General features: G+C 43.7%; 2 protein-coding genes across 4 annotated transcripts; both read right to left on the bottom strand.

Annotated features, from left to right (window-relative positions):
• Positions 1 to 48,317: 48,317 nt before the first annotated feature.
• Positions 48,318 to 51,667, bottom strand: LOC123123188 (tetraspanin-10). 3 transcript variants are annotated; one of them, XM_044543668.1, is made up of 11 exons: positions 51,276 to 51,667; positions 50,817 to 50,984; positions 50,664 to 50,718; positions 50,475 to 50,530; positions 50,208 to 50,255; positions 49,596 to 49,644; positions 49,413 to 49,496; positions 49,271 to 49,338; positions 49,052 to 49,177; positions 48,884 to 48,959; positions 48,318 to 48,626 (listed from the first exon to the last, which is right to left on the bottom strand). In XM_044543668.1, the coding sequence occupies exons 2-11, from the start codon at positions 50,957 to 50,959 to the stop codon at positions 48,552 to 48,554; spliced, it is 780 nt and encodes a 259-aa protein (XP_044399603.1). In that variant the 5' UTR covers positions 50,960 to 50,984; positions 51,276 to 51,667; the 3' UTR covers positions 48,318 to 48,551. The 3 variants fall into 3 exon arrangements, with proteins under 3 accessions (XP_044399603.1, XP_044399598.1, XP_044399593.1); XM_044543663.1 differs by having other exon boundaries at positions 50,817 to 50,976; XM_044543658.1 differs by having other exon boundaries at positions 50,817 to 50,929; positions 51,276 to 51,666.
• A 2,144-nt stretch (positions 51,668 to 53,811) lies between these two features.
• LOC123123178 (DEAD-box ATP-dependent RNA helicase 12) lies at positions 53,812 to 60,106 on the bottom strand. The gene is made up of 10 exons (XM_044543646.1): positions 59,588 to 60,106; positions 59,012 to 59,072; positions 58,685 to 58,919; positions 57,844 to 58,082; positions 56,974 to 57,225; positions 56,705 to 56,885; positions 55,164 to 55,252; positions 54,568 to 54,641; positions 54,299 to 54,458; positions 53,812 to 54,204 (listed from the first exon to the last, which is right to left on the bottom strand). The coding sequence occupies exons 1-9, from the start codon at positions 59,953 to 59,955 to the stop codon at positions 54,380 to 54,382; spliced, it is 1,578 nt and encodes a 525-aa protein (XP_044399581.1). The 5' UTR covers positions 59,956 to 60,106; the 3' UTR covers positions 53,812 to 54,204; positions 54,299 to 54,379.
• Positions 60,107 to 72,089: the final 11,983 nt, after the last annotated feature.

Here is a 72,089-nt window from a genome sequence, read left to right as displayed (position 1 = left end):
CACATCGCTATGTGATTAACACCCAAAGAGTACTAAGGTATGATCATGTTTTGCTCGTGAGAGAAGTTTAGTCAACGGGTCTGTCACATTCAGAGCCGTATGTATTTTGCAAATATTCTATGTCTACAATGCTCTGCACGGAGCTACTCTAGCTAATTGCTCCCACTTTCAATATGTATCCAGATTGAGACTTAGAGTCATCTGGATCGGTGTAAAAGCTTGCACAGATGTAACTCTTTACGACGATCTCTTTTATCACCTCCATAATCGAGAAATATTTCCTTAGTTCTCACTAAGGATAATTTTGACCAATGTCCAGTGATCTACTCCTAGATCACTATTGTACTCCCTTGCCAAACCAGGGCAGAGTATACAATAGGTCTGGTCCATAGCATGGCATACTTTGTAGAACCTATGACTGAGGCATAGGGAATGACTTTCATTCTCTTTTCTATTTTCTGCCTTGGTCGGGATTCGAGTCTTACTCAATTTCACTCCTTTGCAACACAGGCAAGAACTCTTTCTTTGGCTGTTCCATTTTGAACTATTTAAAAATCTTGTCAAGGTATGTACTTATTGAAAAAGTTATCAAGCATCTTGATCTATCTCAATAGATCTTGATGCTCAATATGTAAGTAGCTTTACTGAAGTCTTTCTTTTAAAGAACTCCTTTCAAACACTCCTTTATGCTTTGCAGAATAATTCTACATTATTTCTGATCAACAATATGTCATTCACATATACTTATCAGAAATTCTATAGTGCTCCCACTCACTTTCTTGTAAATACAGGCTTCACCGTAAGTCTGTACAAAACTATATGCTTTGATCAACTTATCAAAGCGTATATTCCAACTCTGAGATGCTTGCACCAATCCATAGATGGATCGCTGGAGCTTGCACATTTTGTTAGCACCTTTAGGATTGACAAAACCTTCTGGTTGCATCATATACAACTCTTCTTTAATAATCCATTAAGGAATGCAGTTTTGACATCCTTTTGCCAGATTTCATAAAATGTGGCAATTGCTAACATGATTCGGACAGACTTAAGCATCGATATGAGTGAGAAAATCTCATCGTATTCAACACCTTGAACTTGTCGAAAACCTTTCGCAACAAGTCGAGCTTAGTAGATAGTAATACTACTATCAGTGTCTGTCTTCCTCTTGAAGATCCATTTATTTAACATGGCTTGTTGATCATCGAGCAAGTCAATCAAAGTCCATACTTTGTTCTCATAGATGGATCTCATCTCAGATTTTTTGGCCTCAAGCCATTTCGTGGAATCTGGGCTCATCATCGCTTCCTCATAGTTCGTAGGTTCATCATGGTCTAGTAACATGACTTCCAGAACAGGATTACGGTACCATTCTGGTGCGGATCGTACTCTGGAAGACCTATGAGGTTTTGTTGTAACTTGATCTGAAGTTTCATGATCATCATCATTAGCTTCCTCACTACTTGGTGTAGGAATCACTGGAACTGATAGGTGCGTGGGTCTTTTGAGGAGCCTCCTACTGGATTGATACCTTGGTTCTCAAAACTGAGGGAAATACTTACGCTACACTTTGCTGCATCACCCTCTCCTCTTCGAGGAAACCCAACACAAGCTCAAGACGTAGCAACAGACTTACAGTGAAACCTGTATTTACAAGTGAGTGGGAGCTCTGCAGCATTTCTGATATTATCTATGGATGACATATTGTTGATTGGAAATGATATAGAATTTCTGGATAGCATAAAAGGATACTTGAATAAGAATTTTTCAATAAAAGACCTCGGTGTAGCTACTTACATATTGAGCATCAAGATCTATGGGGATAGATCGCGACGCTTAATAGGACTTTCACAAAGCACATAGCCTTGTAAAGTTTTTGAAGAAGTCCCAAATAGACCATTCAAAGAAAGGATTCTTGCCTGTGTTGCAAGGTGTTAAGTTGAGTAAGACTCAACTCTTATCCCGACCATGGCAGAAGATAGAGAGAGAATGAAAGTCATTCCCTATGCCTCAGCCATAGGTTCTATAAAGTATTACATGCTGTGTACCAGATCTATTCTGTACCTTGCCATGACTTTGGCAAGGGGGTACATTAGTGATCCAGGAGTAGATCACTAGACATCGGTCAAAATTATCCTTAGTTACCTAAGAGGTCTAAGGAAATATTTCTCAGTTATGGAGGTGATATAGAATTCGTCGTAAAGGGTTACGTCGATGCAAGCTTTGACACCAATTCAGATGACTCTGAGTCTCAATCTGGATACATATTGAAAGTGGGAGCAATTAGCTAGAGTAGCTCCATGCAGAGCATTGTAGACATAGAAACTTGCAAAATACATACGGATCTGAAAGTGGCAGACCCATTGACTAAACCTCTGTCACAAGCAAAACATGATCATACCTTAGAACTCTTTCGGTGTTAACCACATGGCGATGTGAACTAGATTATTGACTCTAGTAAACTCTTTGGGTGTTAATCACATGGTGATGTGAACTACGGGTGTTAATCACATGGTGATGTGAACTAGCTTATTGACTCTAGTGCAAGTGGGAGACTGATGGAAATATGCCCTAGAGGCAATAATAAAATGGTTATTATTATATTTCCTTAATCATGATAAAGATTTATTATTCATGCTAGAATTGTATTGACTGGAAACCTAAATACATGTGTGAATACATAAACAAATACCATGTCCCTAGTGAGCCTCTATTAGACTAGCTCGTTGATCAGATATGGTTAAGGTTTCCTAACCATGGACATGTGTTGTCATTTGATAACGGGATCACGGATGTGATGGACAAGACCCATCGTTAGCTTAGCATATTGATCGTTCAGTTTATTGCTATTGCTTTCTTCATGTAAAATACATATTTCTTCAACTATGAGATTATGCAACTCCTGGATAACGGAGGAATACCTTGTGTGCTATCAAACGCCGCAACGTAACTGGGTGATCATAAAGATGCTCCACAGGTATCTCTGAAGGTGTTTGTTGAGTTGGCATAGATCAATTAGGATTTGTCACTCCGAGTATCGGAGAGGTATCTCTGGGCCCTCTCGGTAATACACATCATAAGCATGCAAGCAAATGACTAAAGAGTTAGTCAAGAGACTTGTCGGTAACGAGATTGAACTAGGTATGAAGATACCGACGATCGAATCTCAGGCAAGTAACATACCGATGGACAAAGGGAATTACGTATGTTGTCATAACGGTTCGACTGAGAAAGATCTTCGTAGAATATGTAGCAACCAATATGGGCATCCAGGTTCCACTATTGGTTATTGACCGGAGAGGTGTCTCGGTCATGTCTACATAGTTCTCGAACCCACAGAGTCTGCACGCTTAACATTCATTGATGATATAGTATTCTATGAGTTATGTGATTTGGTGACCGAATATTATTTGGAGTCCCAGATGAGAACACGGACATGACGAGGAGTCTCGAAATGGTCGAGAGATAAATATTGATATATAGGACAATAGTATTCGGACACCGGAAGTGTTTCGAAGGGTATCGGGTACTTATCAGGTCACCGGAAAGGAGTTTCGGGCACCCCCAGGAAAGATATGAGCCTTATGGGCCAAGAGAGGAAACACACTAGCCACAAGGGGCTGGTGCGCCCCCCATAACAGGCTGGCCTAAGGAGAAGGAAAGGGGGAGGGAAAGGAAAGTGTGGATTAGGATTCCTACTTCCTTCCCTCTCCCCCCCCCCCCCCTCTTTCCTTTCCCTTGGGAATACATGGCAGGGGGGCGCGGCCAGGGCAGGAGCCCTAGGGCCGGCCGGCCACCTATATGGTGCGCTAGGCTGCCTCCCCTCCCCCTGCCACCTATATATCCCCCTCCATCGTTTACACCCCAGTCATATTTTCGTAGTGCTTAGGTGAAGCCCTGCGGAGATCACTTCACCATCACCGTCACCACGCCGTCGTGTTGACAGAACTCATCTACTACCTCGATGTCTTTCTGGATCAAGAAGGTGAGGAACGTCATCGAGCTAAACGTGTGTTGAACGCGGAGGTGTCGTGCGTTCGGTACTTGATCGGTTGAAGCATGAAGAAGTTCGACTACATCACCGCAATGTGAAACGCTTCCGCTTACGGTCTATGAGGGTACGTAGACACACTCTCCCCCTCTCGATGCTATGCATCTCCATGGATAGATCTTGCGTGTGCATAGAATTTTTTTTGTTTTTCATGCAACATTTTCCAACAGTGGCATCATGAGCCAGGTCTATGCGTAGATGATATGCACGAGTAGAACACAAAGAGTTGTGGGAGGTGATAGTCATACTGCTTACCACCAACATCCTATTTTGATTCGGCGGTATTGTGGGATGAAGCGGCCCGGACCAACCTTACATGTCCATGCACATGAGACTGGTTCCACCGACTGACATGCAACTAGTTTTGCATAAAGGTGGCTGGCGGGTGTCTGTTTCTCCTACTTTAGTTGAATCAAATTTGACTTGGTCTGTCCTTGAAGAAGGTTAAAACAACAAACTTGTCGAATCACCATTGTGGTTTTTGCCATAGGTAAGAACGATTATTGCTAGAAACTCGTAGCAGCCACGTAAAGCTTGCAACAACAAAGTAGAGGACGTCTAACTTGTTTTTGCAGGGTATGTTATGATGTGATATGGTCAAGACATGATATGATATATGTTATTGTATGAGATGATCATGCTTTGTAAGATATCAAGAAACCGGCAGGAGCCTTATGGTTGTCTCTTTATTGTATGAAATGCAAACGCCATGTAATTGCTTTACTTTATCGCTATGGGTTAGCAATAGTTGTAGAAGCAATAGTTGGCGAGACGACCATGATGAAACGATGGAGATCAAGGTGTCGAGCCAGTGACAATGGAGATCATGATGATGTTTTCGAGATGGAGATCAAAAGCACAATATGATGGCCATATCATGTCACATATTTTGATTGCATGTGATGTTTATCTTTCATACATATTATTTTGCTTAGAACGGCGGTAGCAAAATAAGATGATCCCTTCACTTAATTTCAAGATAAAAGTATACTCCCTGAGTATGCACCATTTCTACTGCTCATTGTTTTGAGACACCACGTGATGATCGGGTGTGATAGACTCTATGTTCACAAACAACAGGTGTAAGCCAGATTTACACACGCGGAATACTTGGGTTAAACTTGATGAGCCTAGCATGTACAGACATGGTCTCAGAACACTGGAGACCGAAAGGTCAAAGATGAGTCATATAGTAGATATGATCAACATAGAGATGTTCAACATTGATAAATACCCCATCTCACGTGGTGATCGGACATGGTTAGTTGATTTGGATCATGTATCACTTAGATAAACTTGAGGGATGTTTATTTAAGTGGGAGTTCATTAGTAATTTGATTAATTGAACTTAATTTATCATGAACTTAGTCTTGATAGTTTTGCATATCTATGTTGTAGATCAATAGCTCGTGATATAGCTCCTATATATTTTTGATATGTTCCTAGAGAAAACTAAGTTGAAAGATGATAGTAGCAATGATGTGGAGTGGGTCTGTGATCTGAGGATTATCCTCATTGTTGCATAGAAGAATTATGTCCTTCATGCACCGCTAGGTGACAAACTTGTTGTAGGAGCAAATGCAGACGTTATGAATGTTTTGCAAGCTCGATATGATGACTACTTGATAGTATAGTGCGCCATGCTTTACGGCTTAGAACCGGGACTCCAAATAAATTTTGAACGCCATGGAACATATAAGATGTTCCAAGAGCTGAAATTGGTATTTCAAGCTCATTTTCGTGTTGAGAGGTATGAGACCTCTGACAAGTACTTTGCTTACAAGATGGAGGAGAATAGCTCAGCCAATGAGCATGTGCTCAGAATGTCTGGGTACTACAATCGATTGAATCAAGTGGGAGTTAATCTTCCAGATAAAATAGTGATTGACGGATTTCTCTAGTCACTATCACCAAGCTACCAGAACTTTGTGATGTACTATAATATGCAAGGGATGACAAAAATGATTCCCAAGCTCTCCGCGATGCTGAAATTGGTAAAGGTAGAAATCAAGAAATAGCATCAAGTGTTGATGGTTAAAAAGACCATTAGTTTCAAGAAAAAGGGCGAGGGAAAGAAAGGGAACTTCAAGAAGAATGGCAAGCAAGTTGCCACTCCCGTGAAGAAGCCCAAAGCTGGACCCAAGCCCGAAATTGAGTGCTTCTACAGCGAAGGAAATGGTCACTAGAAGTGGAACTGCCCCAAATGCTTGGCCGATAAGAAGGATGGCAAAGTGAACAAAGGTATATTTGATATACATGTTATTGATGTGTATTTTACTAGTGTTCGTAGTAACCCCTAGGTATTTGATACCGGTTCATTTGCTAAGATTAGTAACTCGAAACAAGAGTTGCAGAGACTAGTTAAAACCAAGGTGACAATGTGTGTTGGAAATGATTCCAAGGTTGATATGATCACCATCGCACACTCCCTCTACCTTCGGGATTAGTGTTGAACCTAAATAAATGTTATTTGGTGTTTGTGTTGAGCATGAATATGATTAGATCATGTTTATTGCAATACGTTTATTCATTTAAGTCAGAGAATAATTGTTGTTCTCTTTACATGAATAAAACCTTCTATGGCCATACACCCAATGTGAATGGAATCTCGATCATAGTGATACACATATTCATAATATTGATGCCAAAAGATGCAAAGTTGATAATGATAGTGCAACATACTTGTGGCATCGCCGTTTAGGTCATATTAGTGTAAAGCGCATGAAAAAACTCCATGCAGATGGACTTTTGGAATCACTTGATTATGAATCATTTGATACTTGCAAACCATGCCTCATGGGCAAGATGACTGAAACTCCGTTCTCCGGAACAATGGAGCGAGCTAATGACTTATTGGAAATAATACATACCGATGTATGCGGTCCGATGAGTGTTGAGGCACACAGCGGGTATCATTATTTTCTAACCTTCACAGATGATTTGAGTAGGTAAGGGTATATCTACTTGATGAAACACAAGTCTGAAACATTTGAAAAGTTTAAAGAATTTCAGAGTGAAGTGGAGAATCATCATAACAAGAAAATAAAGTTTCTACGAATCACAGAGGTGAATATTTGAGTTATGAGTTTGGCCTTCATTTAAAACAATGTGGAATTGTTTCACAACTCACGCCACCTGGAACACCACAACGTAATGGTGTGTCCGAATGTCGTAACCGTACTTTATTAGATATGGTGCGATCTATGATGTCTCTTACCGATTTACCACTATCGTTTTGGGGTTATGCATTAGAGACAGCCACATTCACGTTAAAAAAGGGCACCGTCTAAATCCGTTGAGACGACACCGTATGAACTATGGTTTGGCAAGAAACCCAAGTTGTCGTTTCTTAAAGTTTGGGGTTGCGACACTTATGTCAAAAAGCTCAGCCTGATAAGCTTGAACCCTAATCAGAGAAGTGTGTCTACATAGGATACCCTAAGGAAACAATTGGGTACACCTTCTACCACAGATCCGAAGGCAAGACCTTTTTTGCCAAGAATGGAACCTTTCTAGAGAAGGAGTTTCTCTCGAAAGAAGTGAGTGGGAGGAAAGTAGAACTTGATGAGGTAATTGTACCTTCTCTCGAATTAGAAAGTAGCACATCAGATAAAACCGTTCCCATGATGCCTACACCAACTAGAGAGGAAGCTATTGATAGTGATCATGAAACTTCAGATCAAGTTACTACTGGACCTCGTAGGTTGAACAGAGCATGTTCTGCACGAGAGTGGTACGTAATCATGTCCTGGAAGTCATGTTATTAGACTATGCGAGCCTACGAACTATGAAGAAGCTATGATGACCCCAGATTCCGATAAATGGCTTGAGGCCATGAAATCTGAGATAGGATCCATGTATGAGAACAAAGTGTGGACTTTGGTGAACTTGCTTGATGATCGGCAAGCCATTGAGAATAAATTGATCTTCAAGAAGAAGACAGACACTGATGGTAATGTCACCATCTAGAAAGCTCGACTTGTCGTGAAAGGTTTTTGACAAGTTCAAGGGGTTGACAACGATGAGACTTTCTCACCCGTAGTGATGCTTAAGTTAGTCCGAATCATGTTCGCAATTGACGCATTTTATAATTATGAAATCTGGCAAATGGATGTCAAAACTGCATGCCTTAGTGGATTTCTTAAAGAAGAGTTGTATATGATGCAACCAGAAGGTTTTGTCGGTCCTAAAGGTACTAACAAAATGTGCAAGCTCTAGTGATCCATCTATGGAATGGTGCAAGCATCTTGGAGTTGGAATATATGCTTTGATGAAGTGATCATAGCATATGGTTTTATAAAGACTTACAGGGAAGCCTGTATTTACAAGTGAGTGGGAGCTCTGTAGCATTTCTGATATTATCTGTGGATGACATATTGTTGATTGGAAATGATATAGAATTTTTGGATAGCATGAAAGGATACTTGAATAAGAATTTTTCAATAAAAGACCTCGGTGAAGCTACTTACATATTGAGCATCAAGATCTATGGGGATAGATCGACACGCTTAATAGGACTTTCACAAATCACATACCTTGGCAAAGTTTTTGAAGAAGTTCAAAATAGACCATTCAAAGAAAGGGTTCTTGCCTGTGTTGCAAGGTGTGAAGTTGAGTAAGACCCAAAACCCGACCACGACAGAAGATAGAGAGAGAATGAAAGTCATTCCCTATGCCTTAGCCATAGGTTATATAAAGTATGCCATGCGGTGTACCAGACCTATTGTGTACCTTGCCATGAGTTTGGCAAGGGGGTGCAATAGTGATCCAGAAGTAGATCACTGGACAGCGGTCAAAATTATCCTTAGTTACTAAGAGGACTAAGGAAATATTTCTTGGTTATGGAGGAGATAAAGAATTCATCGTAAAGGGTTACGTCGATGCAAGCTTTGACACCAATTAAGATGACACTAAGTCTCAATCTGGATGCATATTGAAAGTGGGAGCAATTAGCTAGAGTAGCTCCATGCAGAGCATTGTAGACATAGAAACTTGCAAAATACATAAGGATCTGAATGTGGCAGACCCGTTGACTAAACCTCTCTCACAAGCAAAACATGATCATACCTTAGAACTCTTTCGGTGTTAATCACATGGCGATGTGAACTAGATTATTGACTCTAGTAAACTCTTTGGGTGTTAATCATATGGTGATGTGAACTATGGGTGTTAATCACATGGCGATGTGAACTAGATTATTGACTCTAGTGCAAGTGGGAAACTAATGGAAATATGCCCTAGAGGCAATAATAAAATGGTTATTGTTATATTTCCTTAATCATGATAAAGGTTATTATTCATGCTAGAATTGTATTGACCGGAAACCTAAATAAATGTGTGAATACATAAACAAATACCGTGTCCCTAGTGAGCGTCTACTAGACTAGCTCGTTGATCAAAGATGGTTAAGGTTTCCTAAAACATGGACATGTGTTGTCATTTGATAATGGGATCACATCATTAGGAGAATGTTGTGATGGACAATACCCATCCGTTAGCTTAGCATATTGATTGTTCAGTTTATTGTTATTGCTTTCTTCATGTCAAATACATATTCCTTCGACTATGAGATTATGCAACTCCTGGATACCGAAGGAATACCTTGTGTGATATCAAATGTCACAATGTAACTGGTGATCACAAAGATACTCCACAGGTATCTCCGAAAGTGTTTGTTGAGTTGGCATAGATCGAGATTAGGATTTGTAACTCCAAGTATCGGAGAGGTATCTCTGGGCCCTCTCGGTACTACACATCATAAGCTTGCAAGAAAATAACTAAAGAGTTAGTCACAATGTGATATATTACGGAACGAGTAAAGAGACTTGTTGGTAATGAGATTGAACTAGGTATGAAGATACCGACGATCGAATCTTGGGCAAGTAACACACCGATGGACATAGGGAATTACATATGTTGTCATAACGGTTCGACCGGTAAAGATCTTTGTGGAATATGTAGGAGCCAATATGGGCATCCAGGTTCCACTAATGGTTATTGACCGGCGAGGTGTCTCGGTTATGTCTACATAGTTCTTGAACCCGTAGGGTCTGCACTCTTAACGTTTGTTGACGATATAGTATTCTATGAGTTATGTGATTTGGTGACCGAATGTTGTTCGGAGTCCCAGATGAGATCATGGACATGATGAGGTGTCTTGAAATGGTCGAGAGGTAAAGATTGATATACAAGATGATAGTATTCGGACATCGGAAGTGTTTTGGAGGGTACCGGGTACGTATCGGGTCACCGAAAAGGAGTTTCGGGCACCCCTGGCAAAGATATATTTATGGGCCAAGAGAGGAAACGCACCAGCCACAAGGGGCTGGTGCGCTCCCCATAGAAGGCCGACCTAATGAGGAGAAGGAAAGGGGTAGGGAAAGGAAAGTGTGGATTAGGATTCCTACTTCCTTCCCTCTCCCCCCATCTTTCCTTCCCCCTTGGGAATACATGGCAGGGGCGCGGGTAGGGCAGGAGCCCTAGGGCCACCCGACCACCTAGTTGGTTCTCCATGCTTCCTCCCCTCCCCCTCCCACCTATATATATGTGGGAGGGGGCGCCTAGCACACCCCAGAACAATTCTTAGCTGTGTGCGGCGCCCCCCTCCACTGTTTACATCCACGGTTATATTTTCGTAGTGCTTAGGCGAAGCCCTGTGGAGATCACTTCACCATCACCTTCACCACGTCGTCGTGGTGATGGAACTCATCTACTACCTCAACGTCTTGATGGATCAAGAAGGCGAGGAATGTCAGCAAGCTGAACGTGTGCAGAACGCGGAGGTGTCATGCGTTTGGTACTTGATCAGTTGAAGCACGAAGAAGTTTGACTACATCAACTGTGTTGTGAAACGCTTCCGCTTATGGTCTACAAGGGTATGTAGACACACTCTCCCCTCTCATTTCTATGCATCTCCATGGATAGATCTTGCGTGTGCGTAGAAAAGTTTTTGTTTTCCATGCAACATTTCCCAATGGTATGGAAGGTGATCCCTCCTCATATGAAGAAGCCATGAGAAGCCCTCGCTCATCAAAGTGGCTGGAGGCAATGGAAGACGAGATGAAATCGATGAGTTCCAAAGATGTTTGGGACTTAGAGAATATTCCTAAAGGAGCCAAAACAATAGGTTGTAAATGGGTCTACAAAACTAAGTATGACTCTAAAGGGAATGTAGAAAAGTATAAAGCACAACTTGTGGCAAAAGGATTTACACAAAGAGAAGGGATAGGTTGCAATGAGACAGCTTCCCCAGTCTCATGTAAGGATTCCTTCAGAACTGTAATGGCATTAGTTGCACATTTTGATTAGAGTTACATCAAATGGATGTAAAGACGACATTTCTGGACGGGGATTTAAAAGAAAAGGTTTACATGAAACAACTCAATGGTTTTATCATGGAAGGCAAGGAAGATATGGGATGCCGTGTGAAGTAATCTATTTATGGATTAAGGCAAGCCTCTAGACAGTGGTATCTAAAGTTTAATGAGAAGATTAAAAGATTTGGATTTAAAGAGAACGTTGAGGACTACATTTATGCAAAGTTTAAAAATGGGAGATAAATTTCCGAATCTTGTATGTGGGTGATATCTTTCTTGCTAGCAGTGATGTTAGTCTGCTACAAGAAACAAAGAAGTTCTTGTCCTCAAATTTTGATATAACAGATCTTGGTGAAGCATCATATGTTTTGGGCATAGAAATTCACCAAGATAGAGAAAATGGAGTTTTAGGACTATTGTAGAAAGCATATTTAGGAAAGGTTCTTAAAAATTATAATATGCATGTGAGTAAAGCCACACCTGCTCCTATTGTCAAGCGCGACAGTTTTGGGAAATTCCAATGTCCCAAGAACCAGTACGAGATCGATCAAATGAAAGCAGTAACATATGCTTTGGCTGTTGGAAGTTTACAGTATGCACAAGTGTGCACTCGCCCTGACTTAGCTTTTATCACTGGGGTACTTGCTAGATATCAAGACAATCTAGGCACAGAGCACTGGAAGATGGTAAAGAAAGCATTGTGTTATGTGCAAGGCACGAAGGACCTCATGCTAACATACAGGAGATCTGATTCCCTAGCTAGATATAAGTGGGTATTCAGACGCAGATTTTGCGGGAGACAGAGATGATAGAAAATCCACGTCAGGATACGTGTTCACTCTCACTGGAGGGGCTATTTTGCGGAGAAGCTCCAAACAGTCAATAGTTGCATCGTCCATGATGTATGCAGAATTTATAGCATGTTATGAGGCCACGGGGCAGGCGATATTGTTAAGGAAATTTATACCTGACTTGAAAGTGCTAGATTGTATTGACAAACCACTAAAGATGTACTGTGACAACCAGCCCACAGTATTCTATGCTCACAACAACAAGTCAAAAAATGTTACCAAAACAATAGAGATAAAGTATTATGTTGTGAAAGATAAAATCCAGGATCACACTATAAGTCTTGAGCATATCAGGACAAAGGATATGCTTGTGGATCCGCTTACGAAAGGCTTACCACCCAATGTGTTCAAGGAACACTTAGCCGGCATGGGTTTAAGGCAAATCCTATGATTCCTGGATCATGAGAGGCCCAAAAGGAACAGAATTTGTTTCAAAACAGAGAGGTATGTTGTAGCTGTCTGATTCTATCGGCAATTGAGCTGTGATGATGAAACTTGTTCTATGTATTGATCTATGATGAAACGAGTAAAGTTAAAGGGGTATATGGTTAGCAGAAAAGTTGAGATCAAGGGGGAGAATGTTAGGTTGATCTCCTCTCGTGTAGGCCCAACGGCCCACCAGGCCCTTAGATCCGCGCCCTGATCGTGGGCGCCCAACTCACTATGGTTGACGGGCCCCTGTCACCTACGCAATATAAAAGAGGTGGGGGTCGCTAGAACGCAACACAAGATTCGTCGCGAGCCGCACACCCCATCGACACACCCTACCAATCTATGTTTTGCGCAGTGCTGACGGGAAGCGCCGCCACCACTTCTCCCACACACTGCCATCACCGGCCACCCTCCACCATGGCCACTGGCTCGAGCTCTTCGAGCCAAGGAGAAGGTAAAAGTACCGTTAATCTCTAAGCCTAGCCGATCCAAAGGGTCTATCACGCTTTCTAGATGATCCTTATAGAGTAGGAGATAGAAATTCTATCTAAATCCATCTAATCTACTTACTTCGTTCCCTAATTTCTCAGGTCTTGGTCCATGGCGATCTCTCCATGGAGCAGGAGAATCACGCACATTTTTCTTTTCTCATTCTTTGTTACCATTATCTGAGTGAGTGAACCAAACAAAACCAGCAAAAGTCCCATTACAACTGCAAATGTGGGGTAACCTCATTACGTTACCATTTACGTTAACGGAGCCCCAATCCAACACATCCTAGAAGTGTTTCACCTACCAGAGGTATAAGATAGAGACCCATCCCCCCTTTTTATTATGTGCGGAAGTTTTATCGAGTTTATTGATGCATGAAGAAGAAGTTGGCGGTATTGATGGGATTAGAGTGTACATGAATGCATCATCGGTATCACACCTTCTTTTTCTGATGATTCTCTAGTTCTCATGAAGGCATGTTTATTAAATGTAGCTTCCTTGCAACAAGTACTGTGCAAATTCAGGCCGATTAGTAAGCAAAGCAAAATCAAGTATTTTCTTCAGTCATAATGCAAGTAAGGTGACTAGAACGGGTATTTGTAATGAACTACACATTGACACGGAAGCACTATTTGATCAAGGATTACATGGGTCGGGCGGATATACGTGACTATTTTAAACACTTTCTGGCTCAGATTCAAGAGACGATAAGCGGATGAAAATAAAAAGCATTCATAGATTGGAGGTAAGAAAAATTTGTTAAAAGAAGCAGCATGGGCTATTATAGTGTTTATTATTTCTGTGTTCAAGTTGTCGAATGGTTAATATAAAAAATTATGAATCTAATCATGGGATTATGTGGGTAATCATGAAGAGAATAAGAGGACGCATTAGCACGTAAGGTGGAAACTTTGTGTACCAAAATAGATTGGTAGCATGGGATTCCGTGATCCTCATAGTTTCAACTTGGCAATGTTAGCAAAACAAGTCTGATGGCTCATTGATAATCCAAATCCATCTATCCTCAAGTTTTATGTGCAAAATAGTATCCTCATGGCGATATCCTAAAGTTGGACCAAGAATGGCTCGTCCTTCACATGGCAAAGTCTAGTAGCATGCATTTAGTCCTTTAAACGAGGGCTATTTGGCATCCCTTGAAGCCCAATGAGGATGGTGATCGCCCATAGAGGGACTGAGATCCGGTGACTTGTTGTGGGCGAGTCACCAGTGAACAGTATGGTGACTTGCCCTCCTCTCTAGGCTGTTTGTTCAAAGATCAAGGATGGACCGAGCAAACAGTGAGATAGCTACAGTACATCGTGAGTAGTAAATCATGAACAGTGCCTTGTTGCTACAGTACCTGCTCTAGGTTGTCCATTTCAGATCAAACAAATGGGTGTCTACAAGTTACAGTGTGACTCGTTGTGGGCAAGTCACCTAATCCCTGTCTGCCTATAGGCCATCCCTTTATCTAAGATCAGCAAGCTCATTGATTTGTATGCTACAAGTTTCTTTCAAGTGTAGTATATGTCTTATTAGTTTAATATTTGATATGTAGAGCCCTACCCACAATGATATTAAATTTACTATCGCGGGAAGGGTTCACTACAATAGCTTGTTATTGGGACACTGAGAGTATCTAAAGTCGAGTGTCGGTGTCAAAACCGGCGGATCTTGGGTAGGGGGTCCCAAACTGTGCGTCTAAGGCTAATGGCAACGGGAGGCGGGGGACACAATGTTTACCCATGTTCGGGCCCTCTCGATGGAGGTAATACCCTACTTCCTACTTGATTGATCTTGATGATATGAGTATTACAAGAGTTGATCTACCACGAGATCGAAGAGGCTAAACCCTAGAAGCTAGCCTATGGTATGATTGCTGTTGTCCTACGGACTAAACCCTCTGGTTTATATAGATACCGGAGGGGGCTAGGGTTACACAGTCGGTTACAGAGAAAGGAATCTTCATATCCGAATCGCCAAGCTTGCCGTCCACACAAAGGAGATTCCCATCCGGACACGGGACGAAGTCTTCTATCTCTTGCATCTTCATAGTCCAATAGACCGGCATACACATATAGTCCGGCTGTCCGAGGACCCCTTAATCTAGGACTCCCTCAGTAGCCCCTGAACTAGGCTTCAATGACGATGAGTCCGGCGCGCAGATTGTCTTCGGCATTGCAAGGCGGGTTCCTTCTCCGAATACTCCAAAGTAGATCTCGAACATAAGAATCATGTTCGGCTCTGCAAAAAAAATTCCACATACCACGGAAGAGAGTATAATATCCCACGAGTCCAATCTGCTGACAACTCATAGCGTGACATCACGCCATGGCCCGGTCTTTATTCAAACCATTTTTATCCTCCCCCTCCGTATTTCGAGGCGCGGTTTTATTGGCACGTCTTGTCGAAGCAGAGATTGTGTCCCCTTATCACGGGATTCTCATCAATGTGGGCATGGGTAACCTAACCGTGCCATTAGAACAGCGCTTGGGAAACGAGCAAGTTTTAGGGCGAGCGGGGAGGCGCACGATTTTTTTTACTGCCTTTATAAAGGGATAAGGATTCCCCTCTTTCACTCACACCCTCTTCTTCCTCTTCTCATTCACTCTCGAGCTCCAGCGCCCAAGAACCCATCTCTTCCGCCCAAAAAGCACTCCAATCATGTCTGTATCCGGAGCGCAAGGCAAGTGGATGGCCTCCTCCGTCAAGGAGAAGGATATCAAGAAACTCTGGGAGGCTGGATACCTGGCCAAGAAGATCGCACACCGTCTCCCGGTGGCGGGACAGATCGTCCCTACTCCAGAACCCCACGAGAGGGTTGTATTCCTCCCTCACTTCATCCGCGGGCTAGGGTTTCCCCTCCACCCATTTGTTCGCGGCCTTATGTACTATTACAGGATAGATTTCCATGACCTATCCCCCAATTCCTTTCTCAACATCTCGACATTCATCGTCGTGTGCGAGGCCTTCCTCCGCATCCCGCCACACTTCAGATTGTGGCTAAAGATTTTCAATGTGAAGCCAAAGGTGGTCGAGCGCGAACACGCCGAGTGCGGAGGAGCCATGGTGAGCAAGATGCCCAATGTCAAATGGCCATCAAGTAAATTCAACGATTCCATCAAAGGTTGGCAACAACAGTGGTTCTATATTACCGAGCCACGCGGCGCCAAATGGGCTGCCGCCCCCAAATTCCGGTCTGGGGCGCCACTGCGGCTCATGTCCTGGCCTGAAAAGGGCCTAGACTGGCCTTCGTCCGACGGGCTGACGGCACTCCAAGCGTGTCTCAAGAGCATGGAGGACAAGAATATCAAACTTGTCGATGTGGTCCAGGTGATGCTAGTTTGCCGGATCCTTCACTGCCAACGCCGGACTTGCCATCTATGGGAGTTTGATCCGGCCAAGCACCAAACCTTGTTGGAGTTCTTCGGCATGACGCACAAAGACATCTGGAAGGTGCTATTCAAGCCCGGCAAGTCGTGGCCGGACACCGCCGAGGATCGCGGGCACAAAGTGTCCTGCCCCGCAAGTTCGGTGAGTCTTTATATGTTCTCAAGGTGTATCCTCTATTTGTATACCTTGGGGAAAACACCTAATATTTCCCGAACGATTCTTTCAGGACTGGACGAAGAAGGCAGAGCGGATATACTGTCCGGCTCTGCTACCTAAAGAACAAGCCGGCCCACTTCTGATGAAGATGCTGGTCCCGGCGCCATACAAGGCGCCAAAGAAGAAGGCCAAGAAAGAGGCCAAGGAGACCAGGGCGGGCTCCATCGCAAGGGTACTTCGGACTTGGTGTCTGAAGACACCGAGGCCCACTCCTCCACCGAAAAAGACGAGGAAGAGGAGGAGTAAGAAGAGGAAAGCCAGTCCCCCCCCCCCGCGCGCGCGAGGGGGAGAAAGAAGAGGATGGCCTCCACACGTTTGGAGGCCCAAACGTCTAAGAAGGGGAAAAGCCTCCCTTCCAGACGAATCCACCGCAGCCACCGATAGTAGCCCGGAGTGGGAACCCAGGGTCAAGCCCCTGGCCAAATCGTGAGTACAATGAAAACCCGGACACCTTCATATATCCAGTCTCACTTTCGCATAGCATTAATGTATCGAGTCACATATTCCGCAGTCCGGCCGGGTCTGACATCAAGAGATCTTCGTCAGAAGATTTGTTGGACCCAGATGCGATGGACAGCGAGACCCTTCCGATGGTCTCTTCCCCCAAAGGCATGGACAACACTGAGGTGTCGTCCCAAAGGGGCCCGGGCCATGGCGAAGCTCAGGAGACCGTCGAGGTGGCACCAGAGGGCCAAACCTCGGCAACCGGATACATGGGGGAGCAGACCCCCATGGATGCTGAAGGCGGGGGCCGTCCTGAATTCGGCCCCAGCCAGAGACAACTCCGGAGACCAATACGGCTCCAAAGTTAGGCCAGCAACCTTCTTCAACAGAAGGTGGTGCGCCTATTCCACCGGCAACCTCAGTCCACCCTGAGGCACCGGATACTTTATTGGTGGCACTGCAAAGCGCTTCCATCATTGAAGAGCACCGTACCCTTATGGTGCGATGATTGAGAAGGTTCAGTCCGCCAAGAGCGGGTTGACCGAAGCCTGCACCAGCCTTCTAACAGGCTTTGAGGTAAGTAATGAAGTTAAAAGAATGTCATAATATAGATAGTAGCCCTGATACACTGTTCGGTGTTTCGAAAAGAAAGCCGGACAGAGGATCAAATATATTTCGCAGGAGACTAACTAGGAAATACCTATATGAATGATCAGGCGTCATTATTGACTGCAACCGCTCATACTACGGAGGTCTCCGGACTGAGGCAGAGTCTGGAGCGGGCCGAAAAGGAACTCGGCCAAGTAAAGAAGAAATTGGAGGATAACCAAGGTATGGGATAACTTTGTTTGTATTTAAATACAAGTGAATAGTTATTTTGACTAAAAAATGTCGTGTTATGTAATAGGAGCAACGACCGAAATCGAGGCTCTAAAGAAGGTGGTAGCCGAGGCCGAGAAAAGGGCGGCCGAGGAGCAGGCCACTCGTGAAAACCACGAGGCCCAGGTCATTGAAGTTCAACAAGAGCTCCAGGAAGCCATAGGGAAGTGCGAGACCTTGGAGCAAAGAATAAAGGATCAAGAGTCCGAACTCACCAAGGCTCGCCAATCCACACGCGATGCCCGAGCTGAAGCCGAGGACGCCCTCCAGGAAATCCAGGAGGCCCGAAAGATCGCCGCGGGTAAGGCCTTTATTATGCAAAGAAAATACGCGAAGGAAAGATTTCGTTTACTAACCCAGATTCGGAGTTCTCCAGGGGTGCTTACGGATCTGCCCCGCAACGTGTCTGACGCCGAACAATTCTACCGAGCCGAAGAGGGGAGCTCTGCGGAGAAGCTATTCTGGTCGCAATATCTTGCGCTAGAATACCCAGTACCCTTTACCGATCAGCTGAGGCAGCTGGTCGAGCTGCATAGGATGGCTGAACTAGCCCTCAAGGATTTGATTATCCGGCTATGGCCTGCCGAACCGATTCCCAGCAACTACTTCGGACTCGTGAAGCGGCTGGTTAGTACCTGCCCTTGGCTTGACGCCATCAAGCGGTCGGTCTGCATCGAAGGTGCGCGAATGGCTTTTGCCCGCGCCAAAGTGCATTGGGCGAAGATGGATGTTGTGAAGCTGATGACCGAAGGACTGCCAGAGGGGAAAGAGCACCGCAAGCCCGAGCTGTATTATGACAGTGTCTGTTGGGGAACGTAGTAATTTCAAAAAAATTCCTACGCACACGCAAGATCATGGTCATGGCATAGCAACGAGAGGGAAGACTATTGTCCACGTACCCTCGTAGACCCTAAGCGGAAGCGTTATGACAACGCGGTTGATGCAGTCGTACGTCTTCACGATCCGACCGATCCAAGTACCGAACGTACGGCACCTCCGAGTTCAGCACACGTTCAGCTCAATGACGATCCCCGGGCTCCAATCCAGCAAAGCGTCGGGGATGAGTTCCGTCAGCACGATGGCATGGTGACGATGATGATGTTCTACCGGCGCAGGGCTTCGCCTAAACTCCGCGAAGATATGACCGAGGTGGAATATGGTGGAGGGAGGCGCCGCACACGGCTAAGGAACGATCCATAGATCAACTTGTGTGTCATGGGGTGCCCCCCTGCCCCCGTATATAAAGGAGGGAGGGGGGAGGTGCGGCCGGCCAAGGAGGGCGCGCCAAGGAGGAGTCCTACTCCCACCGGGAGTAGGATCCCCCCCCCCTTCCAAGTAGTAGGAGTAGGAGTCAAGGAAAGGGGGAAGAGAAGAGAAGGAAGGAGGGCGCGCAGCCCCTCCCCCTAGTCCAATTCGGACTAGGCCTTGGGGGGCGCCCAACCTCTCCTCTCTCTTTCCCCTAAAGCCCAATAAGGCCCATATACTCCCCGGCGAATTCCCGTAACTCTCCGGTACTCCGAAAAATATCCGAATCACTCGGAACCTTTCCAAACTCCGAATATAGTCGTCCAATATATCAATCTTTACGTCTCGACCATTTCGAGACTCCTCGTAATGTCCCTGATCTCATCCGGGACTCCGAACTCCTTCAGTACATCAAAACTCATAAACTCATAAAATAACTGTCATCGAAACCTTAAGCGTGCGGACCCTACGGGTTCGAGAACTATGTAGACATGACCTATAACTATTCTCGGTCAATAACCAATAGCGGAATCTGGATGCTCATATTGGCTCCTACATATTCTACGAAGATCTTTATCGGTCAAACTGCATAACAACATACATTGTTCCCTTTGTCATCGGTATGTTACTTGCCCGAGATTCGATCGTCGGTATCTCAATACCTAGTTCAATCTCGTTACCAACAAGTCTCTTTACTCGTTACGTAATGCATCATCCCGCAACTAACTCATTAGTCACATTGTTTGCAAGGCTTATAGTGATGTGCATTACCGAGAGGGCCCAGAGATACCTCTTCGACAATCGGAGTGACAAAACCTAATCTCGAAATACGCCAACCCAACATGTACCTTTGGAGACACCTGTAGTACTCCTTTATAATCACCCAATTACGTTGTGACATTTGGTAGCACCCAAAGTGTTCCTCCGGTAAACGGGAGTTGCATAATCTCATAATTACAGGAACATGGATAAGTCATGAAGAAAGCAATAGCAACATACTAAACGATCAAGTGCTAGGCTAACGGAATGGGTCATGTCAATCACATGATTCTCCTAATGATGTGATCCCATTCAATCAAATGACAACACATGTCCATGGTTAGGAAACAAAACCATCTTTGATTATTGACCTAGTCAAGTAGAGGCATACTAGTGACACTCTGTTTGTCTATGTATTCACACATGTATTATGTTTCCGGTTAATACAATTCTAGCATGAATAATAAACATTTATCATGATATGAGAAAAATAAATAATAACTTATTATTGCCTCTAGGGCATATTTCCTTCAGTCTCCCACTTGCACTAGAGTCAATAATCTAGTTCACATCACCATGTGATTTAACACCAATATACACATCTGTATGTGATTAATACCAATAGTTCACGTCGTCATGTGATCAACACCCAAAGGATTTTACTAGTCAATAATCTAGTTCACATCGCTATGTGATTAACACCCAAAGAGTACTAAGGTGTGATCATGTTTTGCTCGTGAGAGAAGCTTTGTCAACGGGTCTGTCATATTCAGAGCCGTATGTATTTTGCAAATATACTATGTCTACAATGCTCTGCACGGAGCTACTATAGCTAATTGCTCCCACTTTCAATATGTATCCAGATTAAGACTTAGAGTCATCCGGATCAGTGCCAAAACTTGTATCGACGTAACCCTTTACGATGAATCTTTTTGTCACCTCCATAATGGAGAAACATATCTTATTCCACAAAGGATAATTTTTACCAATGGCTAGTGATCTACTCCTAGATCACTATTGTACTCCCTTGCCAAACCAGGGCAGAGTATACAATAGGTCTGGTCCATAGCATGGCATACTTTTATAGAACCTATGACTGATGCATAGGGAATGACTTTCATTCTCTTTCTATTTTTTGCGGTGGTCGGGATTTGAGTCTTACTCAATTTCATACCTTTGCAACACAGGCAAGAACTCTTTCTTTGACTGTTCCATTTTGAACTACTTCAAAATCTTGTCAAGGTATGTACTCATTGAAAATCTAATCAAGCGTCTTGATCTATCTCAATAGATCTTGATACTCAATATGTAAGTAGCTTTACTGAGGTCTTTCTTTTAAAGAACTCCTTTCAAATACTCCTTTATGCTTTCCAGAAAAATTATACATCATTTTTGATCAACAATATGTTACTCACATATATTTATCAGAAAGGCGGTAGTGCTCCCACTCACTTTATTGTAAATACAGGCTTCACCACAAGTCTGTATGAAACTATGTGCTTTGATCAACTTATCAAAGCGTATATTCCAACTCTGAGATGCTTGCACAAGTCCATAGATGGATCGCTGGAGCTTGCACATTCTGTTAGCATCTTTAGGATTGACAAAACCTTCTGGTTGCATCATATACAACTCTTCTTTAAGAAAACCATTAAGGAATGTAGTTTTGACATCCATTTGCCAGATTTCATAAAATTTGGCAATTGCTAACATGATTCGGACAGACTTAAGCATCGCTACAGTTGAGAAAATCTCATTGTAGTCAACACCTTGAACTTTGTCAAAAAACCTTTTTGCGACAAGTTGAGCTTTGTAGATAGTAACACTACTATCAGCATCTGTCTTCCTCTTGAAGATCCATTTATACAATATGGCTTGCCGATCATCGGGCAACTCCACCAAAGTCCACACTTTGTTCTCATACATGGATCCCATCTCAGATTTCATGGCCTCAAACCATTTTGCGGAATCTGGGCTCATCATCGCTTCCTCATAGTTCGTAGGTTTATCATGGTCTAGTAACATGACTTTCAGAACAGGATTACCATACCACTCTGGTGCGGACCGTACTCTGGAAGACCTACGAGGTTCGGTAGTAACTTGATCTGAAGTTTCATGATCATTATCATTAGCTTCCTCGCTGATTGGTGTAGTTGTCACAGGAACCGGTTCTTGTGATGAACTACTTTCCAATAAGGGAGCAGGTACAATTACCTCATCAAGTTCTACTTTCCTCCCACTCACTTCTTTCGAGAGAAACTCCTTCTCTAGAAAGGATCCATTTTTAGCAATGAATGTTTTTCCTTCGGATCTGTGATAGAAGGATTACCCAACAGTTTCCTTTGGGTATTCTATGAAGACGCACTTCTCCAATTTGGGTTCGAGCTTATCAGGTTGAAAACCTTTTTCATATAAGCATCGCAACTCCAAACTTTAAGAAACGACAGCTTAGGTTTACTGCTAAACCATAGTTCATACGGTGTCCTCTCAACGGATTTAGATGGTGCCCTATTAAACGTGAATGCAGCTGTCTCTAATGCATAACCCCAAAACGATAGTGGTAAACTTATAAGGGATATCATAGATTGCACCATATCTAGTAAAGTACAATTACAACATTCAGACACACCATTACATTGTGGTGTTCCAGGTGGCGTGAGCTGTGAAACTATTCCACATTGTTTTATATGAAAACCAAACTCGTAACTCAAATATTCATCTCCGCGGTCAGATCGCAGAAACTTTATTTTCTTGTTACGATGATTTTTCCACTTCACTCTAAAATTCTTTGAACCTTTCAATTATTTCAGACTTATGTTTCATCAAGTAGATATACCCATATCTACTCAAATCATCTTGTGAAGGTCAGAAAATAACGATACTTGCCACGAGCATCAACACTCATTGGATCGCATACATCGGTATGTATTATTTCCAATAAGTCAGTAGCTTGTTCCATTGTTCCGGAGAACGGAGTTTTAGTCATCTTGCCCAAAAGGCACGGTTCACAAGCATCAAATGATTCATAACCAAGTGATTCCGAAAATCCATCTTTATGGAGTTTCTTCATGCGCTTTACACCGATATGACCTAAACGGCAGTGCCACAAATAAGTTGCACTATCATTATTAACTTTGCATCTTTTGGCATCAATATTATGAATATGTGTATCACTACGATCGAGATCCAACAAACTATTTTCATTGGGTGTATAACCATTGAAGGTTTTATTCATGTAAACAGAACAAGAATTATTCTCTGACTTTAAATGAATAACCGTATTGCAATAAACATGATCAAATCATATTCATGCACAACGCAAACGCCAAATAACATTTATTTAGGTTTAACACTAATCCCGAAAGTATAGGGAGTGTGTGATGATGATTATATCAAACTTGGAACTATTTCCAACACTCATCGTCACTTCCCCTCAACTAGTCTCTGTTTATTCTGTAACTCCTGTTTCGAGTTACTAATCTTAGCAACCGAACAAGTATCAAATACTCAGGGGCTACTATAAACACTAGTAAGGCACACATCAATAACCTGTATATCAAATATACCCTTGTTCACTTTGCCATCCTTCTTATCCACCAAATATTCAGTGTAAGCACTCAGTTTCAGGCTTTGGTCCAGCTTTGGTCTTCCTCACGGAAGTGACAACTTGTTTGCCATTCTACTTGAAGTTTCCCTTTCTTTCCCTTTTGTTGAAACTAGTGGTCTTGTAAATCATCAACGCTTGATGCTCTTTCTTGATTTCTACCTTCGTTGATTTCAACATCACAAAGAGCTCGGGAATCGATTTCGTCATCCCTTGCATACTATAGTTCATCACGAAGTTCTAGTAACTTAGTGATAGTGACTAGAGAATTCTGTCAATCACTATCTTATTTGGAAGATTAACTCCCACTTGATTCAAGCGATTGAAGTACCCAGACAATCTGAGCACCTGCTCACTAGTTGAGCGATTCTCCTCCATCTTTTAGCTATAGAACTTGTTGGAGACTTCATATCTCTCAACTCGGGTATTTGCTTGAAATATCAACTTTAATTCCTGGAACATCTCATATGGTCCATGATGTTCAAAACGTCTTTGAAGTTCCGATTCTAAGCCATTAATCATGGTGCACTAAACTATCAAGTAGTCATCATATTGAGCTAGCCAAACGTTCATAACGTCTGCATCTGCTCCTGCAATAGGTCTGTCACCTAGCGGTGCATTAAGGACATAATTCTTCTATGCAGCAATGAGGATAAACCTCAGATCATGGATCCAATCCGCATCATTGCTACTAACATCTTTCAACACAATTTTCTCTAAAAACATATGAAAGCAACAACGCAAGCTATTGATCTACAACATAATTTGCAAAATACTACCAGGACTAAGTTCATGATAAATTTAAGTTCAATTAATCATATTACTTAAGAACTCCCACTTAGATAGACATCCCTCTAATCCTCTAAGTGATTACGTGATCCATATCAACTACACCATGTCCGATCGTCACGTGAGATGGAGTAGTTTCAACGGTGAACATCAATATGTTGATCATATCTACTATATGATTCACGCTCGACCTTTCAGTCTCCGTGTTCCGAGGCCATATCTGTATATGCTAGGCTCGTCAAGTTTAACCTGAGTATTCCGCGTGTGCAACTGTCTTGCACCCATTGTATTTGAACGTAGAGCCTATCACACCCGATCATCACGTGGTGTCTCAGCACGAAGAACTTTCGCAATGGTGCATACTCAGGGAGAACACTTCTTGATAAGTGAGAGATCATCTTAAAATGCTACCATCAACCAAAGCAAGATAAGATGCATAAAGGATAAACATCACATGCAATCAATATAAGTGATATGATATGGCCATCATCATCTTGTGCTTGTGATCTCCATCTTTGAAGCACCGTCGTGATCACCATCGTCACCGGCGCGACACCTTGATCTCCATCGTAGCATCGTTGTCGTTATGCCATCTATTGCTTCTACGACTATCGCTACCGCTTAGTGATAAAGTAAAGCAATTACAGGGCGTTTGCATTTCATACAATAAAGCGACAACCATATGGCTCCTGCCAGTTGCCGATAACTTCGGTTACAAAACATGATCATCTCATACAATAAAATATAGCATCACGTCTTGACCATATCACATCACAACATGCCCTGCAAAAACAAGTTAGACGTCCTCTACTTTGTTGTTGCAAATTTTACGTGGCTGCTACGGGCTGAGCAAGAACCGTTCTTACCTACTCATCAAAACCACAACGATAGTTCGTCAAGTTAGTGCTGTTTTAACCTTCACAAGGACCGGGCGTAGCCACACTCGATTCAGCTAAAGTGAGAGAGACAGACACCCGCCAGTCACCTTTAAGCACGAGTGCTCATAACGGTGAAACCAGCCTCGTGTAAGCGTACGCGTAATGTCGGTCCGGGCCGCTTCAGCTCACAATACCGCTGAACAAAGTATGACATGCTGGTAAGCAGTATGACTTGTATCGCCCACAACTCACTTGTGTTCTACTCATGCATCTAACATCAACGCATAAAACTTAGGCTCTGATACCACTGTTGGGGAACGTAGTAATTTCAAAAAAATTCCTACGCACACGCAAGATCATGGTGATGGCATAGCAACGAGAGGGGAGAGTATTGTCCACGTACCCTCGTAGACCGTAAGCAGAAGCGATATGACAACGCGGTTGATGTAGTCGTACGTCTTCACGATCCGACCGATCCAAGTACCGAACGTACGGCACCTCCGAGTTCAGCACACGTTCAGCTCGATGACGATCCCCGGGCTCCAATCCAGCAAAGCGTCGGGGATGAGTTCCGTCAGCACGACGGCGTGGTGACGATGATGATGTTCTACCTGAAGGAAATATGCCCTAGAGGCAATAATAAAGTTATTATTTATTTCCTCATATCATGATAAATGTTTATTATTCATGCTAGAATTGTATTAACCGGAAACATGATACATGTGTGAATACATAGACAAACATATAGTCACTAGTATGCCTCTACTTGACTAGCTCATTAATCAAAGATGGTTATGTTTCCTAACCATTGACATGTGTTGTCATTTGATTAATGGGATCACATCGTTAGGAGAATGAGGTGATTGACATGACCCATCCCGTTAGCTTAGCACTTGATTGTTTAGTATTCTACTATTGCTTCCTTCATGACTTATACATGTTCCTGTAACTATGAGAATTGTGTAACTCCCGTTTACCGGAGGAACACTTTGGGTACTACCAAACGTCACAACGTAACTGGGTGATTATAAAGGAGTACTACAGGTGTCTCCGAAGGTACATGTTGAGTTAGCATAATTCAAGATTAGGTTTTGTCACTCCGATTGTCGGAGAGGTATCTCTGGGCCCTCTCGGCAATGCTCATCACCTAAGCCTTGCAAGCATGTAACTAATGAGTTAGTTATAAGATGAAGTATTACAGAACGAGTAAAGAGACTTGTCGATAACGAGATTGAACTAGGTATTGGATACCGACGATCGAATCTCGGACAAGTAACATACCGATGACAAAGGGAACAACATATGTTGTCATGCGGTTTGACCGATAAAGATCTTCGTAGAATATGTAGGAACCAATATGGGCATCCAGGTCCCGCTATTGGTTATTGACCAGATATGTGTCTCAGTCATGTCTACATCGTTCTCGAACCATAGGGTCCGCACGCTTAAGGTTTCGATGACAGTTATATTATGAGTTTATGTATTTTGATGTACCGAAGGTTGTTCGGAGTCCCGGATATGATTACGGACATGACGAGGAGTCTCGAAATGGTCGAGACATAAAGATTGATATATTGGACGGATATATTTGGACACCGGAAAGGTTCCGGAGAAGTTTGGAGCCCCGGAAGGTTACCGGAACCCCCCGGGAGGTATATGGGCCTTATTGGGCCCATGTAGGAGGAAGAGAGAAGGAGCAAGGGAAGGGGGCGCGCCCCCCCAGGCCCAATCCGAATTGGGGAGGGGGGCCGGCCCCCCCTTTCCTTTCTCCTTCCCCCTCTTCCTATTACTACTACTAGTACTACTTCCTAATACTAGTACTCTTTCCTTCCCCCCTCCAAATAAGATAAGGAAAAGAGAGGGAAACCTACTTGGAGTAGGTTTCCCCCTCCTCATGGCGCGCCCCCCTAGGGCCGGCCACCTCCTCCCTCCCTCCTTTATATACGGGGGTAGGGGGGCACCCTAGAACACACAAGTTGATCATTGATCGTTCCTTAGCCGTGTGCGGTGCCCCCCTCCATGATATTACACCTCGGTCATATTGTAGCGGTGCTTAGGCGAAGCCCTGCAACAGGAGAACATCAAGATCGTCACCACGCCGTCGTGCTGACGGAACTCCCCCTCAGCGCCTCTGCTGGATCGGAGATCGAGGGTGCGTCATCGAGCTGTACGCGTGTCAAGAACTCGGAGGTGCCGGAGTAACGGTACTTGGATCGGTTGAACTGGAGGACGTACGACTACTTCCTCTACGTTGCGTCAACGCTTCCGCTTCGGTCTACGAGGGTACGTAGACAACACTCTCCCCTCGTTGCTATATCATCACCATGATCTTGCGTGTGCGTAGGAAATTTTTTGAAATTACTACGTTCCCCAACACTACCGGCGCAGGGCTTCGCCTAAACTCTGCGACGATATGACCGAGGTGGAATATGGTGGAGGGGGGCACCGCACACGGCTAAAGAACGATCTGTAGATCAACTTGTGTGTCATGGGGTGCCCCCCTGTCCCTGTATATAAAGGAGGGAGGGGGGAGGTGCGGCCGGCCAAGGAGGGCGCGCCAAGGAGGAGTCCTACTCCCACCGGGAGTAGGATTCCCCCCTTCCAAGTAGTAGGAGTAGGAGTCAAGGAAAGGGGGAAGAGAAGAGAAGGAAGGAGGGGGCGCAGCCCCTCCCCCTAGTCCAATTAGGACTAGGCCTTGGGGGCGCCCAACCTCTCCTCTCTCTTTCCCCTAAAGCCCAATAAGGCCCATATACTCCCCGGCGAATTCCCGTAACTCTCCGGTACTCCGAAAAATACCCGAATCACTCGGAACCTTTCCGAACTCCGAATATAGTCGTCCAATATATCGATCTTTACGTCTCGACCATTTAGAGACTCCTCGTCATGTCCCCGATCTCATCCGGGACTCCGAACTCCTTCGATACATCAAAACTCATAAACTCATAATATAACTGTCATCGAAACTTTAAGCGTGCGGACCCTACGGGTTCGAGAACTATGTAGACATGACATAGAACTATTCTCGGTCAATAACCAATAGCGGAACCTGGATGCTCATATTGGCTCCTACATATTCTACGAAGATCTTTATCGGTCAAACCGCATAACAACATACGTTGTTCCCTTTGTCATCGGTATGGTACTTGCCCGAGATTCGATCGTCGGTATCTCAATACATGGTTCAATCTCGTTACCGGCAAGTCTCTTTATTCGTTACATAATGCATCATCCCGCAACTAACTCATTAGTCACATTGCTTGCAAGGCTTATAGTGATGTGCATTACCGAGAGGGCCCAAAGATACCTCTCCGACAATCGGAGTGACAAAACCTAATCTCAAAATACGCCAACCCAACATGTACCTTTGGAGACACCTGTAGTACTCCTTTATAATCACTCAGTTACGTTGTGACGTTTGGTAGCACCCAAAGTGTTCCTCCGGTAAACGGGAGTTGCATAATCTCATAGTTACAGGAACATGTATAAGTCATGAAGAAAGCAATAGCAACATACTAAACGATCAAGTGCTAGGCTAACGGAATGGGTCATGTCAATCACATCATTCTCCTAATGATGTGATCTCATTTAATCAAATGACAACACATGTTTATGGTTAGGAAACATAACCATCTTTGATTAATGACCTAGTCAAGTAGAGGCATACTAGTGACACTCTGTTTGTCTATGTATTCACACATGTATTATGTTTCTGGTTAATACAATTCTAGCATGAATAATAAACATTTATCATGATATGAGGAAAATAAATAATAACTTTATTATTGCCTCTAGGGCATATTTCCTTTAGTGTCCTGGAGGGATCCCACCTTGTGGCAGAGCAGTGTTCCAAGGATGTTATATTCCCATGAATGTATGCATGTTATCCTATGTTGTAATATGAAACAAGGTCGTTATGTAAAATAATGCTTGTTATTTTAACTATTACCTCCTGTGCGGCCATTTTTTAATTAATTGTGAGAGTTGGCCAGCCGTCGGCTTCTGCCCCCACGTAGGAATTACGGGGGTGTTCGGGATAAATCTAAACACTCTTTACTCCAGATTTTTGGTCCTTAAAGGAGGTGTTTAGCGCGACGAACCAGGCAATCAGACTATAAGGCTTTATCACCTTCACTTAGCCATAGGAGTTTGACAAAAGGAAGGTAGGCGTAGCCCCTGGTGTTCGGAAGACCAAACTTGGGGTATTATAAAACATCTGATCGGATAAAAACCGATCCGTCGCATGATGCATTAGTTATCGCATAATGCGGAAGAAATCGCGAAAGATTTTGTGACCTCTCGAACAGCTGATCAGCTCTCGCCGCATCATGACAGTCAGTTTTCGGCTTTCTCTATTGAGGAGCTCGTCCGGAGAACCGGGACACAATCGCAGTAGTTCTCCCTTTACTACCCTAGCCGATATAGCGGAACGTAAGGTAGCAAGCACAGAAGCCAGGCAACCCAACTGTTGACCAAAGACATAATTCGGAGCCAATGCACATAATGCTATAAGTTCGGGGTGCCGAACTGCACTATAAAAGTGTTCGGACTTTCTTGCCGTGTTATGGGGTACAATGGAGCCCCTAGCGAGTTAAGGCGTACCAGAATGTACGAATGCGATTTATAATAAATAAAGAGACAAGGAAAAAAATTATGTAATGAGCTGACGCTGCCAATTATTTTTCATTGTAATTTAATTAATACGTCAAGGCGTATGTGTACAAGTAGTGTCATAAGTAGATAAGGCTATTTAGCATGCCACAACCAAGAGCGAGCTGCGTGCGGGTATTTTAAAACAGGTATGACGATCATTAGCAGAGACCACCTGGGTATTCCCGTGTACGTCCGAGCCCCTAGCTTTCTTGGCGTATCCGTCCCGCTATGGGTCCGATGAGCAGGTTTATCAGAAAAGGCCTCGCGAAGAGAAAAAACCTGAAAGAAAGAGAAAAAGTGAAGGTATGCGGATCCAGGAGCGGTTGAGCTGCATTGTGGATTGCAGTCTAGTTGTGCCTCCATCCATGCCCATGGTATTTTAAGCGCGTAGTTGTGTATGGGCGGCACGGATTTTACCGCTTTGTTGGGGCTGGGACGAAGGCCGGGTTGCTAGCTGAGCTCTGGACGAGCCGGATGGTCCTGTTGTAGAGTAGCGCGGACCTGCTTAACGGTGTCCAGGGGATTTATTGCTGAATTGAGGTTTTGCCTAAGAAGGCTATTCTGTACTTATGTTGCAAGGGCCGCAGTGTGCTCCTCAGTACGGAGGGAGTGCTCCATGTTTCCATTGGCTGTTATAACACCGCGAGGTCCGGGCATCTTAAGCTTAAGGTAAGCATAGTGCAGCACCGCATTAAAACGAGCAAATGCGGTTCGTCCGAGCAGTGTGTGATAACTACTGTGGAAGGGGACGATGTCGAAGAGTAATTCTTCGCTTCGGAAATTATCTGGGGATCCGAAGAGCACTTCCAGTGTGATTGAACCTGTACAGCAGGCCTCCACACCTGGTATGACACCTTTAAAGGTGGTTTTGGTGGGCTTGATCCTTGACGGATCAATACCCATTTTGCGCACTGTATCCTGATAAAGCAGGTTCAGGCTGCTGCCACCGTGCATGAGGACGCGTGTGACATGGAATCCGTCAACAATAGGGTCAAGCACCAGTGCGGCTGAACCGCCGTGACGGATACTGGTCGGATGGTCCCTTCGATCGAACGTGATCAAACAGGAGGACCATGGGTTGTATTTTGGGGCGGCTGGCTCCATCGCGTAGACGTCCCTTAGTGAGCGCTTCCGCTCCTTTTAGGGATATGAGTAGCATATATCATATTCACCGTTTTCACTTGGAGAGGAAACTTCTTCTGTCCCCCTGTTGAAAGGATCGATATAGTTGACTAGAGGGGGGTGAATATGCAACTAACAATTTTAGCTTTTCTTTACCAAATTAAACTTTGCATCCAAGTAGGTTGACTAGATATGCAACTAAGTGGACAACCTATATGATGCAACAACAACAACAAGCACACAAGCAAGCAAGGGATACAACATAAGTAAGCTTGCAAAAGTAAAGGCACGAGATAACCAAGAGTGGAGCCGGTGGAGACGAGGATGTGTTACCGAAGTTCCTTCCTTTTGAGAGGAAGTACGTCTCCATTAGAGCAGTGTGGAGGCACAATGCTCCCCAAGAAGCCACTAGGGCCACTGTATTCTCCTCACGCCCTCACACAATGCGAGATGCCATGATTCCACTATTGGTGCCCTTGAAGGCGGCAACCGAACCTTTACAAACAAGGTTGGGGCTCTCTCCACAACTTAATTGGAGGCTCCCAATGAAACCACGAAGCTTCACCACAATGGAATATGGCTCCGAGGTGACCTCAACCGTCTAGGGTGCTCAAACACCCAAGAGTAATAAAATCCACACAAGAAAGTGTTGGGGAAGCAAATATCCTTTGGTGGAAGTGTAGATCTAGGTCTCCTCCTTCAGTCCCTAGCAAATCAACAAGTTTGAGTGGCTAGAGAGAGAGTTCGGGCAAAGAGAGCTTGAGAGCATCAATGGTGGAGTGAGAGAGGTAAGAGGTGAGAGTGGTAGGTGGAAGAACCACCTTATATAGCTACCCTAATAAATCCAACCGTTACTGCGTTTTCAGCACTGCAGCGGTACAACCGCTCCTTGTCCCGATACAACCGGGGCTCACGGTGTATCAGCAGAACCCTACCAGGCGGTACAACCGGACCACCAGGCGGTAGTACCGGTTTTAGAAAATAACCGAACCAACCGCCCAGCCACCGCTCAACTACCACACTGAAACAGAAAGGAGTCACCCCTGAGGGCGGTAGTTGGGCGGTGCTGGGCCGGTGCAACCGCATGGCCTTGATCGCTTGAGCGGCTAAGGTCAGAGCGGAAGAACCGCTCGAACCTCCGGTGGTACCGGTTGACGAGGAACAACTGGACCAACCGGGCCACCGCCGCCCGAGAACCGCATCAAACAGAAGCTTGACCGGTACTTGGGCGGTGCATGGCCGGAACCACCGCCGCAGGTCTTAGCTGAGCCTGGTGGCGGTACCACCGCCCGGAGGCAGCGGTACCACCGCTCGATAAGGACAGGAAGACGCCAAGAGCCAGTAGTACAACCGCTCGGACGAGCGGTACAACCACTGGGAAAACACAGCAGGCAGTCAAATCAAAAGGGAGACACTCTCTCTCACACCTGAGGAAGACAAGAGAGGGGTGATGGAGGTGTACGTGAACGGATTCCCCTACTCTTTCCAATGTGGATTCCCTCTTGATAGTACGGGTTCCCTACGACCAAAGAGATAAAAAGCGTAGAGGACTCCGTCTTCAATCTTTTCCTTTGAGAGAGAAAAACTATCCGATGTAAGCCTAAGCATCGAGAACCTGAAACATTTAGCACAGGATTAGACCAACAAAGGGTTGTCATCATCATCCAAAACATAAGGTAGGGAAATGCCCTTTCACCTGTTATCGGTGGTCGGGGTTCCTCGTCGTCGTCACTTTGCAATCCCTTTTCTCTGTTTTCGGTGTTTAACTTGTCGGCCTGTTTAAAGACCCAACATTCTCTATTAGTATGATTGGCTGGCTTATCGGCGGTGCCGTGGACTTGGCACGGACGATCGAGTATGCGGTCCAGGCTGGAAGGGCCCGGATTGTTTCTATTAAATGGCTTTTTCCGCTGCCCAGACTTGGAGCCACTGAATCCGGCATTGACGACCGTGTCTTCAGAGTTTTCGCCATTCTTTCGACGCTTGTGTTTACTGCGTCTGGGCTTGCCATTACTATCTCTGGCTTCGGAAGTGCCAGGCTTACTTGAGGTGTTGTTGCTACGAGCTAGCCAGCTATCCTCGCCCGCGCAAAAGCGGGTCATGAGCGTCATGAGGGCTGCCATGGACTTCGGCTTCTCTTGGCCGAGGTGTCGGGCGAGCCACTCGTCGCGGAAGTTATGCGTAAAGGCCGCTAGGGCTTCAGCGTTCGGATAGTCGACGATTTGGTTCTTTTTAGTTAAGAACCGAGTCCAGAATTTCCTGGCAGACTCTCTGGGCTGTTGGATTATATGAGTTAAGTCATCGGCATCCGGAGGTCAGACATAAGTGCCCTGGAAGTTGTCAAGGAACGCATCTTCCAGGTTCTCCCAACTGCCAATGGAGTTTTCTGGCAGACTATTCAACCAGTGCCTAGCTGGTCCTTTGAGTTTTAACGGGAGATACTTAATGGCATGGAGATCATCGCCGCGGGCCATATGTATATGGAGGAGAAAGTCCTCGATCCATACCCCGGGATCTATTGTTCCATCATATTATTCAATATTTACGAGTTTGAACCCCTCTGGGAATTCATGTTCCATTACTTCATCGATGAAGCATAGGGGGTGTGCGGCGCCTCTGTGCCGGGCTACGTCACGACGCAGCTCAAATGGAGCCGGTCTGCGGTATTCGGCCCGAACTGGTGTGTATTTGTCATATCCGACGTGGTGGCCGTCGTTGTGCATTGGGGCGCACCCCCGTGATCCATAGATCGATCTGGTCTGGCCTGCTCTGTTCTCGTACCGCAGGTCATGTGTGTTTCCCCGAGCTGTTGTGTTTCTGTTTGTTCGGCGACGTGGTGCCGGCTGGTGCTCGGGCTGAATTGCCGCTTTATCTTGACCACGTGGTGGTCTATCAACCGCATTATGCACTGGTAGTGCTGGCTCCAACGCCTCGTCATCGAACTGAGGTAGTAGCTTGCGCTTCGGGTAACTTTTGGTTGGGCGTTCGAGTCCGTATTCCTCAACCGCCAGGACTTCAGTCCATCTATCAATGAGCAGATATTGATCAGCTCGAAGCTGCTGCTTCTTCTTCTTCAGGCTTTTTGTAGTGGCTATAAGCCGACGCTTGAAACGCTCCTGCTCAACGGGATCCTCAGGCACGATAAATTCTTTGTCGCCGAGGCTCACCTCGTCCTCGGAGAGGGGCATGTAATTACTGTCTTTTGAGTCATCATTCACGGCCTGTTCATCGGGGCTTGCTCGCCTATCTTCCCATCCAGCTTGTTCGAAACTTGGCTTGGCTGGGTCTTTGTTGCCTTCGGCATCGTCCGGAGTGCTATTCTCTCTTGTGCCGGTATCGCTATTTTTACCATGGCGTGATTTAGAGCGGCGTCGCTGACGTTGGCGCTTAGACTGCTTCTCAGGAAGTTTATCCTCAACTGGATCTTTTATGTCATCGCCATTGTCATCTTTGGGTGTATCCACCATGTATATATCGTATGTGGAGGTGGTTGTCCAGCGCCCTGTGGGCGGTGGTTCCTGTTCTTCTCCGGCATTGTCATCCATACCGTCGATGTCTTCGGAGTCTAAATCAAGCATGTCGGTCAAATCATCGACAGTGGCTATCAAGTGGGTGGTGGGTGGGTAACAAAGTTCTTCGTCGTCCGCTTCCCACTCAAGCCGGACATAGTTCGGCCAAGGATCTCCTGACAAGGAGAGAGATTTAATGAGTTTAACACATCGCCTAAGGGTGAGTGTTGGAAGATGTCCGCGGAGCTGAACTCTAAGATCGGCGCCTAGTCAGATTCGATGGGTGCGGATACACGCGGTTCGAAGCCTATGGCCGGAGACGAGTCCGAGGTTCCGATGACACAGTCCTTGTTGGAGGTCAGATATGTGTTCGGCTCTAGCGCTGTTGAGTCTGCGGCATCCGTGGCTAGGTTGAGCCTCCTGTCCTCGGATGGCACGCTCTGCTCTGGATCTAAGGCCAGTGCGGTTACAGGCGCGATCTCCCACACATAGTCCAATGACAGATTTAGGTCATGTTCATCGGGGCGGCGGGGCGCGGCTGTCATAGGCTCGAATCCGTTGAAGATCAAGTCTCCGCGGATGTCGGCGGTGTAGTTCAAGCTTCCAAACCTTACTTGATGGCCAGGGGCATAGTTGTCGATCTGCTCCAGATGGCCAAGTGAGTTGGCCCGCAGTGCGAAGCCGCCAAATACGAAGATCTATCCGGGGAGAAAAACTCCACCCTGGACGGCGTTGTCGTAGATGATTGAAGGAGCCATCAAGCCTTATGGTGGCGACACAGTGGAACTCTCAATGAAAGCACCAATGTCGGTGTCAAAATCGGCGGATCTCGGGTAGGGGGTCCCGAACTGTGCGTCTAAGGCTAATGGTAATAGGAGGCGGAGGACATAATGTTTACCCAGGTTTGGGCCCTCTCGATGGAGGTAATACCCTACTTCCTGCTTGATTGATCTTGATGATATGAGTATTACAAGAGTTGATCTTGTTGGGGAACGTAGTAATTTCAAAAAAATTCCTACGCACACGCAAGGTCATGGTGATGCATAGCAACGAGAGAGGAGAGTGTGTACACGTACCCTCATAGACCTAAAGCGGAAGCGTTAGCACAACACGGTTGATGTAGTTGTATGTCTTCACGATCCGACCGATCAAGTACTGAACGCACGGCACCTCCGAGTTCTGCACACGTTCAACTCGATGACGTCCCTCGAACTCCGATCCAGCCGAGCTTTGAGGGAAGTTCCGTCAGCACGACGGCGTGGTGACAATTATAATGTTCTACCGACGCAGGGCTTTGCCTAAGCACTGCTACGATATTATCGAGGTGGATTATCGTGGAGGGGGGCACCGCACACGGCTAAGACATACAAGGGATTAATTGTTGTGTCTAGACGTGCCCCCTACCCCCGTATATAAAGGAGCAAGGGGGGAGGCCGGCCAGCCTTGGGGCGCACCAAGGAGGGGAGGAGTCCTCCTCCTAGTAGGAGTAGGACTGCCCTCTTTCCTAGTCCAACTAGAAAAAGGAAGGGGGAAGGAAGGAGAGGGAAAGGAGAAGGAAAGGGGGGCGCCCCCCTCCCTAGTCCAATTCGGACCCCCTCCCAGCGCAGCTACCCCTTGTGGGCTGCCTTCCCTCTTCCCTATGGCCCATGTAGGCCCAATAGTCCCCCCCCCCAGGGGGGGGGGGGGTTCGATAACCCCCTGGCACTCCGATAAATACCCGAATCACTCGGAACCTTTCCGATGTCCGAACATAGTCATCCAATATATCGATCTTTATGTCTCGACCATTTCGAGACTCCTCGTCATGTTCCCGATCTTATCCGGGACTCCGAACTACCTTTGGTACATCAAAACACATAAACTCATAATATAACCGTCATTGAACTTTAAGCGTGCGGACCCTACGGGTTCGAGAACTATGTAGACATGACCGAGACACGTCTCCGGTCAATAACCAATAGCGGAACCTGGATGCTCATATTGTCTCCCACATATTCTACAAAGATCTTTATCGGTCAAACTGCATAACAACATACATTGTTCCCTTTGTCATCGGTATGTTACTTGCCCTAGATTCGATTGTCGGTATCTCAATACCTAGTTCAATCTCGTTACCAGCAAGTCTCTTTACTCGTTCCATAATACATCATCCTGTAACTAACTCATTACCGAGTGGGCCCAGAGATACCTCTCCGACAATCGGAGTGACAAATCCTAATCTCGAAATACGCCAACCCAACAAGTACCTTCGGAGACACCTATAGAGCACCTTTATAATCACCCAGTTACGTTGTGACGTTTGGTAGCACACAAAGTGTTCCTCCGGTAAACGGGAGTTGCATGATCTCATAGTTATAGGAACATGTATAAGTCATGAAGAAAGCAATAGCGACATACTAAATGATCAAGTGCTAAGCTAAAAGAATGGGTCAAGTCAATCACATCATTCTCCTAATGATGTGATCCCGTTAATCAAATGACAACTCATGTCTAACGAGCTAGTCAAGTAGAGGCATACTAGTGACACTATGTTTGTCTATGTATTCACGCATGTATTATGTTTCCGCTTAATAAAATTCTAGCATGAATAATAAACATTTATCATGAAATAAGGAAATAAATAATAACTTTATTATTGCCTCTAGGGCATATTTCCTTCAGTCCCCCACTTGCACTAGAGTCAATAATCTAGTTCACATCGCCATATGATTTAACACCAATATTCATATCTGTATATCATTAACACCCATAGCTCACATCGTTATGTGACCAACACCCAAAGGGTTTACTAGAGTCAATAATCTAGTTCACATTGCTATGTGATTAACACCCAAAGAGTACTAAGGTGTGATCATGTTTTGCTCGTGAGAGAAGTTTAGTCAACGGGTCTGTCACATTCAGAGCCATATGTATTTTGCAAAAATATTCTATGTCTACAATGCTCTGTACGGAGCTACTCTAGCTAATTGCTCCCACCTTCAATATGTATCCAGATTGAGACTTAGATTCATCTGGATCAGTGTCAAATCTTGCATCGACGTAACCCTTTACGACGAACCTCTTGTCACCTCCATAATCGAGAAACATATCCTTATTCCACTAAGGATAATTTTGACCAATGTCCAGTGATCTACTCCTAGATCACCATTGTACTCCCTTGCCAAACCAGGGCATAGTATACAATAGGTCTGGTCCATAGCATGGCATACTTTTATAGAACCTATGACTGAGGCATAGGGAATGACTTTCATTCTCTTTCTATTTTCTGCCGTGGTCGGGATTTGAGTCTTACTCAATTTCATACCTTTGCAACACAGGCAAGAACTCTTTCTTTGACTGTTCCATTTTGAACTACTTCAAAATCTTGTCAAGGTATGTACTCATTGAAAATCTTATCAAGCGTCTTGATCTATCTCAATAGATCTTGATGCTCAATATGTAAGTAGCTTTACTGAGGTCTTTCTTTTAAAGAACTCCTTTCAAACACTTCTTTATGCTTTCCAGAAAAATTCTACATCATTTCTGATCAACAATATGTCACTCACATATACTTATCAGAAAGGCTGTAGTGCTCCCACTCACTTTATTGTAAATACAGGCTTCACTGCAAGTCCGTATAAAACTATATGCTTTGATCAACTTATCAAAGCGTATATTCCAACTCCGAGATGCTTGCACCAGTCCATAGATGGATCGCTGGAGCTTGCACATTTTGTTAGCACCTTTAGGATTGACAAAACCTTTTGGTTGCATCATATACAACTCTTCTTTAAGAAAACCATTAAGGAATGCAGTTTTGACATCCATTTGCCAGATTTCATAAAATGTGGCAATTGCTAACATGATTCGGACTGACTTAAGCATCGCTACAGTTGAGAAAATCTCATTGTAGTCAACACCTTGAACTTGTCGAAAATCTTTTTGTGACAAGTCGAGCTTTGTAGATAGTAACACTACTATCAACGTTTGTCTTCCTCTTGAAGATCCATTTATTTTCTATGGCTTGCCGATCATCGGGCAAGTCCACCAAAGTCCACACTTTGTTCTCATACATGGATCCTTATCTCAGATTTCATGGCCTCCAGCCATTTTGCGGAATCTGGGCTCATCATCGCTTCCTCATAGTTCGTAGGTTTATCATGGTCTAGTAACATGACTTTCAGAACAGGATTACCGTACCACTCTGGTGCGGATCTCACTCTGGTTGACCTACGAGGTTCGGTAGTAACTTGATCTGAAGTTACATGATCATCATCATTAGCTTCGTTACTAATTGGTGTAGGAGTCATAGGAACATATTTCTGTGATGAACTACTTTCCAATAAGGGAGCAGGTACAGTTAACTCATCAAGTTTTACTTTCCTCCCACTCACTTCTTTCGAGAGAAACTCCTTCTCTAGAAAGGATCCATTATTAGCAATGAATGTCTTGCCTTCAGATCTGTGATAGAAGGTGTACCCAACTGTCTCCTTTGGGTATCCTATGAAGACACATTTCTCCGATTTGGGTTTGAGCTTATCAGGATGAAACTTTTTCACATAAGCATCGCAACCCCAAACTTTAAGAAACGACAGCTTAGGTTTATTGCTAAACCATAGTTCATACGGTGTCGTCTCAATGGATTTAGATGGTGCCCTATTTAACGTGAATGCGGCTATCTCTAATGCATAACCCCAAAATGATATTGGTAAATCGGTAAGAGACATCATTGATCGCACCATATCAAATAAAGTGCGGTTATGACGTTCGGACACACCGTTACGCTGTGGTGTTCCAGGTGGCATGAGTTTGTGAAACTATTCCACATTATTTTAACTGAAGGCCAAACTCGTAACTCAAATATTCATCTCCATGATCAGATCGCAGAAACTTTATTTTCTTGTTACGATGATTTTCCACTTCACTCTGAAATTCTTTGAACCTTTCAACTATTTCAGACTTATGATTCATCAAGTAGATATACCCATATCTGCTCAAATCATCTGTGAAGGTCAGAAAATAACGATACCCGCCACGAGCCTTAATACTCATTGGTCTGCATACATCAGTATGTATTATTTCCAACAAGTCAGTAGCTCGTTCCATTGTTCTGGAGAACGGAGTTTTAGTCATCTTGCCCAAAAGGCACGGTTCGCAAGCATCAAATGATCCATAACCAAGTGATTCCGAAAATCCATCTTTATGGAGTTTCTTCATGCGCTTTACACCGATATGACCCAAACGGCAGTGCCACAAATAAGTTGCACTATCATTATTAACTTTGCATCTTTTGGCATCAATATTATGAATATGTGTATCACTACGATCGAGATCCAACAAACTATTTTCATTGGGTGTATGACCATTGAAGGTTTTATTCATGTAAACAGAACAACAATTATTCTCTGACTTTAAATGAATAACCGTATTGCAATAAACATGATCAAATCATATTCATGCTCAACGCAAACGCCAAATAACATTTATTTAGGTTTAACACTAATCCCGAAAGTATAGGGAGTGTGTGATGATGATCATATCAATCTTGGAACTACTTCCAACACTCATCGTCACTTCCCCTCAACTAGTCTCTGTTTATTATGTAACTCCTGTTTCGAGTTACTAATCTTAGCAACCGAACAAGTATCAAATACTCAGGGGCTACTATAAACACTAGTAAGGCACACATCAATAACCTGTATATCAAATATACCCTTGTTCACTTTGCCATCCTTCTTATCCACCAAATATTCAGGGCATTTCCGTTTCCAGTGACCATTTCCTTTGCAGTGTAAGCACTCAGTTTCAGGCTTTGGTCCAGCTTTGGGCTTCTTCGCGGGAGTGACAACTTGCTTGTCATTCTACTTGAAGTTCCCTTTCTTTCCCTTTGCCCTTTTCTTGAAACTAGTGGTCTTGTCAATCATCAACACTTGATGCTCTTTCTTGATTTCTACCTTCGTTGATTTCAACATCGCGAAGAGCTCGGGAATCGTTTTCGTCATCCTTTGCATACTATAGTTCATCACGAAGTTCTACTAACTTGGTGATGGTGACTAGAGAACTCTGTCAATCACTATCTTATCTGGAAGATTAACTCCCACTTGATTCAAGCGATTGTAGTACCCAGACAATCTGAGCACATGCTCACTAGTTGAGCAATTCTCCTCCATCTTTTAGCTATAGAACTTGTTGGAGACTTCATATCTCTCAACTCGGGTATTTGCTTGAAATATTAACTTCAACTCCTGGAACATCTCATATGGCCCATGACGTTCAAAACGTCTTTGAAGTCCCGATTCTAAGCCGTTAAGCATGGTGCACTAAACTATCAAGTAGTCATCATATTGAGCTAGCCAAACGTTCATAACGTCTGCATCTGCTCCTGCAATAGGTCCGTCACCTAGCGGTGCATCAAGGACATAATTCTTCTGTGCAGCAATGAGGACAATCCTCAGATCACGGATCCAATCCGCATCATTGCTACTAACATCTTTCAACACAGTTTTCTCTAGGAACATATCAAAATAAACATATGAAAGCAACAACGCGAGCTATTGATCTACAACATAATTTGCAAAATACTACCAGGACTAAGTTCATGATAAATTTAAGTTCAATTAATCATATTACTTAAGAACTCCCACTTAGATAGACATCTCTCTAATCATCTAAGTGATCACGTGATCCAAATCAACTAAACCATAACCGATCATCACGTGAAATGGAGTAGTTTTCAATGGTGAACATCACTATGTTGATCATATCTACTATATGATTCACGCTCGACCTTTCGGTCTCAGTGTTCCGAGGCCATATCTGCATATGCTAGGCTCGTCAAGTTTAACCTGAGTATTCTGCGTGTGCAAAACTGGCTTGCACCCGTTGTAGATGGACATAGAGCTTATCACACCCGATCATCACGTGGTGTCTGGGTACGACAAACTTTGGCAACAGTGCATACTCAGGGAGAACACTTTTATCTTGAAATCTAGTGAGAGATCATCTTATAATGCTACCGTCAATCAAAGCAAGATAAGATGCATAAAAGATAAACATCACATGCAATCAATATAAGTGATATGATATGGCCACCATCATCTTATGCTTGTGATCTCCATCTCCGAAGCACCGTCATGATCACCATCGTCACCGGCGCGACACCTTGATCTCCATCGTAGCATCGTTGTTGTCTGGCCAACTATTGCTTCTACGACTATCGCTACCGCTTAGTGATAAAGTAAAGCAATTACAGGGCGATTGCATTGCATACAATAAAGCGACAACCATATGGCTCCTGCCAGTTGCCGATAACTCGGTTACAAAACATGATCATCTCATACAATAAAATATATCATCATTCCTTGACCATATCACATCACAACATGCCCTGCAAAAACAAGTTAGACATTCTCTACTTTGTTGTTGCAAGTTTTACATGGCTGCTACGGGCTGAGCAAGAACCGTTCTTACCTACGCATCAAAACCACAACGATAGTTCGTCAAGTTAGTGTTGTTTTAAACTTCTCAAGGACCGGGAGTAGCCACACTCAGTTCAACTAAAGTTGGAGAAACTGACACCCGCCAGCCACCTGTGTGCAAATCACGTCGGTAGAACCAGTCTCGCGTAAGCGTACGCGTAATGTTGGTCCAGGCCGCTTCATCCAACAATACCACCGAACCAAAGTATGACATGCTGGTAAGCAGTATGACTTGTATCGCCCACAACTCACTTGTGTTCTACTCGTGCATATAACATCTATGCACAAACCTGGCTCGGATGCCACTGTTGGGAACGTAGTAATTTCAAAAAAAAATCCTATGCACACGCAAGATCATGGTGATGCATAGCAACGAGAGAGGAGAGTGTGTACACGTACCCTCGTCGACCGAAAGCGGAAGCGTTAGCACAACACGGTTGATGTAGTCGTACGTCTTCACAATCCGACCGATCAAGTACCGAATGCACGGCACCTCCGAGTTCTGCACACGTTCAACTCGATGATGTCCCTCGAACTCTGATCCAGCCGAGCTTTGAGGGAGAGTTCCATCAGCACGACGGTGTGGTGACGATTATGATGTTCTACCGACGCAGGGCTTTGCCCAAGCACTGCTACGATATTATCGAGGTGGATTATCGTGGAGGGGGGCACCGCACACGGCTAAGACATACAAGGGATTAATTGTTGTGTCTAGACGTGCCCCCTACCCCCGTATATAAAGGAGCAAGGGGGGAGGCCGGCCAGCCTTGGGGCGCACCAAGGAGGGGAGGAGTCCTCCTCCTAGTAGGAGTAGGACTGCCCTCTTTCCTAGTCCAACTAGAAAAAGGAAGGGGGAAGGAAGGAGAGGGAAAGGAGAAGGAAAGGGGGGCGCCCCCCTCCCTAGTCCAATTCGGACCCCCTATAGGGAGGGGGCGCAGCTGCCCCTTGTGGGCTGCCTTCCCTCTTCCCTATGGCCCATGTAGGCCCAATAGTCCCCCCCCGGGGGGTTTCGATAACCCCCCGGCACTCCGATAAATACCCGAATCACTCGGAACCTTTCCGATGTCCGAACATAGTCATCCAATATATCGATCTGTACGTCTCGACCATTTCGAGACTCCTCGTCATGTCCCCGATCTCATCCGGGACTCCGAACTACCTTCGGTACATCAAAACACATAAACTCATAATATAACCGTCATTGAACTTTAAGCGTGCGGACCGTACGGGTTCGAGAACTATGTAGACATGACAGATACACGTCTTCGATCAATAACCAATAGCGGAACCTGGATGCTCATATTGGCTCCCACATATTCTACGAAGATCTTTATCGGTCAAACCGCATAACAACATACGTTGTTCCCTTTGTCATCGGTATGTTACTTGCCCGAGATTCGATCATCGGTATCTCAATACCTAGTTCAATCTCGTTACCGGCAAGTCTCTTTACTCGTTCCGTAATACATCATCCTGTAACTAACTCATTAGTTACAATTCTTGCAAGGCTTATAGTGATGTGCATTACCGAGTGGGCCAAGAGATACCTCTCCGACAATCGGAGTGACAAATCCTAATCTCGAAATACGCCAACCCAACAAGTACCTTCGGAGACACCTGTAGAGCACCTTTATAATCACCCAGTTACGTTGTGACGTTTGGTAGCACACAAAGTGTTCCTCCGGTAAACGGGAGTTGCATAATCTCATAGTTATAGGAACATGTATAAGTCATGAAGAAAGCAATAGCAACATACTAAACGATCAAGTGCTAAGCTAACGGAATGGGTCAAGTCAATCACATCATTCTCCTAATGATGTGATCCCGTTAATCAAATGACAACTCATGTCTATGGTTAGGAAACTTAACCATCTTTGATTAACGAGCTAGTCAAGTAGAGGCATACTAGTGACACTATTTTTGTCTATGTATTCACACATGTATTATGTTTCCGGTTAATACAATTCTAGCATGAATAATAAACATTTATCGTGAAATAAGGAAATAAATAATAACTTTATTATTGCCTCTAGGGCATATTTCCTTCAGATCTACCACGAGATCGAAGAGGCTAAACCCTAGAAGCTAGCCTATGGTTATGATTGTTGTTGTCCTATGGACTAGACCCTCCGATTTATATAGACACCGGAGGGGGCTAGGGTTACACAGAGTCGGTTACAGAGAAAGGAATCTTCATATCTGAATCACCAAGCTTGCCTTCCACGCAAAGGAGAGTCCCATCCGGACACGGGACAAAGTCTTCTATCTTGCATCTTCATAGTCCAACAGTCTAGCATACGCATATAGTCCGGCTGTCCGAGGACCCCTTAATCCAGGACTCCCTCATCGGGCGCCCCAAACCCGCCTCAAATGCCTAGGTGGATGGCTCGGTGCTACTTCTTGAGCTTGCGTTGGTTTTTCCCTTGAAGAGGAAAGGGTGATGTGGCAAAGTAGAGATAAGTATTTCCCTCAGTTAGAGAACCAAGGTATCAATCCAGCAGGAGATAACGCACAAATCACCAATACCTGCACAAGCAATCAAACAACTTGCACCAAACGCGATAAAGGGGTTGTCAATCCCTTCACGGTTACTTGCAAAAGTGAGATCTGATAGAGATAGATGAAACTAAACAAACAATAAAGTAAATATTTTTGGGTTTTTTGGTTTATAGATCGGAAACTAAAAGATTGTAAAATAGTAGATCGGAAACTAATATGGTGGAAAATAGAAGATCGGAAACTTATATGATGGAAAATAGACCCGGGGGCCATAGGTTTCACTAGAGGCTTCTCTCAAGATAGCAAATAATATGGTGGGTGAACAAATTACTGTCGAGCAATTGATAGAAAAGCGCAAAGTTATGACGATATCTAAGGCAATGATTATGAAATATAGGCATCACGTCCGTGTCAAGAGACCGAAATGATTCTGCATCTACTACTATTACTCCACACATCGACCTCGACTTCTGCTTGCATCTAGAGTATTAAGTTCATGAAGAACAGAGTAACGCATTAAGTAAGATGACATGATGTAGAGGAATTAACTCAAGCAATATGACGAAAACCCCATCTTTTTATCCTCGATAGCAACAATACAATACGTGCCATGCTGCCCCTACTGTCACTAGGAAAGAACACCGCAAGATTGAACCCAAAGCTAAGCACTTCTCCCATTGCAAGAAAAAACAATCTAGTTGGCCAAACCAAATCGATAATTCGAAGAGAATTACAAAGATATGAAATCATGCATAAAAGAATTCAGAGAAGATTCAATTAATATTCATAGATAAGCTGATGATAAATCCACAATTCATCCGATCTCGACAAACACGCCACAAAAGACTATTACATCGGATAGATCTCCAAGAACATCGAGTAGAACATGGTATTGAGAATCAAAGGAGAGAAGAAGCCATCTAGCTACTAGCTAGGGACCCGTAGGTCTGTGGTAACTACTCACGCTTCATTGGAAGGGTAATGGAGTTTATGTAGAAGCCCTCCGTGATCGAATCCCCCCCCCCCCGGCAGGGTGCCAAAAAAGGTCCCTAGATGGGATCTCACGGGAACAGAAGGTTGCGGCGGTGGAAAAGTGTTTTCGTGAATACTTCTGGTGGTTTGGGAATATATGTGAATATATAGGCGAAGGAATTAGGTCAGGGGAGTCATGGGGGGCCACGAGGCAGGGGGGCGCCCTCCACCCTTGTGGCCGCCTCGTGGCTCCTCTGACTTGAACTCCAAGTCTCCTCGGTGTCTTCTGGTCCAAGAAAAATCATCACAGAGGTTTTATTCCGTTTGGACTCCGTTTGGTATTCCTTTTTTGAGAAACTCAAAAACAAGGAAAAAAACAAAAACTAGCACTAGGCTCTAGGTTAATAGGTTAGTCCAAAAATAATATAAAATAGCATATTAATGCATATAAAACATCCAAAACAGATAATATAATAGCATGGAATAATCAAAAAATATAGATACGTTGGAGATGTATCACGCGTTCACTGACCGGTCACGAAAATTCAACCCAGACGAGCGCCTCAAACGGGCCTCAAACGCCCGAGCTGACCGGCACCCGTCATATCCAGCCCAAATATGGGCGGATATGAGGGCGTCCAGGCGCGTCCACCACGTCGGACTAGCGATGGGGTCCCACACGGAATCGCCCGAAAACCTAGCGATCTGACGAACGTCTTCTCCGATGGGGATTTGAACGCCACATGGCGCAGCTCCAGCTCACCGCTCGTGGCCAAATCCGGCTATTTAAGTCGGTCGGCGTCCCCCAACCCTAGCCACATCCACCTCCTTCCTCTCTGCGCCGCCAGCCAGAACCCATCCACCCCCTCTCTCCCGCTCCGCCACTCTTCCCACGCTCTCCGACTTCGCCATGGTTCGGCAAAAGATAACTACGTAAGATATCCTCATGCCGGAGCACCGCTACAAGAGCGAGCCAGAGATCCGAGCGAGGCGCGCCGCGTGTGTCCCTTACATCGATGTCAGGCTGCTTACGAACTCACCGGATCCGGAGGAGGAGCAGGCGGAGGAGGAGGAGGAGGAGGAGTAGGAGGGAGAGGAGCAGTAGCCGGCTTCGATGGAGGTGGCGGATTCGAAGGAGGACGAGGCAGAGGAGCTGGAGCAGGAGCTAGCGCCGGCTCCGTGCTTCAACATGGAGGACGCGGATGCGGGGTTCGCGGTCAACCAAGCAGCCAAGATGGCAGAGCAATAGGCCATCTTGGAGTCCATCCAGGATGAGGCCTATGTGGAGACCAACGGACAGTTCATCTGGCAGGAACGAGCGGCGACCGACGTGCTCTTTGACGAACTCGACGCGGAGATGGAGGCGGAGGGCGACGCGGAGCAGCCGGAGGAGCCGTAGTTGCGGCTGCCGTCCATGTACCCGGAGCCGGGCACAGAGATAGTGGACATCTCTAACGAGGATTAGTATAGTATAGGTTACTTGATTTACGTAGTACGTGGATTTCATCGTTTGCATGCCTTTGTATGCATTTAAGGTTTCTAGTATGAGGTATCAAGATGCAGATGAGCAAATTTTAGGCAATGACCGGTCACTATCCGTGGATGCGCCTTCAGGCGTTCGAGGGGTCAGATTTGTTGTCTGCGGTTGTAGATGCTCTTACGTGTTGCCTTGGCATTGCACTACTAGGCCAGCACACCCCAATAAAATCAACAAAAGATGCTTTTGTTTCCTTTGTAATCGAATCAACTAAACATTTTTTTTCTTTTAGGATGATCAACTAAAGATGTTTCTTTTTTGTTAAGAGTTAAATACACTGGAGGTCCTAAAAGTTTCGTCGGGGTGTCACTTTAGTCCCAATTCTTCCAAAATGCATGTTTAGGTCCTTTTTTCACGAGAGCTTGCTGACCTGCCTGCTTGGCGCGTTGACCCATGCCACATCGATAGAGGGCCCAACCGGCATACCAAAAACTTTCCAATTAGACACCCCCCCCCCCAATCTATTCCCCTCTCAGTGGCACCCCCTCTCCTCTTTCACGCAACTCTGGCGACACTAGAGGCGATTGGCGGCGGCGGTGGCGACGATTCCCTCTGTGCGGCGGCGACCAGAGGTGGTCTAAAGGGCAATCCGAGTGGGTGCCCGTGAAGATGCCCCCTTTGTGACGGCCAGTGGGAGATCCTCCTTCACCGAGGCCTAATGGTGTGACTGCTATGGTAGCCAGGGCGAGAGAGAGGGGGAATTTGGGGAAGAAATAGATCTAGGACTGGGGAATGTGAGGATGATGGTTTATAAGTGGTTTTCGGTGAAACGAAATAGGAACCGCCGTGCCAGTCTGTCGACGTGGCATGGGTCAACGCGCCACGTGGGCAGGTCAACGAGCGCTTGTGAAAAAAGACCTCGGTGAACCTCTTATTATAGAATTAGGACCTAAATGTGCATTTTGAAAGAATTGGGACTAAAGTGACACCCCGGTGAAACTTTTAGGACTAACAGCTCAACAACTACGGTCCTTACCCTCCAAAAACCGAATACGAAAGAGCCTATGGTGACTTCGTCAACCTTAAGATATTGAGTTCAGCTCCGTATCTCAGACATGCTCATAGAGATAGTGTGTGCGGACGTGTGTTCATAGAGATGAGTGTATATGAGCATCTACATTATACTGTGTTCAAAAGGAAATGTACCCTCCAAAAACCTGACCGCGAGAAGCACACCAATTGCTTCGGTTGGTAAGTTATTCCAGTTTACTCACATGTCAGATATTGGCATCACACATTGTGCAAGATCATCAGGCTGTATTTCAGAAGATTGTGGGACGTTCATTTTCATAGATGTCCAAAATGCTACTGGCACAAAGAAATCGCCCACAGAACAGAAGCCTTGACACTCCATTTCATCAGCTGAACTTGAATGAACAATGTTTTACAAGGGACGGTAAAGCTAACTCTCGCTGTGACACGTGAATCATAGAGAGGATTCACTTCAAAGTAAGAGTCATCTTCGAGGAACTTTAGAATCACTACCTCCAGCATGTCGACGTGCGCAGCAGCCAACAAAGTACACGAATGACTGGCCGAAAACAAACCCATACAAACATAAGTCAAGATACCAGACAAAGATGGAGCAATTTATTGCTGAGAAAGAGTATATCCGCTATAATTTCAGGAAACTTCTTTTTAGAGAGAGAGAGAGAGAGAGAGAGAGAGAGAGAGGGAGGGAGGGAGGGAGGGAGGGAGGGAGGGAGGGAGGGAGGGAGAGAGAGAGAGAGAGAGAGAGAGAGAGAGAGAGAGAGAGAGAGTGTGTGTTTAAGGGAATTTTAAGCTTACCAAAATGATAAACAATATCACATTGAAGATGGCAACCACTCGCCACTCTGTCTTCATGTATTGCGCAACACCAGCTCTGGAAGGAAAAGTTTCACGTAAGCACTAACATTCTGAAATTTCTGATAAGGTTATGTATTTCGAAGGTGTGACAGGAGACGGACAGCTTACTTGCAAGAATTACAGTCATAGCACCTGAGGAACCGATCATTTTTGTACAGTTTGCAGTCGACGTTTGTGCTCACCGGATGGTAGCCCAGATCAAAATTGGAAGCATTCAAAGCTGGATATCCACACCTGACAAGGTTCAGAAAAATATGATAGCCATGTTAAACTCTGATGAAAGCAACTGCACGTTCAAAATACACTGGAAGATAACAGGGGACATACTCCGCTGGTGGGCGGCAACAGCCAGACTCAATGGGAGTCAGCTCAGCGAGCTTGTATTGTTTTAGAGTCTGCATGAAATCAAACAGTATTACTAAAATTGCCACAAAAGATAAAATAGGATGAGCAGAAAAGGAGAAGAGACCTTATATCTTTTTGACAAGCTATTGCAATCATCCGACTTCACAAGGCAACTTCTCAGATGAGTCCATTTATCAGTGTCATTGAGCTTGATTTAAAATAAACAAATCAAGTTATACCAGCATAGATGATTGTGAATTAACTGCACTAATGAAAGAAACCTTCCAAGCAAAGAGTTGGGGCATGCCTGTTTGACGAACCAAGAACTGTAGTCCTGAAGACGATACTCTTTATATCTGTATAGAACATGAGAAATGACAACACAGAACCATATGCATGCAATGTGTTCCATTACTTAAAGAAATTTCATTCACAGTTCATGTAGTGACAATCAGGCAGTTTCCGACTGCGCATATATCAACAAAACTGCATCACAGCCACATAGTGCAACTGTTAAGACAAATAGTGATATATTACTTCGACTTGTCAGTTCCGCATTTCAATCATCCTCTATTCCTAAATAGTTGTGACCCACTACCTATTTTTCCTAAACATGCAAGGATGCCACATCAGCAGGTAATGCATGTCTGTCATGTCATCACCTGCCATCTCATGCATGTCGTGTGGAGAATCGATTAGAGATGGCCCTACAGATTGATTATTGGTATTTGGATTAAAAAGTGAAAAGAGGAAGTGGAGAAGGCATGACATGCCATAGATACTGAGCTCATTTTTAACACAGTTTGTGTTTGTGGTGTGTTAGCAATAATTCATAGCTATATGTCTTTGAGCTTTTCCCGCAGTAAACGCCCGGGGAATCATCTAGTTATATAAACATTAGTAATATAAATTCAGATACCTGGACCCAGGAACAGCATGACCAGTTCCAGTATTTGTAATGATAAACCTGAAAAGGTACATGGCGAGGTGTGTTAACACAACTTGCAACCACTAAAGTCAGTTATGAAGTCAATTGATGATTAACCACTGAACTTTCACTAGGATTTAATTCCATCAAGCAATCAGTGCACACCGCAGCTAATTTTCAAATAAAAAGTACACAATGATTGCCACCAACTGGAAAGGTTGTGCTAGGTGCTATCCCAAATGAATCACAGGAACTTACGCAAGCACTGTGAAGACCATGATTGCCACCAGGACCACGAACAGCATTATTAGATACTAGATACCCACATGTCAAGGCGACAAATAACCCCAAGGGTATCAAGATAGCAGACAACATCAGCAGCACCAACCAGCACTCATGCCGCCGTAAGTTTAATAGTTTATGCATCCGATGCCACAAAAAGGATACTGTCCAAAGCAAGCAAGAAATGTTCTTCCAAGCACCCACAAATCCCGCCAGCGACCTGCGGCATCGACACTGAACCATGTCAATTCGGAGCATGACTACTAACGACTAACGTGGTGGGAATAATATGATACAATTCCATGGACGCATACATACATGAGAAAAATGACTCCTCCAAGACCCATGACAGGGATTGTGAGTGACCGCCGGCACTCGTCATTGTGGGTGCTCATCCAAAACCCAAAACCCACCACAAGTATCGCCAGTATCTGTTCAACAAAGAGCATGAGGAGCATCATGATGCGTGGATCCCTACCTGCATGCCTTAACATTAAATTATTATACTGTAAATAAAGAGTTCCCAAAGAAAGATGTTAAGAACGGTGAAGAACCCATAAACGTGCTGGGATAACTGGATAACGATGCAGTACAGCTAGAGCTCAACAGAGACACGCTGCTGAGCAAAGACACCAAATGAAACGGGAACAAATCAAGAAGTGGCGTGTCCATCTAGTAGTATCTAATAGTGCTCTTCAGTGAAAAGTTTCGAAGCGGGTGGGCCATCGGGAAGCAACTGGGAAAAGGGGAGCGAGGAGGGAAGGGAAGCTGACTGACCATGGTGAGGAAGTTGATCCACCTGATGACGAAGGTGCTGGTGCTGCTGCCGGCCATCCCGAATCAGCTGCGGACGACGCTGGCCACCCGCCTCCGTCAGACGATTCCGCGCGGAGCAGAGACAGACTGGGGAGTCGAGATCTGGGAGTACGCCGCCGGAGACGCGAGGCTGGGGTCCTGGCGGCGCGGCACCTAGGTAGGTGTCAGCGTGGGAGTGGGAGTGGGAGTGTGTGCTGTTGATTTGTGTGGGCTTGAAGACAGCGGTCGCAGTTAAGCTTGGCACGGGCAGGTGTGGGGCCGACTGGTCAGAGGGATAGATTGATTATCATCAGGTGGGTCGGAGAGGGCGGACTCGACGCCGGTTTGCTTCGCGTCCGGTGCTGAGGCCGATGTGGGGGGGGGGGGGGGGGGGAAGGCTTTTTGGTGGGTTTGAATGGCAAGCCGCGGTACCTTTTGCAGTTTGGCCCCGTTTTCGCGAGCTCCGTCGGGGTCCGGGCAGTGGGGTACAACTGAGAAAACATTGGATGCGCTTCATCGAAAGAAAAAACAAAACTGGGAACGACTCCGAAATTTATGGTGAAAATAAGGAAAAAAATATTCTAACTTGCACATGCATACGCGCAATCATGATATGTGTTAGTTTAAAATAAAACTGAGTTTGTTTTCTATTCTCAAGGTGTAGAACGAGTTCGGATTTAAATTGCAGTGGTTGTTTTTTTCTTTCAAAAGAACCGAAGGCCATATATTAGATAAAATTAGTCCTTATAGGAATGAAAAATTGCAGGCAAGTTCTTGAAGAAATCAGCATTGGCTTCCTTCCACACCCAATAGTGGTGCGTCGTGCTGCCTCTAGGTCGTCATCTTGTTGAAACACATGAGTTTAAAGAAGTAACGACAGGGAATTCATTGATGTAGAGGTGCAAACGCTGACAAAGCAAACTAGATAGATCGTCATGCCGAAGAAGCCAACACCAAGGAGGGCCCACAAAATAATCTCAACTCGCAAAACAAAGAAGAGGACACAAACCTCAAAAGTTCCCTGACGAGCCGTATCTAGCTGCTACAGGGATGGATATGAAAAAAGAGAGAAAAACATGTTGCGACCCTTTCACAATATGCCACCACTAAGAACAAACGCTAATTACGCCAGACCGAGTGACCGACAATCGACTTCATCCTCCGACTCGTTGACGTCACTAAGAGGAAGGATAATGACATTGGTAAAGCCAAAGCTCCATTATTCCCATCACCATCGCTGCCCTAACTTCACCTGTGGTGATAAACTCGAAAACCCTATGAGACATAGCGGTGCTCATATCTACGGTTCCCCTATCCTCCTACCGCTGCGGGAGGCAGAGGCCAGGGGAGCCCGCATGCTGAGGGGAGACAAGTGAACCTCCTATGGCCTTCTCTCTAGCAAACCCTAGGAAAATATTTAATTAAAGGGAAACAAAGCTATGTAAAATGCGTCTTGTGATGATAAAACTAAAAGAACTTCTAAAATAGTTTTTCTGGGAGCACAGATACACCGCAAATTCAAGTGCCACACAAGAGTGGCTTTGACATTCCGTGGTATCTAAATTTAGTTTTCTCGGGAAACATTGAGTGGTTTTCACATTCCATGGCATGAATAGAATCTGACACGGACACGAGGTTCGTGCTGGACGTTGGGCAGCATAAACACATGGCCATAGGAGAACAAATGCTTGATCTTAAAGCAACATGAATTGAACCGAGAAGGTTAGCGAATTGCAACAAAGATCTTCTTTCTTATGGGAATTACGACAAAGATAACGAAGGGCGAAAAGTATAAAAATATGAAAATGCGAGTCAGAAATTACATGGGAGAAAACATTTCTATCCTGGGTTTCTCCTACATTTGTTCGCCCAATAATCCTTTGTTCCACAGTGGGCCATTTGTTGCCAAACAATCCTTGTTCCAAAATGAGCCTAATAATAATACCCCCTACCTTCTAAAATAAGTGCCGTGGTATTAGTTCAAATTTAGGGAGTACTTCTCGTTGCAATCACATGGTGGTGTGATGGGTCCACTCTTTGTAAACTATACCGTTATTCTGACGATTTTTTTCCTATTTCTTCATGTTGCCTGGCGGTTTGAAGGCATCCCTTCTGATGTAATCAAATGACCACTATCAAAACGACTCCGTTGTCAGATTAAAGTAAATTTATGAACATGGCCAGAGTCATAATACAATAAACCGTTTATTTATAGGACGAATAAACCGTTCATCATGACATCTAAAAGAAACAAGAATGACGCTGTGAGGCAGATGGAAGTATCACGTTGCACCTGTCTGGTTCATCAAATAGATAAGTATCACGTTGCACCTGTTTGACGCTGTGAGGCATGCCATTTAAAAACTCACAAGTATTAAATTCCTAAAAACAACAAATTGATTGAAATCAGCCAGGTTACAAGTTCTGAATTTCTACTTTAAACATTGGCTTTGATTGTGACTTTGCAATAATGGATTAAACAGAAGCATGTACAACTGCAACACCGAGAAGACAAATATTGAGAATACAAGGAAAATAATTGAGGTTAATGGTCTACATAGAGAACCGAAATTAACACAAAAGGAATCAAGTACAGGAAATATAGCTATTTGTACGAACAGAATGAAGTAAAGTAAAATGAGAGAAATGCCGCAGTATGATGGTACAATCTCAAGCAACAGAATCCCAGCATGACACAACCAGAACAGAAACTAGAAAACAAATGCAAGGCAATCCTGGGCAGATGCATGCAGCAAGAAATAATGTTTGGGTTGCCAATAGTTCTTGAATCTCAAAGCAGCCGAATGTGCATCTCCACAGTCGAATGATTAGCACCGGTGCCAGCAGAGAACGCTCGCTCCACTGATGGAAATAGAAGCTTGGATGCATCACCAAGGCACCAAATAAAACCCTGCATGTATGATATGGGAATCAGCCCTCATCCAGAACAGTCACTATGCAAGTATGCAGTTTTAAAAAGCGACATTCTAGCATCGGGTTCTTACTTGATGAGGTGCTATGTACATCTGGTATATTTGCCTAATGATGTTTTCATAAAAGATATGCTTCTAAAACTGTTAAACTGATCATTGGCAATACTCCGCCAGGTCAATCTGTGGAGGTATTGTTTTTATTTCTGTCCCAAGTTCTTGCTCAATCCTATACCTGCAAACAGAAGAAAACAAACAGTTCAGAAACCTTGGTAGATTAGTAGAAAAGAACTTGTCTTTGTTTCGAAATATCCTAACAAGCCACTTTAGCAAAGTATCCTTACATGTTGAAACGGTCCTCATAAGTGATTAAGTTCACCGCCAAACCAAGGTGTCCAAATCTTCCAGAACGACCAACCTAGGAAAATGTCAAAGGAGTGGAACTTTTAAATGAATCAAGTTATAACAAGTATCAGGGCGCCAACCGGTTTAGAAACTCAAGACTACTGAAGCCTATTAGTTCAAATAATATATAATAAATAAAGAAAAGCACTAGCAAATAAAGCACTGGTGACATGAAAATACATGCTAGACATGTTTTCAGCATTAACCACAAAGCTTTGTCAGTGTCATCAGTAAAACGACTCCGCAATTTCCAAAAGGTTTTGTTCTGGTGATGGTGGTGGTGGTGTGTGTGAGTGCAAACAAATGGAAGGAATTCCCAACATCCATAAGAACCGAGGTTGAACAGCTGAGTTAGCTTTCCAGTGTTCTGCTAAAGTTAGCCAAGCAATAGGAAAAACTACTGGATCAGGTACAGAAGCATTGAAACAATTCGCTTCAGAAAACACATCAAAGATCTTTATACTGCAAAACTGAGTGACCCAAACATATAAAACTGCTGTGCTGAAACCATGCATGATGCAAATAAACAACTTACCCTATGCAAATATGTTTCAGCAGTCTTGGGGAAGTCAAAATTGATGACAACATTAACAGCTTGAATGTCAATTCCTCTAGTAAAAAGATCTGCAATCATATAATTTCTTGAGAGAAGTTCTTCATAGCATTTCCCACAAATAAAGTGTAAAATAGCAATGCATTTAGCATTGTATGATATGTAGAAATTCAAATTTAGGCAACCCATACCATGATGAGCGTATGCAGTTTTCTAAAGAATATTTTAGACATAGATAGCTTCATCCCTGCTATGTCTAATACATAGTTTTAAATAGCAGGCTATGGCATTCTACGTTTGGAGCTAAATTAACTCTATGGCGTGCTAAATGACGCTAAGTTGTACACGATGCGTTTAGCGTGAGGCCCCTCCAAACACTATAGCAGAGCTATAACGCAGACATAGCGCGCTACTTAAATTATGGTCTAATCCGATAGTCTAGATTTTTATTTCTCTTTATTTATTTATTTTATGTCGCAGATAGTATAACTCTATTTATACAAATCAGGCTAACAAGTTATTCAAGTATTCCTTTGATATTTGCTCAACTCAGCAATAACTACTACTCCCTCCGTTCCTAAATATTTGTCTTTTTAGAGATTTCAAATGAAGTACCACATACGGATGTATATAGACATATTTTAGAGTGTAGATTCACTCATTTTGCTCCGTATGTAATCACTTGTTGAAATCTCTAGAAAGACAAATATTTAGGAATGAAGGGAGTATAATCCCACCTAGTCCTTCCAACCATCTTCAAGCTCAAGTCAACAATTTAGATAAAATGCAGAAAGTATTAATAGCACTCTAGTTAGTAAACTGAGGATGATATATGGTGGTCTATTTAGAAGATTTGTAGAACAAACAAGACTACAAGAGAAGGCTAAATTCTTAAACAACAAGAGACAAAAGACAAATTACAAATTCTAGTGCAAAGAAAGACTACAAGAGTAGTCTAAAGTCTTGGTTCAAGACTAGATGAGCTGAGAAAAACAAATTACAAGTTCACTTTAATGTGTTCAGAACTTCTTTAATTCACCAAAGGCATGCTTTGGAGGCCTAATGATTACGATTTACCCGCGGTGAGATATAATAATAAAAGAGGAACTCGGATATGCTTACGTAGTGAAAAGAAAGTAAATGATTCATAGGAAGACAACTAAGAAGAAATCAGAAAGTGCATAAAAGAATAACAGAAATGCTAAAAATCTGACTCTGAATTTTTAGAGATGGCAAATCGAACGTTTTTTCATGGCAATTTATATTGACGCGAGGATAGCAAATTTAGTTTGCAAGCACGGCAATTTTCCTGGCAAAAAATGAACTGAGGCAGATTTGCCACGCTTGCCAACTAAACTTGCCATCCTCGGCGAACACAACTTGCCATGAAAAATGCTCGATTGCCACGCCTAAAAAACTGACGTCGCTGGATATTCAGGTCCAAGAGTAATCCGGAAGATAACAGATGATTCAGAGTATTTCAACAGTGGAAATTTTGATCAAGGCAAAAGGTGGAGAAGAACCTGTGCAAACAAGGTTTCTGCAAGCACCATTCCGAAAATCATGAAACACCCGGTTTCGGTGGTCTTGCAACATTTTAGCATGAATGTAGAAGCACGAATAGCCAAGCTCAGTGATTTTCTTTGCCAGTAGCTCGACTCTATTAACAGAGTTGCAGAATATAATAGACTGATTTATTTGAAGCTGGCGGTGAGAACAAAAAAAAGGAAATGTTTCAGTCTCTCGATATGTACAGGAAACGACAAATAACAAGTTTTGTTGTATCATGTACCTTTGAAAAAAGCGTGTTCAGACAATGAACCTTTTGCCTTTCTTCTACGAAGGCATAGTATTGTGTGATTCCTTTCAGTGTTAGTTCATCCATCAGATTAATAACATAAGGTCTAGGTAGGTACTTCTGCTTAAAATCCTTGACAGTTACAGGAAAGGTTGCAGAAAACAGCAATAGTTGCCGACTAGCTGGAAGGTAACGAATGAGTTGCTCCACGGAAGGCTGAAACTCAGGAGCTAACAGCTTGTCTGCCTGCATTTCAATGAAAGGAAGTCATATTATACTTTTGGAAGATAAGTATCAGACATGTTACATTCATTGATGACTTTCCCAGAGATCTGTACAAGATAATCCTTACAAAACAAAAAGTAACTAAAAATATGTGATAGTACATGATTCAATCATCTAAAAACTATAAATGCATGATTTACACAAGCGAGCATGAGTTACAAACATCAATCAGCAAATAAGAAAAACAAAGACCACAACTGCTCCAAGAAGACAAAAAGCTACAGTATTTGACAACATTTAGACCAGCAGATTAGTAAATGTGTGTGATTTTGATTTAGCACAACATTAGGAAGGGAACAGACATGTACAGCATCAGAAAAAATAAGAGAAGATACAGGAAAGAGTTCTCACTTTTTCCAAGACAGCTCTAACATTATATGATGCTAGACATTAAAGTGACATGACTTAAGATCAATTTGAATAAAGTAGCATGACTTGAGGTCAATTAAGTGAGAAGAAGCGACATCAATTGAAGATAAATAGCCCAACAAAACTAACATACTTGACTTGGCCTGACTACTGTGATGTAAACATGGTCAACAAAAACAGAATCTGAATTGTGTGTTTCTCTAATGATACCTCGTCCATGATGAGCATTGAACATTCGTTCAGCATACAAATGCCCTTCTTGGTAAGATCTAGTATACGGCCAGGTGTCCCGGCGAGTAAATGAACAGGTTGGTACAAACGCATGATGTCGTCCTTCAAGCTGGTTCCTCCAGTACTAACCATAACTTCAATATTCAGGTATTTTCCAAGCTCTTTGCAAACTTGTGAAGTCTGCAGAGCTAGTTCCCTTGTTGGTACCAATATAACAACTAAAGAAGAAATCCATGGATAGAACAGAGTTAAGTTAACAAACAGTATGTAAAGTAAAGTACATGGAAACATAACAATTATCTTAATACGATGTGAACACAAATTGGCACCACACAAACATTATCCTTAACGAAGGCTTCGAGGAGGGAGGAAGGGATCATCAGCTAAGAAGGTAAACGGTTGTTGCATCACAGTTTATAGTTTGATTTCATATTTCAGTAAGAGAACACTAGAACACAAATACTTTGCATGTCCAAAAAATTAAATTGAGCTCCATACCTAATACTCTCAGCAATTTCTACCAGTAGATGCGTTAAAAATAATATCAACACAACAATTTTTCAGAAGTTCGCACTAATTTAACTCATTGAATGCGCGCACAGGAAGTGTGCTATTTGGCATAAATAATGCATCGGCTTGAATGCTAGTCACAAAAATGGTCGTGTGGTAGAAGATGGATGCACGTTATAAATCACATCAACGTAACCAGAAATATGGGATAACCTTTCAACCAACTGTTAATTGTACTGCTAACGTTAAATTGAAACAGTATGGATTAGATGATTTCTTGTAAATGAAACAGTAGAAGTGGCAAGTTCACCTTGTATGGCATTTTTCTCTGGGTCAATCTTTTCGAGTGCTGGAATGCAAAATGCAGCAGTCTTCCCGGTGCCGTTTTTCGCTCTTGCAAGAATATCACTTCCAGTTAGAGCAATTGGAATGCTTTCTTCTTGAATAGGAGATGGCCTTTCAAATCCCTTCTCATATATTCCCATAAGTAGCTCACGTTTCAAAAAATAATCTTCAAACTCATTGCCTTTCGTTGCAGTAACATCCTAAGTAAAGCACCAAACATATTGCAGAATAGAACATCAGTACACCTGACATCTTGCTGAGACTGAAATTCCATGGTGTCATTAGTACTCACCTCTGTCCTAAAACGAGTATCTGGAGCTGGAATATTCAACTGTGCCTTCCAATCTTGAGAGCTGGAACACCCAAAAGAATATCACGTTAAAGGTGACAACTAATTCCCGTAAAGGCAAAGCATTGCTAGGCCAGTTTCATACGGCATGACAAACAAATGAATCGATACGATGCTGCAGAGAAGTATGGAACACCAGCAATGGTGAACCAAGATGAAAACACAGCGTGCTTGCATAAATAAAGTGCATCCAACCAGGAAGCAATCGATTGTAATAGAGCAAATGAGCTTGCAACCCAGTGGGTAGTTGCTTATTCAGCTTATTCAGTTAACAGTGTATACAGAGGAAGAGTTAAGCCTCTTGCAGCCATACAACTTAAGCAGAGCACTGCCTTGTCTACAAGGACATGATCTAATCATGAAATAGCTCCTCTTCCCCCACCCCCACCACCACCCGCAACCCCACCCCACTTCCGCGACCACAAGAAAATCGCATCCGGGCGACACAAACCCTATCAATCGGCAATAAGTAGCGTTTGGCGAAGGGCCATGCGGAAACTGTGTGTAAATGGCCCGTACCTCGTGTCCACCGCGTCGAGTCGCGCCACCGTCCTGGCCGCACCCTCTCCTGAAGCCTGGGCCGCGGCCTGGTCCCGCCGCAGCCACTGCTGATGCTGTTGTTGCTGATGCTGCTGCTGCTGTTGCTGCGAGAACGAGTTCCTCTGCGCGTGCTGCTGCTGCTGCTGCTGCGGGAACGAGTTCCTCTGCGCGTGCTGCTGCTGCTGCTGCTGGTAATCGTGGTGCTGGGGATGCGGGTTTCGGCCGCCGTAGTAGTTTTGGTTCCCGCCGCCACCTCCTCCACCGCCGCCGCCGCCGCCGCCGTTACCACCGCGGCCACCGCCGCCGTAGTCGTAGCCGGGCGGGTACCGGGCCCTCGGGTGGTGCATGGCGGGATCTAGGGTTTTGGAGCTGGGGGCGACCAGGCGCGACGGATCTAGGGTTCCGACGGTTTGCCCCTTTCGGAGGGCGTGGGTTTCGCTTTTGGGCTTTGGACGCGGTGGATCCGATCCAGAAGTGCTCGGTTTCGAAATGTAGACCTCGGGAGGAGGCGGATATTTTTCTGTCTGATGAGGGGGGTTGCTGCATGGTTAGCATCCATTTCTCGGAAATTTTCAATCAGAAAACTGTCTCCGGGCTTGATGTTCGAACTTAGAGCATTACTAGTAGAGCCCTCAAATCCTCAAATCCCTAAAAATAACCGCTTTTTTATAGTTTTCGCCGAAAAAACTCCATAGACTAGAACCTCTAAACCCTCAAACTCGTAAAAAAATTTAGAGGTCCAACCCTTAAACGACTTTGCAATCTGTAGAAGTAGGGGTTGAGGGGAAAATCTTCCCCCAACCCGCACTCCTCCTCGTCGCAGTCATCCTCGCTAGCGCGGGAGCCAACCGCTCGCCAGCCCACCGCCGCCTCCCGCTGCTTCCCGCCCCGCCGGCGATGGAAGCCCCCGCCGCGGCCGCGCCCCCGCCCGCCGCACCAGCCGCTCCCGCCCGCCCGCCCCGGCGCCCGCCCCGGCGCCCGTCCCTGCCCCCGCCTCCGCCCCCGCCCCCGCCCAGCCGACCGTCGCCGACGTGGTGGCGGCGACCCACGTCGGGGCGAAGCGGCGGCGGGCGGGCCTCGCCGCGCCTCCTCCCGCCCCGGCCCCCGTCCCCGCCCCGGCGCCTGCCCACGCCACGGCCCCGGCGCCCGCCCCCAAGAAGAGCCGCCCGAAGGCGGCCGGCCGTGGGCCTCGAGGGGCCGCCAAGGTCGCCGGCTCGTCCCCGGCCGTGAAGAAGCCGCGAAAGAAGGCCCCCGCCGCGGCCGCGCCCCCGCCCGCCACCGTCACCGAACCTTCTCCCGCCGCGCACGAGGTGCTCGAGGAAATGGCAACCCCATCCTCGTTCATGGACCTCCTCCAAAACGCGGAGGTGGACCTCGGAGCTCCGCCTCTAGACCCCTTTAGGGTTGGAGACGACTTGGAGGAAGATGAGGAGGATGAAGGGGATGACGAGGAGGAGGTGGCCGAGATAGGGGTGGAGGCATTCACCGCCGCTTCCCGCCCACACGCTCGGTCCACAAACTACACCGAGGCGGAAGATGTCCTCTTGGTTCGTGCTTGGGCAGCTGTGGGAATGGATGCTACCACCGGCACCGATCAAACCGGTAAACTCTATTGGCAAAGGATTGAGGACGTTTATTGTAGGATCAAGCCGAAGAATAGTGGGTTCATCCATCGCACATTCCGGCCGCTTCAAGGCCGTTGGGAGTTGATCAAGCCCGCTTGTTCTCGTTGGAGTGCGGCCATGGACCAAGTGAGGGATGCACCACCTAGTGGAACCGTGGAGAGTGACTATGTAAGTACATATTTCTTCACTTTTTTGATTGTGTGTGTGCACTATGCTATTGGTGGGTTCTTATGTGATTTATGTGTGGTTGATAGGAGACAATTGCCGGCTTTAGGTACAAGGAGATGGCCGCTTCCAAGGGCAAGCCATTCCCATTTAAGCATGTTTGGTCAATTCTTCAAACCTTTGACAAGTGGAAGTTGAGGGATCAAGAGACCGCACCCAAGAAGTCGGCAATGCTAAGGATGGACGATAGTGAAGATGAGGAGGAGAGGAACGTGGGAAAGCCCGAGGGAAACAAGAAGGGCAAGCTAAGGGTGAAGATGGAAGAAGAGGCGTCAAGCCTAAGGGAGAAGATGGACCACATGATAAAGGCAAGAGAGGAATTGACAACGAAGACATTGGAGATGAAGCTTCTTATCACCGAGAAGAAGAAAGAGGTCAAGCTTGCACAAGTTGAAGCAAAACGTGAAGAAGCAAAGCGCAAGGCCGAGTTGGAGGAGAGGATGATCAAGCTCAAAGAGGCAAAGGTATGGAAAGAACTCATCGTGGAAGAGAAAGAGCACATGATGATGTCCAAGAAGGACATGGATCAAGACCAATTGCAATGGTGGAAGGACTACAAGGAGGACATCGCGGAGAGGAAGAGGATGTTTCGTGTTGCGTCCTCTACTTTTCGAGGTGACACTCCGATGAGTAGTTGTGGTGATGGCGGTGTGTACGACTCCATCGGTGGCGATGGACATGCTTGATGGAGCCCGCTTGTGGTCTAGGAGATGGCGCCGAGGTGCAACTTTTGGTGATGGTGCCGATGAGAGGAGGAAGATGATGATTTTGTGATGTAAACTATTAAACCATGCATCAATGATTGTCATTTGGTAGTTTGTTTGGAAGTTGATTGTGTTCTTGTTGTCATAAATTGTGAGATGCCAAATGATAGATTTAAAGGTTGGGGTTGAGGCAAAGACTAGAACCCTCAAATCCAACCCTTAAAGCAGTTTACGGGTTGGGTTTGAGGGTTCTAGTATTTGCCCCTATTTTTCAACCCTTAAAAGTGTCAAAAAGTGGCACTTCTCAACCCTTAAAAGTGCTTTGAGGATTTGAGGGTTTGAGGGTTCTACTAGTAATGCTCTTAGTCTTGGAGGCTACCATCACCAAAAAAACTTAGTCTTGGAGGCTTTTTTTTAGGATTCAGATCTATATATTATCAAAATTCATCGAAAACACGAGGCAACTTAAACATAATAAAAATTATATTAAGAGTTCAAGACCGCCGAACGACCACTACTGTCGTCAAAATGAGCCGTCGACGCCTCGTTGCCGTCGCTCCTCTATCGGAACCGGCTAGACCTTGCCGATATCAGTCAATAAGTTTGCGCACACGTGGCCCTAAGGACCAGCACCTTGAAACAACAGTCATCGTTGTTGATCCCTTGAATAGATCTGAAGCACTGGGCACTGAAATCTCCCCACACGATGAGAAGTCCTAACATCAACGTCCCAAGAAGATGACGAGAATCTTAGAGGCTTTTAAATTCAAATGATTTCCAGTTAATTTAAGGTCAAATTAATCTGTTTTATACTCCCTCTGTCCCAATTTGGACGGAAGGAGTATGCAACTAATATGATTTTATTTAAAGGTCGTGTCTTGCTATATTTCATACAGATTTATGTAACCTCTTTTTTATTTGTTCTCTCTTACGTCTAGCTCCAAGCATGACAACCATCATGTCATTATTATCAAGAACGACTTAAATGGATTTAAGAGATTCAGGCATGTCATATTTGGGCAAAGCTTTAACCGTAAGTATTTCAACATCATGGATCAAAGTATCAAGCTTAAGCATCCCATTTTCTAGCTTGTCCAGTTTATTGCTACCAGGATTGTTTTTTCTAGGGGATGCCAACAAGATTGTTAAAATCTTGTTGAGTGGCAATAAAGTCCTTAAATAACACTCTCTTATTCAAAAGGTACATTTTTGTTACCATAAGAATTCTCAAAATTATTTTGAGGATAAGGTCTAGCATAATTATTATTACCACCAAAGTTCCTACTAGCATTATTAGCAAGGTTGTTTATTAATAAAGTTAACATCCACTTGCTCATTATTTTGTTGAACAAGTGCAACAAGAGAACATCCTTAACATCACCACGAGCCAACAGAGAAACATCCACTTGCTCATTATTACCACCAAGAGAAACATCCCTAACATCCATGTTTAGAAGCAATCATAGAAAGAATCATGTCAATTTTATCATTCAAAACAAAATATCTTCTCAACATATTTTACCTTCTTACCAGTTGGAGCTCTTCTCAACATATTCCTCAAATAGTAGCCGTAAATGTACCACTTGCAACCGAGTACAGAAGATTTCTAGAGATATAGTTGAGACCAGCATAGAATTTTTGTATAATCATCCACTCACTTAAACCATGTGTAGGACAAATCTTAGTTGTTGATTTTAACCTTTCCCGGACTTGGGCTACATGCTCATGCTCAATTTGTTTAAAATTCATGATAACATTCCTTAATTGTATGATTTTAGCGGGAGGATAATATTGACCAATAAAATCACCTTACATTTAGTCCAAGAATCAATATTATTTCTAGGCAAAGATATAAACCATTCCTAGCCTTTGCTCGTAATGAAAAAGGGAAAAGTTTTAACTTAACCTCATCTACTTCCTTATAATTTTTCATATCGCATATATCAACAAAATTATTTAAGATGAGAGGCAACATCTTCACTGTAAGAACGCGAGAATTGTTCTTTCATTACCAAGTTCAGCAAAGCAAGTTTGATTTCATAAGATTCCACACTTGTGGCTGGTGGAGCAATTGGTGTACTAATAAAGTTATTGTTATTACCACTTGCAAAATCACAAAGTTTACTATTTTGAGGTCTAGTAGACATCTTTTCAAGCTTAAAATAAAAGTAATTACTTGCTAAAAAAATTGTGTGTGTTTTTGAGTTTTGAGAAAGCAGAAAAGCGAAATAACAAGCAACAAAAGGTAACTAAGCAAAATATAAAACAATAAAGTAAAAGCAAAGGAGTGTAGGACCTATTTTCGTGATGAAACTCCCCGGAAACGACACAAGAAAAAGGCTTGCTTCCTCGCAACTATGAAGGTGCTCAGGGCCTAAGTGCAAGGGTTTGTATTCCCTCTGTTCCTAAATGTAAGTCTTTTTAGAGATTTCAATATGGACTAAATACAAATGTATATGCACATATTTTATAGTGTAGGTTCAGTCGTTTTGCTCTGTATGTAGTCCATATTGGAATCTCTAAAAAGACTTATATTGAGGAACGGATGGGAGTAGTAAACCACAGTTTCCCTCAGGTGACCTCATGGTTTATCGAACCAACGGGAGCTTAAGAACCACAACCAATGATCAATACCTGCACACACAAATAAAAAACTTTCTTAGCCCCAAGCATGACTCGTGAGGTTGTCAATCTCACTAGCTTGCTAGTTACAAAGGATTAAACGCAAATGAATGGGATTTTTGATTGCAACAGAAAAGTAAAAAGAAACAATGAATTAAAAATAAAGCTGATTAAGATTGAAAGTTTTATAGGAAAAAGTGGATCAGGTTCCATAGGTTCACTAGTGGGCTCTCTTCAAAAGAAAGCAAAGTATGGTAAATAAATTAAATTGCAGTTTTTATGAGTATAAATATCCATGGCATAATTAGTACATGAGTATCACCTTCGTAAATCTACAGACCATTACCCAACTACATCTATAGCTAATACTCCATCCAAGACCACTATACATCATGCATCTTAAAGTATTAAGTGAAAACAAAGTACTACAATAAGCATGATGACATGAAGTAGGTAATATATTGTCTTCGCCCTCCGTTCAAATGACAACTACAGAATCATCTTTCTAACCCTAGATGTCGGTGCTAAATCCGGCATATCTCGAGGTAGGAGACCTAAGATGGGTGATAACCCACAAGTATAGGGGATCACAATAGTTTTTGAGGATAGAGTATTGAACCAAAATTTATTGATTCGACACAAGGTGAGCCAAAGAATATTTGCAAGTATTAGCAGTTGAGTTGTCAATTCAACCACACCTGGATAACTAAATATTTGCGGCAAAGTGATCAGTAGCACAGCAGTATGATAGTTTAATAGTAATGGTAACAGTAGCAATAACAACAGTAATAGTAGCAGTTTTATAGCGATTGTAACATCAGGAACAACAAAACTAACTTAAATATCAATGTGTGAAAGTCACAAGCATTGGATCAGTGATGAATAATTATCTTGAACGACATTCATCATGTAAGAGTAATAACCTAGGGCGACATAGAACTAGCTCCAATTCATCAATGCAATGTAGGCATGTATTCCGAATATAGTCATACGTGCTTATAATAAGAAATTGGATGACATCTTTTGTCCTACCCTCCCGTGGCAGCGGGGTTCATAAGGAAATCTAAGGGATATTAAGGTCTCCTTTTAATAGAGAACCAGAACAAAGCATTAACACATAGTGAATACATAAACTCCTCAAACTACGGTAATCATTGGAGAGAATCCTAATTATTGTCACCTTGTTATGTGGATCATAATAGGTAATAGGTTCATACAATTTGCAAGATAGGATCAAGAACACAAATATATTCATGAAAACATACAGGGTTCAGATATGAAATCATGGCAATCGGGCCCAGTGACAAGCATTAAGCATAGCAAAGTCATAACAACATCAATCTCAGAATATAGTGGATACTAGGGACAAGCCCTAACAAAACTAACTCGATTGCATGATAAGTCTCATCCAACCTATCACCGTCCAACAAGCCAATAAAGGAATTACGCACCCCGGTGGTGAGCTACTACTACCTCTTGAGCACTGCGTTGGATTTCCCCGAAGAGGAGAGGATGATGCAGCAAAGTAGCATAAGTATTTCCCTCAGTTTTTGAGAACCAAGGTATCAATCTAGTAGGAGACCATGCACAAGTCCCTCGTACCTATACAAAACGATAGCAACTCGCAACCAACGCTTAGGGGTTGTCAATCCCTTCACGGTCACTTATGAGAGTGAGATCTGATAGAGATAATATTTTTGGTATTTTTGATACGTAGATGCAAAGTAAAAAGTAAAAGGCAAAGTAAAACAAAGCAAGTAAATAAAGTGATATAGATTGATATGATGAGAATAGACCCGGGGGCCATAGGTTTCACTGGTGGCTTCTCTCAAGAGCATAAGTATTCTACGGTGGGTGAACAAATTACTGTTGAGCAATTGACAGAATTGAGCATAGTTATGAGTATATCTAGGCAATGATCATGTATATAGGCATCACGTCCAAAACAAGTAGATCGAAATGATTCTGCATCTACTACTATTACTCCACTCATCGACCGCTATCCAGCATGCATCTAGAGTATTGAGTTAAAAGCAGAGTAACGCCGTAAGCAAGATGACATGATGTAGAGGGATAAATTCATGCAATATGATAAAAAACCATCTTGTTATCCTCGATGGCAACAATACAATACGTGCCTTGCTGCCCCTTCTGTCACTGGGAAAGGACACCGCAAGATTGAACCCAAAGCTAAGCACTTCTCCCATTGCAAGAACTACCAATCTAGTTGGCCAAACCAAAAAGGATAATTCGAAGAGACTTGCAAAGATAACTCAATCATACATAAAAGAATTCAGAGAAGAATCAAATATTTTCCATAGATAATACTGGATCATAAACCCACAATTCATCGGTCTCAACAAACACACCGCAAAAAGAAGATTACATCGAATAGATCTCCACGAGAGAGGGGGAGAACATTGTATTGAGATCCAAAAAGAGAGAAGAAGCCATCTAGCTACTAGCTATGGACCCGAAGGTCTGAAGTAAACTACTCACACTTCATCGGAGGGGCTATGGTGATGATGTAGAAGCCCTCCATGGTGGATGCCCCCTTCGGCGGAGCTCCGGAACAGGCCCCAAGATGGGATCTCGTGGATACAGAAGGTTGCGGCGGTGGAATTAGGTTTTTCGCTCCTGTTTTGATCGTTCGGGGATACGTAGGTATATATAGGAGGAAGGAGTACGTCGGTGGAGCGCCGAGGGGCCCACGAGGTAGGGGGCGCGCCTAGGGGGGGCGCCCTCCACCCTCGTGACCTCCTCGGGCACTGCTTGGAGTAGGGTCCAAGTCTCCTGGATCACGTTCGGTTGGAAAATCACGATCCCGAAAGTTTCATTCCGTTTGGACTCCGTTTGATATTCCGTTTCTTCGAAACATTGAATTAGGCAAAAAAAACAATTCTGGGCTGGGCCTCCGGTTAATAGGTTAGTCCCAAAAATAATATTAAAGTGGAAATAAAGCCCAATATAGTCCAAAACAGTAGATAAAGTAGCATGGAGCAATCAAAAATTATAGATACATTGGAGACGTATCAGGCATCCCCAAGCTTAATTCCTGCTCGTCCTCAAGTAGGTAAATGATAAAAAAGAATTTTTGATGCGGAGTGATACTTTCGCATAATTTCAATATAAATCTTCTTAATTGTGATAGGAATATTCAGATCTGAAAGATTCAAGGCAAAAGTTCATATTGACATAAAAATAATAATACTTCAAGCATACTAATCAAAGCAATCATGTCTTCTCAAAATAACATGGCCAAAGAAAGTTCATCCCTACAAAATCATATGGTTAGGATATGCTTCATTTTCGTCACACAAAGATGTTCCCAACTTCTATACCCCCGATGACAAGTCAAGCAATTGTTTCATACTTAAATAATCTCAAACTTTTTCAACTTTCACGCAATATATGAGCGCGAGCCATGGATATAGCATTATGGGTGGAATAGAATATGATGATGGGGATTGTGTGGAGAAGACAAAAAAAGAGAAGGTCTCACATTGACGAGACTAATCAACGGGCTATGGAGATGCCCATCAATTGATGTCAACATGAGGAGTAGGGATTGCCATGCAATGGACGCACTAGAGCTATGAATGCTCAACAAAAGAAAACTAGTGAGTGTGCATCCAACTCGCTTGCTCACGAAGACCTAGGGCATTTTGAGGAAGCCCATCATTGGAATATACAAGCCAAGTTCTATAATGAAAAATCCCCACTAGTATAAAAAGACAACTTGTGAGACTCACTATCATGAAGATCTTGGTGCTACTTTGAAGCACAATATATGAGACTCACTACATGGAGAACAAGATGCTACTTTGAAGCACAAGTGTGGTAAAAGGATAGTAGCATTGTACCTTCTCTCTTTTTCTCTCTCTTTTTTTTGGGCCTTTCTCTTCTTCTTTTTTATGGCCTCTTTTTTTCGTCCGGAGTCTCATCCCGACTCGTGGGGGAATCATAGTCTCCATCATCCTTTCCTCACTTGGGACAATGCTCTAATAATTATGATCATCACACTTTTTATTTATTTATTACAACTCAACAATTACAACTCGAAACTTAGAACAAATCACGACTCTATATGAATGCCTCCGGCGGTGTACCGGGATGGTGCAATGAATCAAGAGTGACACGTATGGAAAATAATGCATGGTGGCTTTGCCACAAATACGATGTCAACTACATGATCATGCATGACAATATGACAAAAATAATGTATGTCATGATGATGATGGTGGAAGTTGCATGGCAATATATCTCGGAATGGCTATGGAAATGCCATGATAGGTAGGTATGGTGGCTGTTTTGAGGAAGATATAAGGAGGTTTATGTGTGATAGAGCGAATCGTATCACGGGGTTTGGATGCACCGGCGAAGTTTGCACCAACTCTCAAGGTGAGAAAGGGCAATGCACAGTACCGAAGAGGCTAGCAAAGGCGGAAAGGTGAGAGTGCGTATAATCCATGGACTCAACATTAGTCAAAAGAACTCATATACTTATCGCAAAAATTTAGAAGCCATCAAAAAATTCAAGTACTACACGCATGCTCCTAGGGGGATTGATTGGTAGGAAAAGACCATCGCTCGTCCCCGACCGCCACTCATAAGGATGCACAAGCCAGGTACACTTCATGTTTCAAATTTGTTACACAACTTTACCCATACGTGCATGCTACGGGACTTGCAACTTCAACACAAGTATTTCTCAAATTCACAATTATCAACTAGCACGACTTTGATATTATTACCTTCATATCTCAAAGCAATTATCAAGCACCAAACTTATCTTAGTATTCAATTTACTCAAAAGAAAGTTTCACATGTCTTGAACACTAAGTATATTAACATTAAATGAATTACCATGCTATTAATGACTCCCAAAATAATCTAAGTGAAGCATGAGAGATCAATAGTTTCTTTAAAACAAATCCACCACCATGCTCTAAAAGATCTAAGTGAAGCACTAGAGCAAAAATTATCATGCTCAAAAGATATAAGTGAAGTACTATGAGCAAAACTATCAAGCTCAAAAGATATAAGTGAAGCACATAGAGTATTCTAACAAATTCCAAATCATGTATGGCTCTCTCAAAAGATGTGTACAGCAAGGATGATTGTGGTAGACTAACAAGCAAAGACGCAAATAATACAAGACACTCCAAGCAAAACACATATCATGTTGGTGAATAAAAATATAGCTCCAAGTAAATTACCGATGGAAGTGGACGAAAGAGGGGATGCCTTCCGGGGCATCCCCAAGCTTTGACTTTTTGGTGTCCTTGGATTATCTTGGGGGTGCCATGGGCATCCCCAATCTTAGCCTCTTGCCACTCCTTGTTCCATAATCCATCAAAAAATTCACCCAAAACTTGAAAACTTCACAACACAAAACTCAACAGAAATCTCGTGAGCTCCGTTAGAGAAAGAAAACAAAATACTACTTCAAGGTATTGTAATGAACTCATTCTTTATTTATATTGGTGTTAAACCTACTGTATTCCAACTTCTCTATGGTTTATAAACTATTTTACTAGCCATAGATTCATCAAAATAGGCAAACAACACACGAAAAACAGAATCTGTCAAAAACAGAACAGTGTGTAGCAATCTGTAACTAACGCAAACTTCTGGAACTCTAAAAATTCTACCAAAATAGGAAGTCCTGGAAAATTTGTTTATTGAACAGCAGCAAAAAGAATAAACACAAAAGCACGTACCTACGATTTATCATAACTAAATTCGTGCATGCAAAGTTTCTATTTTTCAGCAGAATCAAGTCAACTATCATTGTAGGTTATCCTATAGGTTCTACTTGGCACAAACACTAATTAAAACATAAAACCACATCCAAACAGAAGGTATATGGTTTATTTATTCCTAAACAGAAGCAAAAACAAAAAAATACAAAATAAAATTGGGTTGCCTCCCAACAAGCGCTATCATTTAACGCCCCTAGCTAGGCATAAAAGCAAGGATAGATCTAGGTATTGCTATCTTTGGTAGGCAATCCATATGTGGCTCTCATGATAGATTCATATGGTAATTTTATTTTCTTTCTAGGGAAGTGTTCCATGCCCTTTTTTAAGGGAAATTGGAATCTAATATTCCCTTCCTTCATATCAATAATTGCACCAATCGTTCTAAGGAAAGGTCTACCAAGAATAATAGGACATGAAGGATTGCAATCTATATCAAGAACGATAAAATCTACGGGCACATAATTCCTATTTGCAACAATAAGAACATCATTAATTCTTCCCATAGGTTTTTTAATAGTGGAATCCGCAAGATGCAAGTTTAGAGAGCAATCATCAAAATCACGGAAATCTAGCAAATCACATAAAGTTTTGGGAATAGTAGAGACACTAGCACCCAAATCACACAAGGCATGAAGCTCAAAATCTTTAATTTTAATTTTAATAGTAGGTTCCCACTCATCATAGAGTTTTCTAGGGATAGAAACTTTCAACTCAAGTTTTTCTTCATAAGATTGCATCAAAGCATCAACAATATGTTCGGTAAAGGCCTTATTTTGACTATAAGCATGAGGAGAATCTAGCACGGATTGCAACAAGGAAATACAATCAATCAAAGAGAAATTCTCATAATTAAATTCCTTGAGATCCAAAATAGTGGGTTTAGCAACATCACGATTTTTATTTATTTCAATCCCACTTTCATCAATTTTATCATCAAGATCTAGAAACTCCGAATTAGGTAAAGGAAGATCATATTCAGATTCATCAAGATTCATATTGCAAAACAAAGATTTAATGGGGGACACATCAATAACTTTTAGATCTTCATCTTAATTTTCATAGGGATTGGAAGAACATGTTTTAATAAAGGCATCTTTGGTAGCACGCATCCTAGCGGTTCTTTCCTTGCACTCATCAATGGAAATTCTCATGGCTTTGAGAGACTCATTGATATCATGCTTAAGAGGAATAGATCTAAGCTTTAAAGAATCAATTTCAAGAGAAATTCTATCAACGTTCCTAGCCAAATTATCAACTTTAAGCAATTTCTCTTCAAGCAAAGCATTAAAATTCTTTTGTGAATTCATAAACTCTTTAACACTACTCTCAAATTCAGAGGGCATCTTATTAAAATTTCCATAAGAGTTGTTATAGGAATTTCCAAAATTATTAGAAGGATTACTAGGATAAGGCCTAGGATTAAAATTCCCTCTATAAGCGTTGTTTCCAAAACTATTCCTACCAACAAAATTCACATCCATAGATTCATTATTATTCTCAAGCAAAGTAGTTAAAGGCATATCATTGGGATCAAGAGGAG

This window comes from Triticum aestivum, chromosome 1B, assembly GCF_018294505.1.
Source record: "Triticum aestivum cultivar Chinese Spring chromosome 1B, IWGSC CS RefSeq v2.1, whole genome shotgun sequence".
Lineage (NCBI taxonomy): Eukaryota > Viridiplantae > Streptophyta > Magnoliopsida > Poales > Poaceae > Triticum > Triticum aestivum.
Note: the sequence above shows the minus strand (reverse complement) of the source record. Positions and strands in the feature narration are given on the sequence as shown.

What these genes read in the sequence shown, in the direction of transcription:
- LOC123123188 (XM_044543658.1), bottom strand. Translation starts at nt 51,332, where the DNA reads ATGGCCGGCAGCAGCACCAGCACCTTCGTCATCAGGTGGATCAACTTC. An exon ending in GGATCAACTTCCTCACCATG is followed by an intron (nt 50,930 to 51,275) that starts GTCAGTCAGCTT and finishes TTTGTTGAACAG; the next exon opens with ATACTGGCGATACTTGTGGT. An exon ending in CATGCTGTTCCTGGGTCCAG is followed by an intron (nt 49,645 to 50,207) that starts GTATCTGAATTT and finishes TGTTCTATACAG; the next exon opens with ATATAAAGAGTATCGTCTTC.
- LOC123123178 (XM_044543646.1), bottom strand. Translation starts at nt 59,955, where the DNA reads ATGCACCACCCGAGGGCCCGGTACCCGCCCGGCTACGACTACGGCGGC. An exon ending in TGAACACGCTTTTTTCAAAG is followed by an intron (nt 56,886 to 56,973) that starts GTACATGATACA and finishes TCTCACCGCCAG; the next exon opens with CTTCAAATAAATCAGTCTAT. An exon ending in CAGAAACCTTGTTTGCACAG is followed by an intron (nt 55,253 to 56,704) that starts GTTCTTCTCCAC and finishes ATATGATTGCAG; the next exon opens with ATCTTTTTACTAGAGGAATT.